General features: G+C 33.8%; 3 protein-coding genes across 4 annotated transcripts; 2 read left to right on the top strand and 1 right to left on the bottom strand.

The window, feature by feature from the left end:
• Positions 1–20585: 20585 nt before the first annotated feature.
• On the top strand, positions 20586–21957 carry LOC139866719 (RING-H2 finger protein ATL60-like). Its single transcript, XM_071855010.1, has one exon. The coding sequence runs from the start codon at positions 20963–20965 to the stop codon at positions 21815–21817; it is 855 nt and encodes a 284-aa protein (XP_071711111.1). The 5' UTR covers positions 20586–20962; the 3' UTR covers positions 21818–21957.
• Positions 21958–23555: 1598 nt separating this feature from the next.
• On the bottom strand, positions 23556–28221 carry LOC139869403 (probable ubiquitin-conjugating enzyme E2 33). Of its 2 annotated transcripts, XM_071857721.1 has the most exons (11): positions 28019–28221; positions 27830–27844; positions 26525–26661; positions 25983–26037; positions 25347–25385; positions 25200–25263; positions 25041–25102; positions 24916–24955; positions 24769–24796; positions 24236–24327; positions 23556–24019 (listed from the first exon to the last, which is right to left on the bottom strand). In XM_071857721.1, the coding sequence occupies exons 3-11, from the start codon at positions 26579–26581 to the stop codon at positions 23740–23742; spliced, it is 717 nt and encodes a 238-aa protein (XP_071713822.1). In that variant the 5' UTR covers positions 26582–26661; positions 27830–27844; positions 28019–28221; the 3' UTR covers positions 23556–23739. The 2 variants fall into 2 exon arrangements, with proteins under 2 accessions (XP_071713822.1, XP_071713821.1); XM_071857720.1 differs by lacking the exon at positions 27830–27844 and having other exon boundaries at positions 28019–28220.
• A 9528-nt stretch (positions 28222–37749) lies between these two features.
• Positions 37750–40000, top strand: LOC139865606 (pectinesterase 3-like). The gene is made up of 2 exons (XM_071853675.1): positions 37750–38836; positions 39324–40000. The coding sequence occupies exons 1-2, from the start codon at positions 37750–37752 to the stop codon at positions 39998–40000; spliced, it is 1764 nt and encodes a 587-aa protein (XP_071709776.1).
• Positions 40001–72089: the final 32089 nt, after the last annotated feature.

The following is a 72089-nucleotide window of genomic DNA, read 5'->3' on the forward strand; positions in this document are numbered from 1 at the left end:
TGATGTTGATATTCGAGATACAGATTGTGATGTTGAGATTTAATACGCGGTTGTGATTGGGGTGATAAACGTATTGTCGGCGTTGACGATGGTAGTACGGATTATGCTGCTGGTGCTGCTGTTGGTGTTTGTAACCTTCGCACCATATTCTCCAAAACCACTACCCGAGCACGGAGTTCGTTGACTTCTTCTATTATACCGGGATGATTGACGGTTGGAACGAGCGAATGAACAAGATTTGAAATATGGGATAGTATGTAATCATGACGAGATACTCTAGAAATGAGCGAGAAAATGGTGTCTCGAATAGGTTCGCCGGTAAGTGCTTCAGGTTCATCGTTAAGAGGACAATTTGGTGGATGGAATGGATCACCTTCTTCTTGCCTCCAGAGATTTAGTATATTACGAACCCATCCCCAATTCATCCAGAATAGATGATGGGAAATTGGTTGATCCATTCCGGTGATGCTGTTCTCGGAGCTCGAATGGAAATCCATATCGGCGTAGCTATCGAAGTCGGAGGAATTCGAACTGGATGAAGAATCCATCTTGTATAGTCGGAGAAATGAATTTTTGGTTTGGAATAGATTATAGAAATTGAGTTTGGTACTCTTCAATACATAATTTACATATGTATATATAATATCAAAATCCCATGAATTACGGAGAATCTTTGAAATACGTCAAGCAATGTCTATAGTAACAGATACGTTAGGATATGAATTTTGTCTCTACACTATCGATGCACTAAATGTAGTAAGACGTGTCTAGACTTAAGAATGATAAACAGGCAGTTCCCTAAGGATGATAAGCAGATGATTTCCGACTAGGATTGATAAGCAAAACTTTTGACAGGCAGACACGGTCAAAGTCCAGACTCACTTAATGTATCCTAACAACTACTAGTTAGACACACTAATGCAAGGCCTGGTTCGCTAAGACCAACGCTCTGATACCAACTGAAAGGATCCGAAACTAATCATCCGGACGTTGTCCATATTGATTACAAACGAATTACAATAGTTGATAACATTGCGAGGTACTTGCCCTCTATATGATACATCTTACAAACGTTGCATTTATTCTTAAAAGGCAATCTATAGTTACATCCAGAATTGACATATTCTCCTGACATTTCATAATATTCAAATGACATAAACCGCCATTTACTTAATAGTAGTCTCTATGAACTTCAATGACTCGAATGCAACGCCTTATGATATAAGTCCTTAATGGCCTCAAGTAGTATCCTTAGTACGAGCTAATGTACAGCGGAAGACTTAATTCATACCTGAGAATAACATGCTTTAAAATGTCAACATAAAGTTGGTGAGATATAGGTTTAATGCCGGCAGCAATATATATATATAGACCACAAGATTTCGTATGTAAACATTTCAATAAAAATATTCTAAGTGGTTGAGCACTTGGTAACCATACTTAACATTTAATCACGTCGCATATTCCCTTTAATACGAAATCTTACTACACTGTACCAAGTGTAGTCACGAAACGAAGTACTGTGCAACCGTTGAATACTGGTCGTCCAGTCCGGTTGGGGTTGTCAAGCCCGATAGATCTATCAACAGGATTCGCGTTTACAATACCGCTGTAAATATTAGTTACCAAGCTACAGGGAAGTATGCCAGTGGTACAACTCAACGTAGAATATATTTTTCAGTTACTTGTGTCCATATCGTAAAACATAAAATACATGTATTCTCATCCCGAAATATTTAGAGTTTAAAAGTGGGACTATATACACACTTTCGTCTTGAAGATATATATAATTTGACTTGGTCTCCGGTTGATATCACGAACCTATCCATATATAATATATCAATACCTTTTCTTTTTAAACAACGTCACATATATATACTTGTTATACTTTTAATACTTTTAATAATTCCTTAGTCCGTAGTTAGCAGTTCGTTGTTAGTAATTCAATTTTAATGGTTCATTTTTAGATGTTTAATATACCCGCAATGAAATAAATAAAACCCCCAACAAAATAAATAAAACCCCATCGTATATGTATTGGTCGAGATTAATCTTGACCCACGGTACCGGTGTTGTCAAATGACGTGTTGCGTACATAAAGTACCGGTGTTGTCAAATGACGTGTTGCGTACAAACATGGGATCTTATGATTAATCTTCTCGTATTGTTTACGGGTGATCCTGAACCATATAAAATTGAATTATAAATACATATATATAAAATATCATGTTATCTTAAAAAGATGTGATTTATTTAATTTTTCCCAATTATTTTCGTGGCTAAACTAGTCTTGGATATCCGATTTTGTTTCGGTCATAGTTTCTTCGTTACAACTCCGTTTTCGTTGATTCAACTTGCCATCTCCTTGGATCGAGTCCCTCTTTAAGACCATGAACTGTAAATACCTTAGTTTGTATTCAAAATCACACAGCATAGGTGAAACTTTAGTGAAACTTATGAAGTTAAACATTTTCCTTTATGTAAACAACCTTAAATGATTATTTTTCTAAAAAATACTTATACTTTGAATTAAATCATGACATTTTTATGTGTTATCATATTCATAGTAAAAATCATTTTTCCAGAACATAAACCTCCAATTCAAAGTTTAAGATGGTTTTTAATTATCCAACCCAAAACAGTCCCCGGTTACACTCCGACGTCGTAAAAACAGTTTTTAAGGTATTCTTTGAAAAACCAAGTTTTACCTTGTTAAATTAGCATATATTTAAGTTATATTACAGGTCTTGGAGTATTTTAAAAGTTAAGTTAGAAGGATCTATTTAGTTTGCAAACAAGTTTGAAAACTTTCAAACTATGTTCTTGTTGTTAAAATTTTATACCACAAAATAAGATAGCTATATATATATGAATCGAATAAGCTTATGAACATAGTTACTACCTCAAGTTCCTTGGACAAGGTTGCTGTAAAATAGGAGTAAGAACCTAGAACCAAAAGGGTGATGGAAGTGGATGAAAGATTGGAAGTAAGTTTGTGTTCTTGGAAGGATTTCTTGAAGTGTTTTTGTATGGTTTTCTTATGGTGATTAAGTAAGGTTTTTGAAGCTAAATGATGGGGAAAATGCTTGTAGATGATCAAGTATGAAGTTAAGAGTATTTTGAGAGAGAAATGGGAGTGTAAGTATGAGAAAATGGGGTGAAGAAATGGTGTGCATGCATAAAAACGTTTTTAGGTTATAAAGGAAAAAAAAGATACCTAACTTTGTTTTCTTGCTAAATAATTCATGCTACTTGACAAATGGTTGGTTCCACATGTTTCTTAATCATTTAAGGCTGCTAAGGAGCAGATTTTTATTGGTATATACCAATAGTAAATACATCTAGAAGCTGCGTATGATACGGGTACATATACCCTAGGTATACGTATAGAAATCTTTGAGAAAACGGAACGAGGATTCAAATATAGCTATCTTTTGTAAATATACTTATATTGTTTTATGTATTTAAGTCTTTAAAAGTGATTAAATACATTACTTATACGATATATGTATAAACATTATAGGTCATAAGTATTTAAGTCAAATAACGTTACGTATGGTTATCGTTTTGAAAACTTAAGTTAGTAGTTTCAAAATATACTTATAACTTATTGTTATTAATACAAAATGAGATATTAAAACATTTTTAGATCATGTTAAATATGTATATATACATATATATACACAAACGTATAATTATCATATATTGTATAGTTCGTGATATCATCGGTCAAACTAGACGGTCAAACGTTGTGTAAATCTCTTATCGAAAACATAAGTCTCAACAATTTGGATTGCTTATCATGTTGGTAAGGTTTAATTTATGTAAATATTAATCTTATAAGTATAGAATGATCGAAAAAGTGCGGGTCAACTTTAGGGTTTTTGCTTATCGTGTCGGAACCATATAGAGATTAGAGTTTAAATTTGGTCGGAAATTTCCGGGTCGTTACACAACACCACCATCGTGATCTTGTGTCTTGATTGACTACCATTATTACCACCACCAAGTCACCTTATACCACCACTAAACCCAAAACCCAATTTGTTCGAAACCCACTTCTGCTACTTGAAAGTTTCTGTTACAATCCTCTAGTCATCCCGGTCACCATGAGTAAATCACCATCCCTACTACTATCTACTTCTACTATCCTTCTGTTTTCTGTTTTGGATCAAAACAACACACACCCATGATAGACTGCAATCTGTTTCTATTCATTCTCTCTCTCTTGTTCTTGTTGATATCATTGTAGCCATTTCTTCACATCTGTTACTGCTGCAACACCCGAACATTTACCCAACATCATCACATACGGAGCACTAGTAAATCGATAACCGTCACCACTATCGAACCCAATAATTATATCGTTGTTGTGATCGTTTATGATTCATATTTGGGCACCTTGAGGCTCCTGTTTTAGTAACCAACAACTGAACACCATAATCACCTCCAATCACCACCACAGATTACATGCTACTCCTGTCTCCTGTCCACCAGTTTTCTGTTAAATAGTCTCATATACCTGCTGTCTACTAAAAAAAAATAGAACTACCCAATAAAACCCAACCAAATACCTATCACAATTTACTGCTATGTAAACAATTACAACTACATCTTCTTATTTGGTTTGAAAAGAAAAAGAAATAGGAACCATTGAACTACACAACCATCATCATCGGATTTGTTTACAATTTAGCAAAATACAAACAAAATATTCCAATCTTTATTACACAAATCAAGCAGATAGATTACATCACTGTAAATTTGAATGAATTGAATAATAATTTACGAGGATGGCTATTATAAATAAATATAAATAAATATAAATAAATATAAATAAATATGAAAAATAAATAACAAGAACACAAATAAACATTTCTGTTCTATGTTGTTACCCGATTATGTTAATAATCAATGATGATTGAACGATGACGATGATAATTGATACAGTACCTATAATTATACACTACTGTATTTGCTTCGATCTTTTCTGATGAGATTCAATAACGATGATGACGATGAATCAATGACTTACTGGAAACCGAAGATTGTTGTTCGATTGAGTGATCTGTGATAAATCCAAGATCCCCTAAATAGTGTATCTTCTCCGCGTGTTCCTTCTGGTGTTTCGATCTATTTTGGGGAGACAAACAAACTGCGTGATTCATTTATTTATTAGGTATTCCGTATAAATATAATTGTTGTTATTATTATTATTATTATTATTATTATTATTATTATTATTATTATTATTATTATTATTATTATTATTATTATTATTATTTATTGTTATTATTGTGGATTATTATTTTTGATATCATGATTTTTATTATTATCATTAATATAGTTTACATTATTATCATTTATATAAGTATTATCATTATTATTATAGTTATTATTATTAGTATTACTCTTATTATTAATATTATTATTTTCATTGTTGTTAAAAGCAACTTTTAATTAAAATGAGTAAAAAAAAAATCATCATTTAAAATTATCATCTTTATTAAAATTATCATCTAATATTAAAAGAATCATTTTTATTATTAAAATTATCATTTTATTAAGAATTATCATTAAAAGTATCAGTTTTAATAATATCATTATCATTAATAGTTTTATCATTATTAATATTACTATCGTTTTTATTATTATTATTATTATTATTATTTTCAAATCTAAATATTATTATTATCATTATATTATTTTTATTATAATTATTATTTTTACAAACATAAGATATTTATATAAAGATATATATCTATTACGTATATCATAAGTATACTAATATTAGATTTTTAATATATTAACTAAAATAATATTATTTATATCACTAATAGTAATATATAAATTTATTCGATTACAAGTATATGTTTTAATAAATATATGAATAATATAGATTCGTGAATCCGAGACCAACTCTACACTTGTTAAATGACGTCATATGTATTTTTACTACAAAATACAGTATGGTGAGTTTCATTACCCCCTTTTATATATATATTTTTGGGCTGACAATACATGCGCTGTTTTATAAATGTTTTACGAAATAGGCACAAGTACTGAAACTAATTCTATGTGGGTTTAAACCAGAAATATACCCTTAGCTTGGTAACATTAAACTACTTGTCTATGTACGGTAGGCGCGAATCCTAAAGATAGATCTATTGGGCCTGACAAACCCCATCCTGACTATGGGATGCTTTAGTACTTCGAGGTTATTTTAAACACACCTGATCTGGTGTACTTCAGAGGGTAAAACATGAACGTTAAGGCTTGTTACCGGGTGCCTACAACTTATAGAATATTTTTATACATTTGCGAGTGTACATATATTTATGAAACTGAAATCTTGCGGTCTATCAAAATTACTGAATTTTATGATTGTATATGATAAACCTATGAACTCACCAACCTTTTGGTTGACACTTTTAAGCATGTTTATTCTCAGGTATGAAAGAAATCTTACGCTGTGCATTTGCTCATATTACATGGAGTCGTTCATGGCATATTTAAGTCAGTACCTCGCAATGGGACCAAATATTGAAGACTTCATCCAGATGGATTAGGACGGGTCATTTCAGTTGGTATCAGAGCGGTGGTCTTAGTGAACCAGGTCTGCATTAGTGTGTCTAACTGATAAGTCGTTAGGATGCATTAGTGAGTCTGGACTTCGACCGTGTCTACATGTCAAAAGTTTTGTTTATCATTTCATGTCGAAAATTATCTGCTTATCATTCTTAGGGAATCACTTGCTTATCATTCCTAATCTAGACATATCTTACTGCCTGGATTGCATGAATAGTGTACAGACAAAAATTCATATCTTAGCGTATCTATTACTGTAGACTTTGCCTGACAGCTTTCGTAGATTCCTCCGTAACTTATGGGATTTTAGTATTATATATGCATATGTAAATTATGTATTACAGGGTACTAATCTACATCCTATAATCTATTTCTTATCGAAAATCCTTCATATGATCATACGAGATGAATCCCTCAACCAGTTCGAATTCCTCAGATTCCGACAGCTATTCCGATATGGAGTTTCACCTAAGCTCCGAAAGCAGTGTCACCAGAATAAATCAACCAATTCATCTGATGAGTTCGTAGCCTACTTAAGCATTGGAGAAAAAAAGAAGGTGATCCTTTCTATCAACCAAATTCACCTCTTGGCGGTGAACCTGAAGTACTTACCGGCGAACCTGTTCGAGATACTATTTTCACCCTCATTTCCCGAATATCTCGCCATGATTATATTCTATCTAAAATTCTAAACCTCATTCGTCCGCTCGTCCGAACCGACAATCATCCCAGCGTAATAGAAGAAGTCAATGAGCTTTGCGCTCGAGTAGTGGCTCTGGAGAATATGGTGCAAAATGTACCAGCTTCAGCAACATCACCGGTACCAACAGTACCACCAGTAACAGCACCAGTACCATCAACAATCCATGCCCCAACATCTCATCCTATATCTCGAGCATAATCATCGTTCTACATGACGTTCTATATCATTTATCTTCATTCTATATGACGATTATGTAATCTCTAATGTTTTAGAGATTATATATTCTTGTTCTAACGGTAAATCAAATGAGTTTAATATCATATTGACTCATTAAATCCATGATTACATCTGAAGAAAATAGATATGTATATATTTTCATAAAGATTGTAATTAAAAATTCTTTCGTATAAACTGTTAATGGTGAAAATATTTTAACGGGTAGGTAATACCCGAGGAATATTTAGATTTCACATTAATAAGTTACACTGTACAATCTTCGATTCTGATTCAACAGTCATTCACTATCCTACTTACATCCATAGATATATGAATCCGTTCATCGCAGAATAACCATTTTCATCCAATTTCATATTTGGATTTTGATTTATCAGAATTCAACAAGTGGCATAATGAAGAAAACATTTGACAAAATAAAATTTGTTAGAAACAAACAAATTAACTATGAGAAATTTTGTTAAGAATCCACACTAACTTTTCCTAGCTAATTGTTCCTAGCTAACTGATTACATTTTATTTATCGCAATTTAATTATCGCAATTTAATTCTCGCAATTTCATTTATCGTCATTTAATTTATGTTAATTATTTTACGCACTTTAAATATCGGGACACGCATACAAGTTTTTGACATATCATATCGACGCATCTATATATATTATTTGGAATCACCATAGACACTCTATATGCAGTAATGATCGAGTTCTCTATACAGGGTTGAGGTTGATTCTACAATAATATATATAGTTTGAGTTGTGATCGAGTCTGAGACGTATGCGGGTCACGACATGTATTAATTAATTCGAATATTATATATTAAACTATATATGAATTATTGGACTGTAAACTATGGACTATCGACTATGGACTAATAATATTGAACAATTAAAATGAATTAAAATATTGATTATAACATATAAAACTGAACAATCCTTCAAGTTTGCCACTTGATTTCATCTTAAACCTCATTTGTATCTTGACGATTCTAATCTGCGTTCAAACCTTTCATGATACTTGAAAACACCTCAATCAAGAGGATGAACCAACCGCACATCATCTACGGAAGAAAAGATTGATGCGTATAGTTATGCATCTGAAAACACTCGGAACCTGACTAAACGTCTCACACGTATCTGTGCTAGCTCTTTTGGCATTATTATTACTGAAAATAACATTGAAATTCCTTCTCCAATTAGACAGTTTTGTCACAGCTCCAACAAGTCAACTTCGACTTTTTGTTCAAAATAACCTTATTATAACCTTGATATATACGCGTGCTCGTTTATTGTTACCAGAGAACCTTTTATATTTCACCATACTACCATCAGCGTTTAATCATCTAAAAACACACTTCTCCTGAGAACACCTCGGATTGATAACCAACGATTCAGATATGGCTGCATTAAATGCAGATGAAACAATAAAATTGTAGATAGTCTAAATGGCCAAAAGTTTAATGATAAAGAATGGAGTGTTGGGAACGCTCGATAGAAAATTTGGTACTGAAAAACAGATTGAGTTAACCATGAAGGAGACCAAGGACAAAGATAAGGACCAAACCCTATATTCAAAGAATCCAGGTAATTCTGGATCCGCCGAAATCTTTAGAGAATACCTTGCTCCGAAGTCATGTTAAAACCTTGCGGAAAAAAATTTTCCTTATCAACTTTTGAACTTAGAAATTCTAAAATATCATCATAAATATCTTCGATATTTCTGAGGATATTTTTATAAATATTATTGTCCGAAATTATCTTCCTCTTCGTGTTTTCTGTATTTCATTATATTGGAAACTTTTGTAAAATCTAAGAATGAATTATGAATGAATTGTAGAGAAGTGTTGGGAATTGAAGCATGAGTTAGTATGATATAATAACGCCCGGCCAACGTGATTATATTACAGTAAGTCATGCTGAGTTTCTATTGAAACCTGATGATGGTTCACAGTAGATCATACCATTATCATGTGTCATGTTACATAACTCTTTCATTCTACTTAACTTCTGAACATATCAAGAAAATGTATTCTTGATAGTTCTATCTTCCGTGATATTGATAAATTTGAAAATCAAATCGTGCTATCACGTTCCTTCCTGCTTAGAACATTATAATCATTCGAAATTCTGAATCTACGAGTTCTGGACGATTATTCGCTTGACTTGAAGTCGAGAAGAGAAAACAAAAGCATAGAGCTTCGAAAAATACGGGGGAATATAAAGCTCGATAACAACACATAAAATTACAAACCGTGTATATCAATGTTTATCGCAACATAAAGACACGGGAGAATTAAAAACATTACAACCCCAAGGGCGAAGTAGAAGAAAACAGATTCCTCCGGTGATAAATAGAAAAGGAGGATGATTGTTGCGAGAGTGAGGATAAGAACAAGAATCAGAACTGGATTAAGCATTTTCACAATCCTTTGAATTTAGGAATTGAGTATAGAAGTGGTGAAAACTAATGGAACGGAAAAGGTAAATTTATAATGGAAATATCAGACGGAGTAATCGAGGCATATCACCGTATTTAATTAAAGAGATCCTAATTTCCTTATTCGCCGAAGAATCAAATCTTTTAGATTTTGAAGATTTTCTTTAAATCCCTTGAATTCCGAAATTCAACCAAAACAATGTCAAAAGTTAATAGGCATCCTATTTTTTTTAAATTCAACCACGTCTACGTCAAAAGTTATGACGAACTTTATCTCCCTAATTCACTCTTTTGTGATAGCTTCATTCATACGTTTTGAGTAATCGAATTGTTTAATCTAATAATGATAAAACTATATTTATCAACTCATAATCGTCATAAAAACATTCTTAGTGTTAGCCATGACGACCTCACTCAAATTTCGGGACGAAATTTCTTTAACGGGTAGGTACTGTGACGACCCAGAAATTTTCGACTAAATTTAAACTTAAATCTTTATATGGTTTCAACACGATAAGCAAAGTCTGTAATATTGAGTCTCAAAGTTTGAACTGTTTCATATATTCAATTGACATTCGATTGTCCTCGACGATTCACGAACAACTAATTGTAAATAGATACATATATATATTAATTTGAAATATATTTGAAATAATATATGATTTAATTGTTGGAAATAAATATGAAAAATAATATGCGATGTAATGAAAACTATTATTATAAATATATAAATATATATATATATATATATATATATATATATATATATATATATATATATATATATATATATATATATATATATATATATATATATATATATATATATATATATATATATATATATATATATATATATATATATATATATACACAAATGATCGTACGTTTTGATTGACACACAAACACGAACCACTTGTCTCGTTTTTCCATCCGTGAACTTATTTAGATTAGTATGTAATCACTATACTTGATTGAGTATCTTCAATTAAACAACTAGTAAATATATTATATATTAATATACATATATAAATATAATTGTGATGATATCAACCAAACCCATCTTATCTTTCTCCTTTCTTCTTTTGATGTCATATTAGTATTTTTTTTTTCTTTATTTGATTTCAATCACAACAACCCCATATTCAATTTCATCCGTGATTAGTGTTATTGTGTTTGTTACTATTTTCATTTGACAACCAAACCTAAAACCTACTTATTATATATATGTATATAATGTACATAGACATAGATTACTTACACTTATTTCTCTTAGATGCAATCAATACAATTCTCATAACTCAAAAATTCCTTGAGGCATTTGAACAAAATCAACGTACATACTAGGTATAATATGTTTCTGTTTAATTCTATTTCTATTACACTTAGAATGTAATCCATCAACAAACAACCTTCACGAACATCCACCCTCACCAAACTGAAAACCATCCTAAACCGCCGGAACAAGCTACATGGTTGCTTCTATGATATTCGTTTCTAACCTGTTAAAACTCGAACCATTACCAAAACCCACCACCTTGGTCACTTTCTATCAACACCACCATCGTGATCTTGTGTCTTGATTGACTACCATTATTACCACCACCAAGTCACCTTTTACCACCACTAAACCCAAAACCCAATTTGTTCGAAACCCACTTCTGCTACTTGAAAGTTTCTGTTACAATCCTCTAGTCATCCCGGTCACCATGAGTAAATCACCATCCCTACTACTATCTACTTCTACTATCCTTCTGTTTTCTGTTTTGGATCAAAACAACACACACCCACGATAGACTGCAATCTGTTTCTATTCATTCTCTCTCTCTTGTTCTTGTTGATATCATTGTAGCCATTTCTTCACATCTGTTACTGCTGCAACACCCGCACATTTACCCAACATCATCACATACGGAGCACTAGTAAATCGATAACCGTCACCACTATCGAACCCAATAATTATATTGTTGTTGTGATCGTTTATGATTCATATTTGGGCACCTTGAGGCTCCTGTTTTAGTAACCAACAACTGAACACCATAATCACCTCCAATCACCACCACAGATTACATGCTACTCCTGTCTCCTGTCCACCAGTTTTCTGTTAAATAGTCTCATATACCTGCTGTCTACTAAAAAAAAAATATAGAACTACCCAATAAAACCCAACCAAATACCTATCACAATTTACTGCTATGTAAACAATTACAACTACATCTTCTTATTTGGTTTGAAAAGAAAAAGAAACAGGAACCATTGAACTACACAACCATCATCATCGGATTTGTTTACAATTTAGCAAAATACAAACAAAATATTCCAATCTTTATTACACAAATCAAGCAGATAGATTACATCACTGTAAATTTGAATGAATTGAATAATAATTTACGAGGATGGCTATTATAAATAAATATAAATAAATACGAAAAATAAATAACAAGAACACAAATAAACGTTTCTGTTCTATGTTGTTACCCGATTATGTTAATAATCAATGATGATTGAACGATGACGATGATAATTGATACAGTACCTGTAATTATTCACTACTGTGTTTGCTTCGATCTTTTCTGATGAGATTCAATAACGATGATGACAATGAATCAATGACTTACTGGAAACCGAAGATTGTTGTTCGATTGAGTGATCTGTGATAAATCCAAGATCCCCTAAATAGTGTATCTTCTCTGCGTGTTCCTTCTGGTGTTTCGATCTGTTTTGGGGAGACAAACAAACCGCGTGATTCATTTATTTATTAGGTATCTCGTATAAATATAATTGTTATTATTATTATTATTATTATTATTATTATTATTATTATTATTATTATTATTATTATTATTATTATTATTATTATTATTATTATTATTATTTATTGTTATTATTGTGGATTATTATTTTTGATATCATGATTTTTATTATTATCATTAATATAGTTTACATTATTATCATTTATATAAGTATTATCATTATTATTATAGTTATTATTATTAGTATTACTCTTATTATTAATATTATTATTTTCATTGTTGTTAAAAGCAACTTTTTATTAAAATGAGTAAAAAAACTCATCATTTAAAATTATCATCTTTATTAAAATTATCATCTAATATTAAAAGAATCATTTTTATTATTAAAATTATCATTTTATTAAGAATTATCATTAAAAGTATCGGTTTTAATAATATCATTATCATTAATAGTTTTATCATTATTAATATTACTATCGTTTTTATTATTAATATTATTATTATTATTATTATTATTATTATTATTATTATTATTATTTTCAAATCTAAATATTATTATTATCATTATATTATTTTTATTATAATTATTATTTTTACAAACAAAAGATATTTATATAAAGATATATATCTATTACGTATATCATAAGTATACTAATATTAGATTTTTAATATATTAACTAAAATAATATTATTTATATCACTAATAGTAATATATAAATTTATTCGATTACAAGTATATGTTTTAATAAATATATGAATAATATAGGTTCGTGAATCCGAGACCAACTCTACACTTGTTAAATGACGTCATATGTATTTTTACTACAAAATACAGTATGGTGAGTTTCATTACCCCCTTTTTATATATATATTTTTGGGCTGAGAATACATGCGCTGTTTTATAAATGTTTTACGAAATAGGCACAAGTACTGAAACTAATTCTATGTGGGTTTAAACCAGAAATATACCCTTAGCTTGGTAACATTAAACTACTTGTCTATGTACGGTAGGCGCGAATCCTAAAGATAGATCTATTGGGCCTGACAAACCCCATCCTGACTATGGGATGCTTTAGTACTTCGAGGTTATTTTAAACACACCTGATCTGGTGTACTTCAGAGGGTAAAACATGAACGTTAAGGCTTGTTACCGGGTGCCTACAACTTATAGAATACTTTTATACACTTGCGAGTGTACATATATTTATGAAACTGAAATCTTGTGGTCTATCAAAATTACTGAATTTTATGATTGTATATGATAAACCTATGAACTCACCAACCTTTTGGTTGACACTTTTAAGCATGTTTATTCTCAGGTATGAAAGAAATCTTCCGCTGTGCATTTGCTCATGTTACATGGAGTCGTTCATGGCATATTTAAGTCAGTACCTCGCAATAGGACCAAATGTTGAAGACTTCGTCCAGATGGATTTGGACGGGTCATTTCAGAATTGAACCTCCCTTAGCCAAAATTCACATTTGGAGAACTTAGCATACAACTTCTCCTTTCGTAACGTCTTCAATACTTCACGCAAATGACGCTCATGTTCGTTCATACTTTTCGAATAAACAAGTATATCGTCGATGAACACAATTACTGACTTGTCCAACATAGGTTGGCACACTCGATTCATAAGGTCCATGAATGCCGTCGGTGCATTCGTGAGACCAAAAGGCATAACTACGAATTCAAAATGCCCATAACGCGTTCGAAAAGCCATTTTCTCGATGTCTTCCTCACGGACCCGCATTTGGTGATAGTCGGATCGTAGGCCGATTTTAGAGAAATACGTTGCACCTTGGAGTTGATCAAAAAAATCATCAATCCGAGGTAATGGATAACGATTCTTGATCGTCACTTTATTTAACTCTCGATAATCGATGCACATCCGCATACTACCATTCTTCTTCTTTACAAATAAAACCGGAGGTTCCCATGGCGAAGCACTCGGTCGAATAAAACCCTTCTCAAGCAACTCTTGGGTTTGATTTAACAACTCTTGCATTTCCATCGGCGCTAAACGATAAGGAGTTTTAGCAATGGGAGTAGCTCCCGGAACCAACTCAATGCGAAATTCAACTTGTCTTTCCGCCGGAACACCCGGTAACTCGTCCGGAAAAACGTCTTCGAATTCACTAACCACCGGAATTTCATGAATGGGTGGTGACTCATCACGAGTATCAATAACATGGGCAAGAAAGGCCCTGCCACCACTATCGAGGAGACTACGTGCCCGTGCAAAAGTGCATATCGGCACAAGTCTTCTACGCTTATCACCGTGAATAATTAACTCTCCCCCACTTGGGGTCTTCACACGAATAAATTTTTCATGGCATGCAATATCGGCTCTATTATGATCGAGCCAATCCATACCCACAACAATATCAAAATCGCCCAAGGTCATCGGAATGAGATCTATCTTAAAGTTTTCGGCACCAAACACGACATCACAATTTTTACACACATCAACTACTAGCACCGTCTTGCCGTCCGCTATTTCGACTTCTACCGGACGACTTAACTTAGCTAACGGTCTATTAAATTTAGGCACAAATTTAGGAGACACAAACGACAAATTTGCACCGCTATCGAAAAGAATCTTTGCCGGATTAGAATTGACCATGAAAGTACCTGAAACAACTTCGTTCGATTGTTTGGCTTCATTATTGGTCATCAAATAGTTGCGAATCCTAGCCGTACCCGCAGCCTTCTCTAACCGCTTCACATTATCGTTTCGCAAATCGGGACACTCCGGCTTCTTATGCCCTTCTTTTCCGCAATTAAAACAAGTGACCTTGTTTCCGAAAGATGGTTTAGGACATTCACGAGCCATATGACCCGGTTGCCCACAATTGTAGCACGCATAAGAAAAACCCCCGGAAGCGCCCTTCTTCGCGCTATTAACACTCTCGGAACCCTTCTTATTCTTGTTCTTCTTGTTTGAAAAGTTAGAATGACTAGAACCTTCAAACTTTCTTTTGGAAAATGTGAAATCGCTTTTTCTTGGAACATCCGGCTCAAAACCCAGAGCCAATTCAAATAACTCATCAAAAGACTTAGCCATACCCCGACTAATCTTGCCCTTGAACTCATCATTCAAAGTACGGTAGAAATCTTTCATTAGCTTGTGATCGTCACCCACATATTCCAGACAAAAATGAGTTTTCGCCAAAAAGGTAGACTTGAGTGTGACTACGTCCATTGAACCTTGTTGCAAATGGTGCAACTCGTCCCGGATTCTATCAAGATCGGAAGAAGTTCGGTATTCTCTAAAGAATTCCTTCTTAAACTTCTCCCATGTCAACCTCATGCATTGCTCTTCACCATATAAATTGATTTTATCGTCCCACCACAACTTGGCTTCTTCCCTCAACATACTAGAACCATACCTCGCCTTCTTTTCGGGAGGACACTCCGCGGTACGGAAAGCCCCCTCGATATCGGAAATCCAACACGTGCTTTTCAACGGATCTCGCACCCAATTAAACATCGGGGGTTGAGCGTCCTTGAAGTTCTTGTAGTGAAAGTCCCGCCTCCCTTCGCCTCCTTCACCATGAGGATAAACATTTCTAGCGTCAAGTTCCTCTTCGACAGTGGCCTTCATTCGTTCATTAATTAAATCGGTTATTTGCTCGTCAACTGATTCTTTGAAAACTTTCCTCACTCTAACAAGAAAATCCTCCTTGTAGTTCTTTAAGATGGCCTCAACCTTGGCCGTGAATTCGGAGTCCTCGCTTGTACCTCCGATATCGTTATCGTGTCCGTTTCTCGTCTTCATTCTATAAAACGGAAAAAGTTAAACAAAGAACGAAAGGACATAACACGTAAGTATACATGTGCACCACGCCTCCCCATCTTGCTCAACAATCGTCGTACATTGCTTGTTTGATACGATTTGCACCCGTAACAACGGTAGCTAATCGTTGTTACGCGAGCACGTCGCATTAACTCGCTAGTACCACGTCTATCTTGCTTGATGATTGCTAAAACAACACAAAGCAATTAGTGCATGATTAATTCACATAAACACTAGCACTAACAATTCCCTTTCCGACCCAAAGTCCTACAAGTCCCGCATAAAGCGTACACACAGTAAAGTCTAAGTCTAGGCACCTATCTCAAGTCGCCTAAATCCTTTAAACCATGCTCTGATACCACTTGTAACAACCCCAAACCAAAACACAAACGAACCCGCGGAAAATATCAAAATAAAAAAAAAATTGTTTGTTCAGCATCTAGGGCGGCGCGCCAGACCCCCGCGCGGCGCGCCAAACTGGTCTGTCCCAAAAGTCTTGAAATGCGAAAAAGATTGGCCACTTCCCGACATAATTAGACAAAACGCTTTTAACAACATATTCAAATATGTAAAACTAACACATTCCATTAATAAAAATGAGTTTTACGAAGCGGGGCCCACATCGGCCGTTTTACGAGTTTTATACAAAATATGACTTTCGACCATCAAAAGTTTAAGTACAAAACTACACTACGAGCATGGTGTTTGGGATTAAACTACCCAAGTCTCGGTCAAACTCTAAAAGCTAATATCTCCAAAAGCGTTCCCTAACAACAACGGGATCTTTAATCCAAGATGATGCCCTTACCCTTGTCCACAACCGAACCTATAAAAAGGTAAACAACGAGAGGGTAAGCTAACGCTTAGTGAATGCAATAATTATAGACATACATATATAATATACCTACTTGCAATCACTTACTCAAACACCGCATACATGCTAGCAACACAATTAGCTTATAATCTCGAATACGAGCTAGAAATCTCCAATACCACAAGCTAGCATAGCAACGCATATAAATATAACTCGAATAATATAATATGCTTACACTTACAACACAATAACCATGGTTAACCAATCGTACAAGGGAATGGCGCCCGCGAAAGGCCATCGGAGTTCATAACATCCATTAGTGTACTTAGCACCTCGTATCACTAACCCCCGGGTGGCATCTTAACACCTCGATACTTCACCCTCGGGTGGCGTCTTAACACCTCGACACTTCACCCTTTATTATTTTACGGAGTGGTGTCTTAACACTTCGACACTACACCCCTAGGTGGCATCTTAACACCTCGATGCTTCATCCCGAGTGGCATCTTAACACCTCGATGCTTCACTCATCACGTGAAACTTGGTGTCTTAGCACCTCGACACTACACATTTCACGCTACAACAAATAGATACATTAAATACCTACACATATAATTATTCCACTCACCTTACGCCTTCGGTGAATCGATAACCAAGCTTGAAACTTCAAGGTAACACACCTATTACAAAGTACATATAATCATTCATTCATTCAAGTTGGTCAAACTCACACACTCACCATTACTAGGTCATTTTGACCCATTTGGACACTTAACCCTAAAATTGGGTCAACTCACACCAAAACCCTAATATTAGCCAAGATAGGTTTAAAACACATTTCAACACAAGGCTTATGCATTAATCACAAACATTAACAAACTTAGGTCCATTTTGACCCATTTGACCAATTTAAAGTCAACACACTCATTTTGGGTCATTCATTAACCCACACAACACCCATTTACATACATATTGGTGTGCTAGCAATTTACTAACTAATTAAGTTCATAAACATCAATTTAACACTTTGAAAACCCTAGTTAGTCACCTTGGGTCTACATGACCCAATTCGACCCAAAAACCCCTAATTCACTAACAAATGAGTTTTATGTGCAACACTATCCAAACCCTATCCCTTAATACAATTAAACAAGGAAGTTAAGATTAGAGCATACCACTACTACCAAAACGAAGCTAGAGGATAGATGAACAACTTTAAAGCTTGCACTTAGACCCGATTCAACCTTCTTCTTCCTTATTTTGAGCTCTCTCACTCTAGAAAAACCCTCTCTCTCTAAAATTGAATGGATGAGGTTGATGTAGGTGGAAATGGATTTAATGAGGCCCCAACAACTGGTTTAGGGCCTTAAAGTCGGACCCCATGTGATTTTACCAATTTATCCCCAAAATATCTAATTTTAAAAGGAAGTGAGCTGTCACAGCATATCGGCGCGCCGGGCCAAATGGCTGCGCGGCGCGCCAGTCGCCCAGTCCAGATTCTGCCTTTTATTTAAAATATGAAACGAACACCCACTCAACCCATACCGTATTTACACATATGTACGATGAAATAATAGGGTCTTACATTTATATGGGGCGAACATAACGTGTTTTATCGCGAAGATCAAATAACATTTGCGTAGAATATAATTTTTTGATTTTTAAAAGGCATATATGTATTTATCTATCAAAAATAGTAAATAAACTATACGATAACACTCGATAAAATTTCAACTAACCACATAATATACTTATATAAAAATATTGATATTTGTATTAGCATTGAGATGAATAACAATTAAACTATATAATATATAATATAAAAATTATAACAATTACAGACAAAGACTATAGTCTATAAAAATACTCATTCCGTCCAAAAATAATTGTTCCGTTTGACTTTTTAAAGTCTTTCTTTTAAATCTTAACTTTAAATATTATTATTTGTGCTATATAACAATTGAGAAAATTGTATGAATAGATTCGGTTTTGAAATGTGTTTTTAATGATATAATTTTCATTAAATATTATATAATACAAACAAACTTATTTAAGGTCAAAGTATAAGAAAGATTCAAAAAGTTAAAATGGGCCCATAATTTTGAAACGGAGGGAGTATATGGTAAATAAAAGTGAAAATTGTAGACCTTAGAGTTGCGAGCGTTCAAGATTTTTAAATCAACTAAATAAGAGTCCGTATCAAAGATATATGATCAAAAATGGTGACAACTCGCAAATTTTGTTAACGTTCACCATTTTCATCATGTCCCCTTCATATGAACTTAAAGGATTACATAAGAATCCAATTTGATTGATTCAAATGCTAAAAGTTTGTAACTCAAAGGACTACAAATTTCATTACATTACTCAAATTTTTGAAGGAGAACCACTCCTTACCCTTCTTAAAGTTCGCCCTTGCTTTTATCTTTACACAACTAATATATAGTAAAATATTCATTGAATAAGATTAACATAGTTTATCATGATGTCTTATGTGCGAGTGGTCCGTGCTGGAGAATGAGCTTTTTTTACTTAAAGGTAGAAAGAATGATTGTCTACATTTCATTACTCTCATACCATATTATTGTTAAACTGAATATTATTGTTGTGTTGTGGTTTTATTAAACATTCTCGTTTAAGGATATCAAAGAGTCTCGTTAACTTTAAAATTGTGAATTTGAGTGGTAGTAGTGGATAAAAATAAGTGTGTCGTGTTCAAAAGCAAAGATGGGTTAAAAATTCTTATCACCAAATAAAGGGATCTGGTGTTCATCCGACTAGTCAAAGGTTTGAAAACATGGAAACTAAACATAAATTATAAGATTCATGGGTACAACCATCCATCGTTTTGGTCACCAACATACTCAAATGTTGTATATTATATTATATTATATTATATTATATTATATTATATATATAATATAATTTTAATTTTAATTTTAATTATGGGGGATAATTCTCACACACTGTTTTTTGATCCTCACACACCAATTTACTTGAACTCCTCCCTAATAATAGGGTAAAAGGGTGTGTGAGGATCAAAAAACAGTGTGTGTGAGAATCATCCCCCTTTAATTATTCATTAAATAACGGAGTATTATTAAATATTGTGATATTTATTATCTATTTTTATTTATTATTATTCTTATAAAAAAAACGGTTTGGTCATCTGGTGACTGACTTCCATTTTGTTTAGTTTATCCAATATCCAATATATCATCATCACTTTCTTCACTCTTCATTTATCGTTATCACAACCATACTTATAAGTTCAACTTCTCGTATCTTTGCAAGATGTCATTCATCGAATAATAATCTAATTAAACTGCAAGTATCACGAATTCCGTGAATAAAAACCTTCTCCATTTAATCTTCTTTCATTATTCCATAAAAAAACATAAATTAATCCTTCCACTATTTCAAAACCCCTCTTCCTAATTGCCCATTCTCTTTCCTCCAAATCCAGTTTATCTCTTAATAATCCTGCAAACTATCAGAAACACCTTCCTCCGATTCATATTTATTTTCTTTTTATCAATATTTGAGCTTTTACCTAAATCCCCCTATTGGGTTTCCATATAAACCAGAAACCCACCTAAAAGTCTGTAACTTCACATAAAATTTTCAACCTGAAGATGAGCCGTTACCATGATTCACAAGTAATTGAATTTACCGGAAAAATCTTGATATTCACAATCGTCACGTTGTCCGTAATCGTCATATTCGTATTCTTGGTTCATATTTACGCCAAAAGGTTCTGGTGTCGCCGAGAAGAAGACCTGGTCGCCCCCAACACTCACCGCCGCCATCGCCAGCGTCGTGGAGATTTTACTGCCGGTTACATAGAACATCAGCCTGGAGTCACCGTACTCCGTCGTGGACTCAACCCGACATTCTTGAAAACCATACCAGTTATACACTTTGATCCTAAAGACTTCAGTGAAGGATTGGAATGTACGGTGTGTTTATCAGAGCTTGTTGAAGGGGCAAAAGCTCGAATCTTGCCGAAATGTAATCATGGATTTCATGTGGAATGTATTGATATGTGGTTTTATTCGCATTCTACTTGTCCAATTTGTAGAAACCCTGTTTCAGATAACACCCAAATTTCAGTGGAGAATTTATTAGAAACTCGACAACTACAAGAATCATCATCATCATCATCATCATTAACAACAGATGGTGTAGTGGATTATTTTCCAACAAATATATTATTTTGGGGTGATGAATCAGAAGTGAGCACTTTAACTTCTCAATTGGAAGAAGCCAATAACAGTCATCATCATCATCATCATCATCAACCATCTATGTTAACTACTGAAACACCCTCATCATCACACACGGATAACAACCGAGCAAGAACAGATTTAGTGATTGACATACCAACACCTATTGATGATGTTGATGATAAACAATCACCTGTTTCATCTCGAATGGGATCATTAAGAAGGATTTTGAGTGGAAGTAGAAGGTTTATTAACCCTTTTTAGTCCTGCTCATGTTCAACAATGGAACAGGTGCCATATTTAATCAAAACTACTTCTTTTTTGTATGTTGAATTGCTGGTGAAGCGGTTGCTGGTCTAATTATGAGACCACAGAACCTCTCCTTGCTTTGTTTTTGTTTACTCTTATATATATATATATATATATATATATATATATATATATATATATATATATATATATATATATATATTTTTTTTTTTTTTTGGTTGTACGAACACAATGCGAAAGCTCTTATCTTGAGCTTTTATATATTGGATATATATTTTTTAGCTTAGAAATCATCATATATCATATATACATTGTATAATATACAGGGCCGGTCAAACTTTGGTCAAAGTTTTTGCATGTCCCGGGCGAAATGATTATAAAATGCCCCCAACAGTTACGCAAACATATATCTTTATGAGGTTTAAACTATGGGTAATAATAATTTTTTTCGAAATGATGCCCCTAACCGCGTGATGCCCCGGGCCGTCGCCCGCTTCGCCCATAGCCTTAGCCGGCCCTGATAATATAATGGATAATGAAAACATGTAATTATTTGAGTGTATGTGTTTGATCATGTGATAAAACAAGTCATCATTTCTTGCAAAGAGAGTCGGCCATCAAATCCACTGATTAGTTTATTCCATGAAAACTTGAATCAAAGTTTGTTTATTTTGGACTTCTGTTTATTGACTCCACAGTTGGTTGTTGAAACGATAACTTAGACGACTCTCTATCTATCTTATCTTAGATATAAGTTATATTCTTATAAAAGGAAGCGATGGGCAATTTGAAAATATCCTCCACATGGATGGATGGATGGATGGATGGATAGCCATGCACCTGTGAAGGGGGTCCGTCAAAGTGACTGTTAGAGGAGTCATGGTCATTGGTCATGGTGGCGGAGGATTTGGCCCCACAGATTTTGATTTTTGTAGTTTGTGTTTTGTTTAATGTACATTTTGTATTTCTATTGTATTTATGTAGGTATATTTGTGAGAATGGTTTTTTGTTATGCTAATGTAACGAAAAAGAAGTTTAGTAAAAGGTGTTAGCGAGTGGTGTTAAGACAAGTAGATGATGACACTTGAGAAAAATCAAAGATATTGCTTGCAAGTAACGATTATTCTGTTACGTGTGGGATCTTGGGAATTGAGTGATAATATTTCGTTCAAAACTAGCCTTCATTAATCATCTTCAAAGTTTAGTTTAAAAAAAAGCAAAAACAATAAGAATCGAATCCCCATTTTGATTTTGATACGGCTATGTTACGTGGCAAACAGGACCATGAGATTGACTTCTGTTTGACTGCCCAAGTGTAACGTATGGCATCTGAAACTCCACTGTGGCCTTTCTCTGTTTAAATATACCCGTCAGGGGTCCTGAAGATATGACGTTAGGAAAATATATAATACATAACGTGTAATGTTACGTAGAAAGAAATATATCCAAACAATGTTTCACCTTTTATTCCTAATTAAAACTAGTTTAATCTGTTCCATGTTACTAATTAAATTTTAAATGATACTACATCTGTGCAGTGGCCCGGACGGCTTCTATCACATAAACAAAGCGTACAGAAGACCTCACCTCATCTGTATAACTTGATAGCTTACAATTAGTATCAAATACGGAGTATATTTTTCACTACTACGGAGTACTTAATTAGCCGTTTTATGCATTTATATAGCCATGATGTGCATCCACACATGGTTAATAGTTAATAGATCAACACTGCACCAAGTACCCATACATATACACAAACAAAATCTCAACAATACATCTACAAGGATTAAAGATTAAACATTACCCAACTGCACCGAGTATGTTACCGTTTTCAACAGACCCACATAAAGTTTGTAATGTCAGCAGAGTACATTTTTCTTCTTTTTTTTTTCCTTTTGGTTTTCTTTGGAGCATTAGAGTTGCAGCAGGGGCAAAGCCATTACAAGACCAACAAATGAAACCAACAGCACCAGCATCCAAGTCGGGAAGGACGGTTTCTTGGCTTGTTTCACATCCTCATTTGGCTTCTCTTCTCTCTTAACTTCATCTTTCTTACCATCGTTTTTGTCTAGTAAAGATTGTAAATTTTCCTCCCTCTTTGCGACAGGTTGCTCTTTCACAACAGCCTGTACTGAGATCTTCTGCTCTTCATACTTCTCCACATACTCTGGAAACAATTTCTTGAATGTTGCACTGTCAACAAACAACCATACAACTTGTAAATCTGTGACCATTTTCAACTCTTTCCCTGGCTACCACAAGATATGCTGGCTAGTTGAGGTTTGAATTTGAGACCTCGTGTCAGGATATGAGACCCAACCACTAGACTATCTTGGGATGGTTTGTAAGTTATTAGTGTGAGATATTAATGGTACATGTTTATTATAGTATTTGATTTAATTAACTCACTTTTTGCAATTAAATGCCAGAGATGCCTTCGCAAGGCGTTGCTTCTCTACAACAGTGGTAGTTACACTACCAGTGGTGGGACTGTCGTCCATCTGCATCAATAATACAAAATATTACCATATAACATGTTTACATAAAATGTAGATTACTCCAAATTCAAAAACATTCACAGACTATGTTTTCCAACCAACAATATTTTCTGCAAATGTCACTGCAATGAGGATAACCAGCTCTTACGAAACTCTAGAGATGCATAACAAGTAACAATTAACACTATCGCGCAACATTTAAGCATTAGCATATAAAATATTGCTACTCGTAATGTTTGGCTATAGTCTCACTATTTCAGATTGTACACACCATGTTATGCAAAAAATATCTGGTTTTATCAGAAGAAAAAACAAAATACAGAGTGTGAATATTATTTTAAGAAAGTTGATATGTTTAGTAAAAGGTACAGCTAGCATATTTACGTGATACTATTAAGTCCACAATTCCCTTAATAAGTGAGAGATGAGTGATATTAAACTCACCATGAAGGAGAGGAGTCCCGTAAGGATGCTGCATTAGAAACAAACAAAAAAGAGATGTTGCACGAATATTGACAAAAGGAAATAATACTAAAAAAGCATATAAAAAAAAGACGTACAGTTGATTTGTTTAGTTAAATTAGACAATACCTCGACACCGACCACATTGGGTTCCAACTTTCTGGATGGACTGTTAAAGGATTAAAATGAAGTAGTCAGCATAGAGATACAAAAGTTGTAATTCTATTCTTGCAAAATTGATTTTATTGACTTACAATCACTCATTGATAGACAAATTTTCTTTTGACTCATAAACCGCCCGTTGGGAGTAGTCATGCTACAAGAAAGTAAACCAAATTATGAAACACAAGTGGAAGCTGTGAAGTAATATATATCCAATATTGATCATAAAACCCTCTTCGTCTTGGTGATACCTGATCCCTGGAGGTTTAAATGGATATTCTGGAGGGAACTTGATTTTCCCATAATAATATCCACCTACAGTATCAATCAAATGAGTTAGACAGGCGAGTACAAATTTAAACCATATATTAACCGAAGATTGGAGAAGAGTAACGGACCTGCAAACGGTGTTCCTTCGCTTCCCTCCAACACATAATCTGATTAGAGAAACATGATGTTAGATCACATACATGTAAAGAAAAACGTGCCAAAAGTTATATCATAAAGATATCATGGGAAGTATGATATGATAACTGCACAGTATGTAAATAAAATTAACAATTTATCATAGATTTTCGGGCGCCCATAAAGCCAAGTATGTATTCATACGCACAAGATTTAATTCATGCTCAGGTAACTTAAGGAAAGTTGATGAACAGTTTGAATATCTTCCTAAGCTATAAGCGCTACAATCTTCAATCAGTTGCCATCAAAACTACACTTCTTAATCAATTGCAAAAGTTCTACAAATTAGGGCAATCTGTTGCTACAAATTAGGCGCAATCAATTGCAAAAAGCTACAGACTTACTACTCACAGGAGTGGTCATCATATTATTTGACAGACTTCTCATAATCACACATTTATATGTTGCTACCCATTCACCAGGTATCGAATTTTTTTTAAAAAAAACGTATAACCATAAACTCATATATGACATAGTCCAAAAAACAGCTGAAGATCAAAAAGATGAGAATGGAAACTACAATAGAAACCACCAATGGAAGAAAATAAAAGCTTGGATAAGCAACTTACGCCACTCGAGAATGTCATTTGGAGAAGGTCGAGCAACTATATGCGAAACAGGTTCCTATGATCAAATAAGGGAAGAAAATCAGCCATGTATTCATTACTGCTGATGGTTATATAAGATATTACAAAACTAAAGAAATAGTAGTCCAACATTTCCTTCACATGCCAGTTTACATCAAATTTGATAATTTTCTTTCAAAAAAATTTAAAAAAAAAGACTGGTGTTACAAAATTTTTCCATAAAAAAGATCAAGATATTCATTATGTGCTGGCATTGCTCGTGCTTAATACAAGACAAAAAGTATCCAACGTTAAGGTACTTCATGAATAAAACATGTCATGTTATAAAATAATTATATCACTATTGCCTGATGATAAAAACAACAATAACAATAGTAATAACTGTTAAAAACAATATAAAAACTGAGACTCAAGGGCCCACTTCAATGCCACATAGCATAGAAATTTTTTTTACAAAGCATCAGATTCAGGAAATGGTGTAGGTATGAATTCAAAGATACATGAGGGAACAAAAGAAGCCATACTTTACAAAGTGCTCTATACTCCTTTTGAAGTCGCTTTACACATGCTTTCTCGGCCATCTCTCGTGGATTTAAATAAGGAGCAAAAAAGAGCTGTGGGTTGTCCTTACTTCGTTATTCTCCTCAATAAATTGTATTACCTGGGGACCAAAAAGATATTCGAATTACTACATGGAAACATTAATGGCCATAAAACTTCAGGAGAAGAGTTTCTCTTGATTTGGTGAACATAATACATAATCGGAATGCGAGACACTACATGCATCCACAAAATATTGACTACTAAGGAAGCATGATCCATATAGACGAGCTATATCGTTACCTAACAGTGGGGTGAGGAATACCAAAGATGCATCTCAAGAAAAATAAACCTTAAAAAGATGAAAAGTGCCTAAATAAGAACAGAGCTTCAAGCTTAACATCATAATTAATCAGACCAGAATAACACCTACGATGGAGCTCGAAAGCTTAAAAATATTGAAATATGTATACACAAGTATAATACTCCATCTACACTTGGAAGGATCATCACCATTTCATTATAATAACTGAAATTCATCTAATCATTCCGTAAATTCAAATAAAGAACGTAACTGGATACCAGTTCAATAGAAGACTTTTTATATACCAAACTAGAGATCCTATTCATGTATCTTACTTACTACTGAAGTAATGTTATCACACAGACATGTAAACAATATTCAAAAGAAGTACAGCTTGTTGGGATCCTTTTTCATAATACATAACATGATTTCTGGTCAGACTATGTGTTTCATAAATAATAAGAATAAACATAAAAACACGAGTAGGGATCAAATCATGAGAGAGAGAGAGAGAGAGAGAGAGAGAGAGAGAGAGAGAGAGAGAGAGAGAGAGAGAGATTTGTAGAGGGTATCAAGTATCAGAAAGGTATGACATGCATGATTTTGATAGAAGGCAATTTAACATTAATATACTTGTAGCAGAAATCAATATGAACAGAGTCACAATGTTAGGCACGCATGTTCTGTGTTACAAGGAGTAAACTCTATAGTGTATGCTACTCTATGTTCAGCACTTGAAAGACGATGGAGGAATACGTAATTGAAATTTCCCCAATTGACCGGCAGACAAACCCTAAAACATGCGATGTATCAATTGATTGTATCTGTCACTTGTAACCCCTGTGTATTTCAAAATTTGTATATTGTTTTGATTATATGATTTTTATAAGAACCAAAACCTAAACAAAATAGTGTAATAATAGCAAGTGAAGATAGCGGGATTGCAAACTCATAAAAGGATTGGAGGTAAAACCGAAGCGCTCACATGGTAATCAAAACCCTAAATCAGAAACCGGAGAAATAAATCACAAAGTATCAATCGAGATTTGTAATAAATAAATAAATATAATATTTGAACCAGCAAGATCTGCTCTGCTGTAACTAGTAAAACAAATGATGATATAGTAAATAAATATAAAAATTAAATTAAAATAATTATACTAAATAAACTTACGTAGCGTAGCTTAGAAATCCTGGAAACCTCAAATCGGAAAACCGTAGAAATTTCCAAAGTCGGACACTCCGAACGACGGCGTATACGATCTGATTTATTATTACCCAAAATTGCGAGAAAAAGGGGAGGCGTCTTTCTTTCGTTCTGGTTCCTTTGATTGGGATGGGTTGGGGCGGGTAATGGTAAATTGGGTTGGGTTATAGTCGTCGTCTCTTGTGTTTTGTTGCGTCGACACTCAACAAGAATGTGGTTTTTTTTAAATGGCAATATTACCCCTGGATACACACGCTTTGGGCCCATCCCTCCAACGGCTTTTGGTTCAGTTATAGCCACTGTTGTAAACGGAGTCCGTTGCATCCGTTGCAACGCCCGTTACGACGTTTTGGTGACTAAACCGTTTCGACCCCGTCCCGTTTTTTTATAAGCCGGTCAACGATCAAAAGTCAGGTAAAATGCAGGAAAAATTGGGTCAACGTCGGTCAATAGTCAGAAATTCTGTTAAAATCGGTCATAAGTCGGTCAAATCAATCAAAATTGACTTAGTTTAGTATTACATTTTGTATTATATTAACGCTAATAGCAATTATAGGTACAAACTTGTCAACGAATGTTTTTTAGCTCTAAAATATGTGTTTCCAGGATTTCTACCCCGTCTCGGCCCCGTTTTTTCCGTTGCGACGTTTTGAGGTCGCTACCTTTTCGGCCCCGTCTCACGTCTTTTTCAACCTTGGTTATAGCAATGACGGTCAATTAACGGAAAGATGTCAATTGAACATTATTACAATTCAAGCACTACCAATGCAAAATTAAAAATCACAAGGACTATGCGTGAAAAAGTAGTAATCACAGGGACAATCGGCGTAATTTCGTCTTTAAAAGATATCTTAGCGGTTGTTTTACTCAAAAAAACTATAAAATTTTTGGTTACGTTAAGTGATATCATGTATAATTTTTGAAGAGTATATTGTATAAGAAAATTTAAAGTAAATGAGTTATGCTTATGTGGTTTTTTTTTTTTGAATGAGTTATGCTTATGTGGTTAGGCCACTCCCTATCGTAACTAAACTATTCATCCTCTTAACCTTCCACATCAGCGCCACATCAACACCAATATCCTATAACTAACTCATAACTAAACACTCCCTATCATGGCTAAAACAATACTCCTCTTAATATACAACGTACAAGCAATAAAGCATCAAGTCCAACAATAGAAAGCACTGGGACCTGCAATTCCTATAACTCTTCCGTTAAATCTATGGTGAAAGCGGGTAACTAACGCGTGTAACTAAGTGGTGCCTATGGTTAGTTACGGGTAATGAGCGGGTAATGGACGAGTAACTAACCATAGAGGGTGGTCTTATACTCATGTCCTAACTTTTCGTCGCAATCGCAATCCCAAATGTAAATGAGTAACGAATATGTAAATTTTAAAGTATAAATAAATTTTGAATACTATCAAATCAGGACTTTTTGATTTTAAAAATTTTGTTAGTGTATAAAATTTTTGTATAATTCAATAAATGTTATTTTAGAATCGGTATATAATCATTCACCTTTATAGAAAGAAAAATCCTATATTTTATTTTAATTTTTAATTAAATAAATACCAAAGGAAGTAATTAAGGAATTGTGTGGAAAAGACATAAATTACAGATAGCGTCGGTAGCATTTGGAAGTTGGTTACGGTCTGTCGCAAAAAATACTTGATTAAATCAGCCGGATTTCCACAACCAAAACCAAGCTTAACAGCTATATATGCCATCAACATCTTATTTTTATTTTTGTTTATATATAATTATATTTTATATTTTATATAATATATAATTCTAAATCTAATATTATAAATATAAATATCAAATTATAAAATTATAATTTATAATACTTATAATAAATAATTATACTTCCCAATCAAGTAAATGCCGGCATTTTGCATAACATAACAAGTTACTTGTATTTAGGGATGGCAATGGATCGGATATGGATCGGGTGAGGCCGTATCCATATCCATATCCATTTATTTATTTTTTTACTTTTCATCTATCCATATCCGTCGGGTAAAGGGGGTTAATGGATAATTATCCATATCCGTTTAAATTTATTTTATTTTTAACAATTATAAGCGGTGGTTCACTATATACGATCAAAAGTAATAGTTTTAATTGTTTATGCGACCGAAAGTCACATTTTACTAATCTATATAACAAATATTCAATAGATAACCTATTAAACGTGTAAAGATATCGACATGTAAGTTGCTTACTTTTAGTTACATGGAATCACATTTGAACCACCAAAGTACGATAAATACATTTGATTATTTAAACAAAACAAAATATAAGAAAAAAGTTATATTTTTAGAAAAAAATATAAAGAAAGACGAATATGAATATAATTAATGAAATATCACTACATAAATGATACTAATTTGAGTGATAAATTTATATATTTAGTTATTTTGGGTGAAAGCGGGTTATCCATGGATGAAATTTTTTCATCCACATCCATATCCATATCCATTTAGATCGTCCATATCCACGAATAATCGAGTGGATTGGATGAATATCAATTGGATCGGGTATCCATTGCCATCCATACTTGTATTCAATGCCCAAAATTATGTCAAAGAGATGAAACGTCAATACACTCTTTCTAGCCTTCCAACACAATCACTGTGACAACGAAGTCCAATATATATATATTTTTTTAATTTAATATTTATTTAGTATTAGTATTTAGTATGTAATATTAATATTAATATTAATATTAATATTAATATTAATAATTAGAATTAGATATGTTAACATTGAGAATGGCAGAAACAAATATCTACCGAGTAGTGGCAGAATTCGTAGAAATAGTAAATCCTTTTTAATTGTTAAATAATAATAAATAAATAATAAAAGTATTTAAAAGAAAAATTAAATAGTAAAAACAAATTTACAATATTGTCATTAAGTGGATTACGATAACTTGCATAACATAAAACGCCAATTAACGCCTTCAATAATAGTATAATTATGGATATGGATATGGATATGGATATGGATGGATAATAACTTACCACTTATATGGTGGGGGTAGAAATGGAACTTGGATTGTTGCGGCGGGGTTGTTAAACATGGGTGATTTTTCGTGTTGGTCATGTAAGGCTTGAGGGATTTCACGTGGAGAGAGCTTATTAATCCCATGTAGACGCAAAAATCAAGAAGGAAGAAAAGTCCACGGAGCTGTCAGATGAGCTTAGGAATTTCAACGTGGACGACTTAGGAGTTTTTGGTAGCGGATTCGTGTTCTTGGGTGTTAGGTTATTTGCTAGTTGCAGCGGATGACTCTTTTTCTCCCTTTGATGGGTTGATTGTTTAATATTTTGCCATGTCACGATATCTTTGTAACTTTGTTAGTTGTTATTAACTTTAATAGTTCCGGTTAGGCCCCTTTTTTCTTCGTTTGTTGTTCTTTGTTGATTTGATTTAGGTTCGTGGTCTTTGTTGATTCTAGCCGGTATTTTTGTTTGCTATATTCGATTATATGAAGTTGGTAGTTTCTTTGCAAAGAAAAGAAATAAATGGAAAGAAAACGATCACTTTTACAACTTTTTAATTTTAAAAAGCTAGGAATATGTGTGTTCTTCTTGCATATATAGTTGTATTTAAAACATAAAAAATATATTAAGTGGAGTATAATTTGAAATGTGTTATAATATGAACGTACAAAAAGTCATATGGAGATATGGATGATAAATTTTATAGTCAACTTTGTATAGCTTGTATAGTAATATTTTACACTATAAATAGGCATGTATGGTAGCCATTTAATGGTGTACCATTTCTCTTGAAATATCAATATCAATATTTCTTCTCTCCTTCTTCTCTCTTTTTCTCTCTTTGTTCTTATAACCATTAAAGGTAGTTATAAGCCTACTAAATTATAACACGTTATCAGCACGAAAAGCTTAATGTAATTAAAAGATATCTCAAACGATCACGAATCACTAATCAAGGTATGAAATTATTAATAATTTTCAGACTCGAATATATCAAATTTTGGACTACTAACATTTATATTTATGTTATTTAAGTTATATATGGTCGGTTATACCACCTGAATTATATTTCTGTAATCTAACTTTTACTAACTTCACTAACATTTATATTTATGTTATTTAAGTTATATATGGTCGGTTATACCACCTGAATTATATTTTCTGTAATCTAGCTCTTATTAACTTCACTAACATTTATATTTATGTTAATAAGACCTCATGATTGTACGCAACACGTCATTTGACAACACGGTACTTTATGTACGCAACACGTCATTTGACAACACGGTACCATGGGTCGAGATTAATTCCGATCAATACGAATACGACGGGGTCTTTATATGTTATCTAACATTTATGATTACTTATGCAATTAATCATTATTTATTTCATGCATACTAATGTTTATTCTTAAATTTATAATTTTAAAAGTTAAAATAAAAAAATAGTTTGTATTTTTATTAAAAGTAAATCTTAAAAGTTAAAATAAGAAAAGGTAGTTTGTACTTTTATTAAAAGTAAATCTTAAAAGTTAAAATACAAAAAGTAGTTTGTATTTTTATTAAAAGTAAATCTTAAAAGTTAAAATAAGAAAAAGTAGTTTATATTTTTATTAAAAGTATATCTTAAAAGTGTTTAAATGAGTTTTACAGAAAGGGGGAAAGCAAAGTAAAAAAAAAAACTTTTTTCCAAACAAAGGTAAATGAAAGTAGGACTTAATACAAGAAAAAAGTAAACATCTCCTAGACGTGATAAAATCTATCAATGATAAGTATTAGACTTGATGAGCTAAATGTGACAAAAATGTTTCAACATGTCTTATGTTAATTTTCTAAAATAAGTTATTATTATTCCGAGTTTAACACATATACATATGTTAATTAAAAACAACCTTTTTGTTCTTATGTAGTGTTGGGTTGCAATTTTGGTTGTATGCCATAATTCCATCCAGTAGAGTGACAATAGAAAACTTTTGATGATAATCAATAAAAAACTTTTTTCCAAACTTGTCAAATGTTTTGTTAAAAACGTGACCGTTGAAAAAAGGAGGTTGAATAATAAAACTTAAAAAACAAATTATTTTTTTTAAGAGTGTGCATCAAAATGGCCCGTTTAATAATGGGGAGTAAAAATATAGTCAAATTGTTTCAACGAACAAGGGTTCAATTGGATGTCTCTTAAAAAAAATCTGCGGGTACGGGTGATGGATCCAATGGATCCGCATCCACGACCCGCGGGTGCTATCCCTAATTGTGACAAGTACAAATCAACTAAAAGTCTAAAAAATAAATGCTCTTATAGGGACCAAATGTTCACAATAATTGCCTAAGCTAGATATGAAACAAATAGTTCATAAAAAAAAAAGGTCGTTGTGCGTTTTCGGGATGATAGCCGAAATACACTTACAAAAGTAGGTCAGCCGTCAATTCTTTATGGCCATATCAACGTAGATCAATAAAATCATTTATGGTTTTGATAAAAGATTAATTAAAAATTAATTGTTTTTTTGGTCTTGGATTCTCGGTAACAAAAGCAAAGGTTGTTTTTGGTTGCCACAACAAACAAGACAGAGGTTGTTGACTTTTGTTGTTAAACATGGCACAAGTGAACAATAACAATAGATTATTGTTTTTGAAAAGAATAATGATGCGTTAATTTTATTGTATAAAATAAAATTAAAGAAAATGGTTTTCATTGATGACTATGAACAAACGCAAACAAAGTGTTTGTGGTATTTGGTGATTAAAAAAAAAGTGCATCTAAAGCTTCTACTGAAAATAATATGCATCTAAAGCTTCTACTGAAAATTAATGTGCAAGGTACAACGTATAACTATATGGTCAAATTCATTTGAGCCTTCGGAGTCACAAGTATATGATGTATATATATATTACTCAATTAACAAAATAGTAAATCTAAATTAATTCATATGAATAGTAAAACGAAATTAATTAATTTACTATTCACATAAAAAAGCGCATATGATAAAAAGCGCATCACATATGATAAGCGCATATGATAAAAAGCGAATATGATGAAGAGCACAACGCATATGATGAAAATCGCATATGATTAAAAGCGTATATGGTGAAAAGGATATATGATAAAAAAAAAACACATATGGTGATTAATGAAAAGTATATTGTGAAAAAGAATCACAAATGTTTCTTGAAAGAATTCAAGGTAAGATATATGAACCAATTCATCCATCATGTGAACCATTTTGATATTTCATGGTTCTAATAGACGCATCTAGCGGATGGTCTCATATTTGTATGTTATCAAGCCGTAATATGGCATTTGCAAAGTTTCTTGCACAAATTATTAAATTGAGAACACATTATTCTGATTACACCATTAAAAGGATGAGACTTGATAATGCTGGTGAGTTAACATCTCAAGCATTTAATGATCATTATATATCTACAGGGATTGTTGTTGAACATCCAGTTGCTCATGTGCATACACAAAATTGGTTTAGCTGAATCAATAGATAAACGCTTACAGCGAATAACTAGACAATTGATAATGAGTACAAATCTCTCAATATTTATATGTGGACATGTAAATTTACATGCTGCGACATTAATTCGCATTATACCATGTGGAAGTCGTAAATATTTTCACTTAATACTTGATTTTGGCCAAGAGCCAAATATTTTCTACCTTAAAACATTGGTTGTGCAGTGTATGTTCCAATTGTATCACCACAACACAATAAAATGGTTCTTCAAAGAAAGATGATAATATATTTTGGATATAAAACATCTTCAATCATAAGATATATTGAACCCATGATGGGTGATGTTTTTACAGCACGTTTTGCTGATTGTCATTTTAATAAAACATTGTTCCCTAGATTAGGGGGAGAAATAAAAATAAAAAATAAAATGATGCTTCATGATGTGAACATCAATTAAGGTATATTGAACTCGCACAAAAGAATGTGAAACGAAAGTTCAAAAATAATGCATATGCAAGAACTTGCAAATTAATTACTTTATGCATTTACAGATATAAAAAAGTGACTAAATCATATATACCAGCGATAAATGCTCCAGCCCGAACTGAAATTCCAAAAGCTGGCAATAATGTCACTGTTGAGTCTTTGCCACGCATCAAACGTGGAAGATCAATTGGTTCCGAAGATAAAAATCCTCGAAAAAGAAAATCAGCTGATAATGAGGTAAGAGAAAGTGTTCAAGAAGAACCACAAATCAATATTCCTTCTGCAGAGGATATTGATAAATGTAAATACTAAAATTGCGATAAATTATGCAATATTATGGAACCGAAATGAAACTAAAATCTCTATGAGATATTTTCATATAATGTTACAATGACATCATGAATAAAGATGATGATCTGGAACTAAAATCTGTCATTGAATATATAAAATGGACATGATTGAGCTCAATGGAAAGGAGCAATAAGAGCTGAATTAGAATCGCTCGATAAAAGAAAAGTTTTCGGATCAATCGTTATCACTTTTAAAGATGTGAAACGTATGAGATACAAATGAATTTTTATCCGAAAAAGAAATGTGCAAATGAAGTTACAAGGCAAAACTAGACTTGTAACTCAAGATTTCCCACAAAGACCGGAAATGAATTATGAGGAAAATTTATCCTCCTGTAATGGATACAATTACTTATTAGATACTTAATCAACCTTGTAGTTACTTAAATGCATCTCATGGATGTTGTAACTACTTATCTGTATGGATCACTTGATAGTGACATACATGAATATACCTAAAGGGTTTAAGGTATCATAAGCATCTAATGCAAAATCCAAGGGAATGTATTCTATTAAATCACAAAGATTTTTATATGGGTCTATACAATCAGGACGTATGTGGTATAACTGATTAAGTGATTACTTGATAAGAAAAGTGTATACATATAAACTTATTTGCACATGTGTTTTTATTATGAAAAACAATGATCGGATATATATCATAGTTATTTATGTCAATGTTCTTAACATCATATGAACAAATAAAAAGATCTATGAAATCATTCAACTTCTAAAGAATTATTTTGAAATGAAAGATCTTGAAAAAATCAAGTATTACCTTGGATTGCAAATTGAGCATATGCCTAATGGTTTACTTGTACATCAAACAACTTATACCGAAAAGATTTTAAAACATTTTTTTTAAAGACAAACTCATTGTTGTTAGATCACTCAATATTGACACTGATCTATTTCATCCCTGCGAAGATCATGAAAATCTTAACAGATCGGAAGTTCCATATTTTAGTGCAATTGAGGTTCTTATGTTTCTTATAAATTGTACAAGACCTGACATTTCTCTTGCAGTTAATTTGTTGGCAAGATTCAGCTCAACTTCTACCAAATGACAATGGAACGGGATCAAACACATATTTTGATACCCTTGATGAACTGCCGATTTAAAATTATTTTATTCTAACGCTTCAAAACAAGATTTGGTTGATTATATATATGCAGGTCATTCATCAAATCCTCATAAAGATAAATCTCAAACTCGATATGTATTCCTAAATGGAGGTACCACAAAATCATGGCGTTCTCAAAAACAAACACTTGTTGTAATATCATCAAATTATGCCGAAGTGATTACATTACATGAAGCCACTCGGGAATGTTTTTGGTTAAGATCAATGACACAACTCATTATTGATTCTTGTGAACTAGAACGCGATAAAAGTTCAACAACTATCTATGAAGATAATACAGCTTGCATAGCACAGATGAAAGAAGGATATATCAAAAGTGACTGAACAAAACACATACCTCCTAGATTCTTCTTATATACTCAAGATCTTATAAAAGACAACCAGATTAAAATAAGATACGTTCAATCAACAACTATGCAGATCTTTATACCAAAACACTGTCAAATACTGTTTTCAGAACACATGTTCACAATATTGGCATGAGGCAAGATCAAAAGATGTGACGACTCAGCGATGTCTACTTGAGGGGGAGTCAACTCTATGCTGCACTCTTTTTCCCTTGGCTAAAGTTTTTATCCCACTGGATTTTTCTTTAGAAAGGTTTTTAACGAGGCAGTAACTTGTAGTTGATCTCTAGTGAAACAAAATTGATCATCCAAGGGGGAGTGTTATAATATGAACGAACAAAAAGTCATATGGAGATATGGATGATAAATTTTATAGTCAACTTTGTATAGCTTGTATAGTAATATTTTACACTATAAATAGGCATGTATGGTAGCCATTTAATGGTGTACCATTTCTCTTGAAATATCAATATCAATATTTCTTTTCTCCTTCTTCTCTCTTTTTCTCTCTTTGTTCTTATAACCATTAAAGGTAGTTATAAGCCTACTAAATTATAACAAAATGACAATTGTCAGCCCTAGATAATAAAGCAGTAACAAAATTAAATTGAAAAAAAAAAAGTGTATATAGAACAAGTCAGCCCACATTCATGTTGTGAAGCGTTTTAGCACATATGATAATTGCTTTCAAAATTAAGTATAAGTATTGATAGATTCAACATATATAATTTAACTAAAAAAACAATTTACGCATGGTTTATTCATACGTATATATTGATTGATTCAAACTATATAATTTAACTGATAAAATATTAAATTATATGAAATAGCCTCAGCACCTGTATATATACAGAAGCATTGATCAAGGTAAACCAAGTAAGTATTACTCAAGTCATGGACACCTTTCATTCATTCAAAGGTTACAACAAGTTCAATCATGCTCAACAACACCCACAACAACAACATGAAGAAGAAGCAGCTTTTCGTCGCAAGTCTCGTAAGCGTATCCTCATCATCACAGTCTCAACTATCCTCCTCATCGTTGTAATCATTGGAGCTGTTGCAGGAACCGTCATCCACAAACGCAACAATCATAAGAACTCCGATCAACAACAACCTCAACTATCATCCGCACAATCCATCAAAGCTGTTTGTTCACAGACACAGTATCCAGAATCTTGTTATTCCAGCCTTTCAGATGCCAATAAATCCAACACCACTGATCCTGAACAACTCTTCAAGCTCTCTTTACAAGTTGCTTTCGAATCGCTGTCCACTTTGTCCTCTTACCAAGAGACATTAATGAACACAGCCGATAAAAGCAATGACATAGAAGCGTTGAAAGTATGCAGGACAGTGATCAGTGACGCGCTAGATAATCTTAACGATTCTGTTTCTTCAATGGAGATGAAATCAGGTGAGAAACTGTTATCGCCACAGAAAATAGACGACTTGAGAACATGGCTAAGCTCGGCCGTGACCAACCAAGAAACTTGCGTCGATAGTCTTCAGGAAATGAATTCAACATTTGTAGAACCAATGAAGTCTCAAATGAAGAATTCAACAGAGTACACAAGCAACAGTTTGGCAGTTGTTACTAAAATAGTAAGTCTTCTGAAAAATTTGGATATCCCAATTCATAGGAAGCTGTTAGGGGAAATGAATTCTGAGTTTCCGGAATGGATTAAATCCGGTGACCGTAGACTTCTTCAAGAGAAAAGGCCGCCTACGCCTAATGTGACAGTGGCCAAGGACGGAAGTGGAGAGGTTAGGACCATCAATGATGCAATAGCAATGGTCCCCAATAAAAGTGATGAAAGGTTCGTTATATACGTCAAGGAAGGAGTGTACGCGGAGAACGTTGTTCTGGCTAAATCATTATGGAATGTCATGGTTTACGGTGATGGCATGAATAAATCCATCGTTTCTGGCAGCTTAAATAAAATCGACGGTGTACCCACTTTCGCCACAGCTACCTTCGGTATGTCATTATATATTCTTAAATAACAAATTACTTGCACACACATGTTTCTGATGGATCATAGTACCCAAAAGCTATAACTGGTGACATAATAGCGCATATATATACAGTATACTACTTGTCAATGGGGGTGCCAATTCAGGTCATAAGGTTGGAGGATTGGTTTGTGTCAAATGGGTCAAGTTCCTCAAGTGTTTTTTAGGTTGGCAGGCTTCTTTTAGTTCAAATTTTATAGGCCGGAAACAAAAAGAAAAAGAAAAAAAAAAAAAAAAAAAAAAAGCTGAAACTAATTCTGGTGTGGTTGGAAGGTCATCTAGTTAACCCAAAATCAACCAGTATAATTAAACGGGTTGAAGGGTTGACAATCCCAACCTAACCCCTTAAATTACTTGTTGGGTTCCTGGCCGGGTCAATCGTTGCTATGTCATAATATTAAATCAAGACCAGTTACTTAATTTTTACAATAATAATTATTATAAACAAACAGGAGTATCTGGACAAGGATTTATAGCAATGGATATGGGGTTCATGAACACTGCTGGTGGAATAAAAGAACAGGCGGTCGCAATGAGATCAGGTTCAGATTTTTCTGTTTTCTACAGATGCTCATTCGATGCTTTTCAAGACACTCTTTATCCTCATAGCAACCGTCAGTTTTACCGTGATTGTAACATTACTGGAACCGTTGATTTCATATTTGGGGACTCATCAGTAGTGTTTCAAAATTGCACGATTATGCCACGCCAACCGTTAGACGGTCAATTTGTAACCATCACAGCTCAAGGAAAGAAAGATCCAAATGAGAACACAGGTATTTCAATCCAAAAATGTGTGATTACACCGCTAGACAGTCTGACAGCTCCGACGTACTTGGGCAGACCATGGAAGAACTACTCAACAACGGTGATCATGCAATCAAGTATTGGAAGTTTCTTGAATCCGTTGGGTTGGACAGAGTGGGTTCAAGGTGTGTTACCACCTTCATCTATATTCTATGGTGAGTACCAAAATGTTGGCCCCGGATCAAAAGTTGATCAACGGGTTAACTGGACAGGTTATGAACCCCGCTTAACGAGTGCCCAAGCAGCTAGATTCAATGTGAACTCTTTCATCGGAGGCTCGGCTTGGTTACCTCAAACAGATGTCACGTTTGATTCAACCTAACATTGATTATTGTCATTTAAAAGTTGTATTTATTTATTTTCTTGTAACTATCATGCTTAAAAACATATTAACAATATGATTTCAACTTAATTCAATTCTATGAATATGAATACATTTTCTTTTCAAATTCTAACAAACTAATTAATAGCAAAATTTAATATATCTGTAAGGGTTTAAACTAGCAAGAAGAAAGAAATTACCTATTATATATATTGTAATATTTGGTCCAAACATTACCAATACTGTAGTGGTTGGGCACTTGGGCCATGAGTTCTTTTGAAAAGATCTTACCTTCAAACCTAACCAAAAACATATATTGGTGTGTCCATTATAGAATTGGCTACGAAATACTTGTATTTTAACGCCCTTAAACGATACTTTTTTTTTTTTAATATAAAGGTGACCACCCAAACCCAGTGATATGCCGCGGCGCAGCAATCCTTGGGTGCGGCGCGGCCATTCAAACGATTTCAAACCAGTTTTTCAGTCCTCCTGTTTTCAAAACTCTTGTTATGCCGCGGCGCGGCAAATGGGGTCGCGGCGCGACCTTACACTATCGCTGGTACTGAACTTCGACTTGCTTTAAAAACCACAATTTCACTACTTCTTCATTACACAACACCATTTTAACAGCATAATACAAAAACAAACTTAGTCAAAGTAGTTTCTTACATCATTAAACATTACAAGCATCATTTAGTGAACAATACGTTTACACATTTTAAACATAATATTTGGTCCCAATTCTCAAAAGAACATAGTTTATGAGTACAAAGGACTTAACATTGATAAGCGGTATCATTAGAGCTAGATTCAAAATAGGGACTTGCACTACCACTTACTATATGACCAATGCTCCGCTATCCTCAAATAGGCTTCTTACCTTCACGGTGTCCTTTCGTTCTTATAAAAACATAAAAATAACATGGGGGTAAGCTTTCATGCTTAGTGAGTTATAGACGAATAAAAGAACACATATCATTGAGCATAAACAATGCATCACTTAATCTCTCCAACCCGAATGGTTGTTTACTTACTTTCGGATCCGACTCCTTTCCTTACCATAAACATAACTTACTAAGGCCAAACCTAGTAATTATGTCTAAGCTAACCATAACTATAGGCATACACATATGCCTAAGCTACCTTAACCACAATGCGTACATATCTACTTAGACACCCAAAGTGTCTAAGCTAAGTCATACCATAGACAAGATCATTAAGCAAGCTTAATGACTTTGCCTAAGCTAATCATCAACCATAGATACAATTATTAGGCATGCCTAATAATCCTATCTAAGCTATCCATCTAGTGCACTTAGTCGTTGCCCTCTTGTACGGATGCAATCCGGGATCACTAAGCCACTCTTGACCCGCCCAATTTACCCCCTATAAACTCACCTTGGTTAAACGAGATTCCTTGATCGTTTGGAGTTCCTTTGTCTTGATTAGCACCTAAACATGAGCTAATCTCATCATTAACATAATTCAAACGAATTTAAATCTCTCAAATGCTTACAACACTTTCATAAACTTATACATTTGACTTAATCTTTCTTAATCTCCTTTTTACCTCGTCATTCACATGAACATTCATAAAGTATCATTTTTCTTCAATATTCAAGTTCTCTAATTTAATCTATACAATTTAGAACTTAACCTTCTTAACAACAAATATTTGTAACAATTTCAACAATTCAAAACATAAACTTTGTTCTTCACAATTTAGCTAAATCTCATAATCATCTTCATTGAGACATTTCATCAAACACCTAGTGTGCATAAACCCATTTTAACTACTAGCATCCTTAAAATCATCATATATCCCAACATCATTACATGTAACAATTTCATACATGAACTTAGCATTTAAACATCACTTGAAATTCATTTTTTAATCATACAAATGTGCACACTCACACATGCAACAACTTATAAGCTCGAGATTCATCTAAAACACCCAAATTTAGTGATACATAGATATAAAAGTTCATACCTTGTCTTTAGGGATTTAAGAACCCAAATAATGCACAAATGAAGAAGAAATTGAAGAATTGTAACTTGCTATGATGATTAGGGCACGCTAGATTTCATTAATTTCCACTTGCATATACTAAATTCCTCCAATTGAGGATTTCTCCTCTCTTCTTGTTTGGATCGCCACACACACACACACACACTAAGCTTCTGTATTTTATTTTGCAACTGATAAAGAAATTTCAACATTTTTACATGTTTTATTAATTATCTTTGCCTTAATTGCACTTTCTACCCTCCCTACCAAAACCATAATTTGGGAGGTCCTTAAACTAACTTTGCATCTCTAGTCCCTTTTCAACTTAACTAACAAATCTATAAAATTACCCATTTTATTATACAAAAATAATACCAACAATAAATATCAATTTTAAATTACATAAAATATTACCTGAATTAATTGGGATGTTACAACTCTCCCCCCGTTGGATTGTTCGCGTCCTCGCGAACCACTCTTGGTGCAATGTTGGATAATACTTCATAAGCCATTCTTCGGGTTCCCATGTACATTCAAAACCCTTTCTAAATTGCCATAACACTTTCGACAACATCACCGACTTATTTCTTAATTGCTTAATCTTTTGATCCAAAATCTTTATTGGCTTTTCCGCATATCTTAACTTATCGTCAACTTCAATTTCATCTAGTGGAACATACGTTGATTCATCCGCCAAACACTTTCTTAATTGTGACACGTGAAACGTGTCATGTATGTTACTCAATTCATCGGGACCCAATTTTGGACCCAAATGGTCCCACAAATCTTGGACCCAATTTTTCCCTTTTTCGAAAACGAATTCTACCCTTCCACGGGGAAACCTTAAGCATTACCTTATCACCCACTTGAAATTCTATCGGCTTCCTTCTTTTATCCGCATATGACTTTTGTCGATCTTGTGCCGCTTTCATTCTTTCACGAATTTGATCTATCATTTCGGTAGTTTGTTACACTACTTCCGTGCTTCCTAATTCCCTTTGACCCACTTCACCCCAACATATTGGGGTTCTACACTTTCTCCCATACAACATCTCATAAGGTGCCATTTCAATAGTAGAATGATAACTATTGTTGTATGAAAATTCAACTAAAGGTAGGTGAGTATCCCAACTACCACCAAAATCGATGATACATGCCCTCAACATATCCTCAAGAGTTTGGATAGTTCGCTCATTTTGACCATCCGTTTGTGGGTGAAACGCGGTGCTTATATGCAACTTGGTGCCCATCTCTTCTTGAAACTTCCTCCAATATCGTGAGGTAAATCGGGTGTCACAGTCCGAAACAATGGAAACCGGCACTCCATGCCTTGCAACAACCTCCTTCATATATAATTTAGACATTGTTTTCGACGATGAAGCTTCTCTTATTGCTAAAAATAACGCACTCTTAGTCAATCTATCAGCAATAATTCAAATGGCGTCGTTTTGCCGAGGGGTCTTAGGCAACTTAGTCACTAAATCCATCGTGATATGCTCCCATTTTTATACCGGTACCTCTAGCGGTTGAAGTTTTGCATACGGAATTTGATGATCGGCTTTTACTTGGAGGCAAGTAAGACACTTATGAACATACTTTACTATATCTCTCTTCATTCCTGGCCACCAATAGTCTTTTCTTAGGTCCCTATACATTTTCGTAGCACCGGGGTGAATCGAATACTTAGATTTGTGAGCTAAGTCAAGGAGCTCACTTCTAGCACCACTTTGTAAAGGTACCCAAATTCTTCCATATCTAAGCCTTAGACCACGGGATATACTATAAAATCATTAACTTACCCTTTGATTCTTTCTTTCCTCACGTTTTCGGGGGTTAATGCTTTATCTTGCGCCACTCGGATACTATCGAATATTTGGGGTGATATTACCATGACTAAACTCGTTACCTTAATCGGTTGGTGGCTCGACTTCCTACTAAGAGCATCCGCCACCACATTCGCCTTCCCGGGGTGGTACAAAATTTCACAATCGTAATCTTTCACCAAGTCGGGCCCTCTCCTTTGCCTATCATTTAAATCTCTTTGATCGAACAAGTACTTTAAGTTTTTATGATCGGTATAGATAGAGAACTTTACACCATAAAGATAATGACGCCATATTTTCAAGGCAAAAACCACGGCCGTTAATTCTAGATCATGGGTGCGATAACGTTTTTCATGTATTTTCAATTGTCGAGAAGCATAAGCTATGACTTTCCCATTTTGCATTAGCACACATCCCAAACCTTTCTTAGAAGCATCACAATAAACCGTTATATTCTCATTTACTTTCGGTAAGATAGTATAGGAGCTTGAACAAGTTTCTCTTTAAAGAGTTGAAATGCTTGTTCTTGCTTTTCTTCCCATTTCCATTGCACATTCTTGCGGGTTAACTTTGTGAGTGGGGTGGCTATTCTAGAAAAATCTTGTATGAACCGTCGATAATACCCCGCTAAGCCTAGAAAACTTCTAACTTCGGTGGGATTCATAGGTGGTTCCCATCTCATTATCGCTTCAATCTTCGTCGGATCAACACAAATACCCTCCTTATTAATAATATGTCCTAAAAATTGAACTTCACGAAGCCAAAACTCACACTTAGAGAACTTAGCGAACAACTTTTCACTCCTTAAAGTTTCTAATACTTGTCGTAAATGCACCGCATGCTCCTCTTCCCCCTTAGAATACACTAAAATATCGTCAATAAATACAATTACAAACCTATCGAGCATCGGTCGACACACCCTATTCATCAAATCCATAAACGCGACCGGAGCTTTAGTTAACCCAAAAGGCATTACTACGAATTCATAATGACCATATGATGTGCGAGCGGAGGTGTATGAAATACTATTATTTTTATTACAAAATACGATACAAATTACACAAGTTTTAATTATTTATAGATGGGATATACCTAAACCTTGCTACAACACTTATAGGTAGTGTACCTAATCGTAGATGAAATGTCCCGTTCATATTGATTATAAACGTTACATATTAATTGATTTCGTTGGGAGGTTTTGACCTCTATATGAGACGTTTTTCAAAGACTGCATTCATTTTTAAAACAACCATAACCTTTATTTTATCAATAAAGGTTTTAAAAACATTACGTAGATTATCAAATAATGATAATCTAAAATATACTGTTTACACACGACCATTATATAATGGTTTACAATAGAAATATATTACATCGACATATGTTTCTTGAATGCAGTTTTTACACAATATCATACAAACATGGACTCCAAATCTTGTCCTTATTTTATTATGCAACAGCGGAAGCTCTTAGTATTCACCTGAGAATAAACATGCTTTAAACGTCAACAAAAATGTTGGTGAGTTATAGGTTTAACCTATATATATCAAATCGTAATAATAGACCACAAGATTTCATATTTCAATACACATCCCATACATAGAGATAAAAATCATTCATATGGTGAACACATGGTAACCGACATTAACAAAATGAATATATAAGAATATCCCCATCATTCCGGGACACCCTTCGGATATGATATAAATTTCAAAGTACTAAAGCATCCGGTACTTTGGATGGGGTTTGTTAGGCCCAATAGATCTATCTTTAGGATTCGCGTCAATTAGGGTGTTTGTTCCCTAACTCTTAGATTACCAGACTTAATAAAAAGGGGCATATTCGATTTCGATAATTCAACCATAGAATGTAGTTTCACGTACTTGTGTCTATTTTGTAAATCATTTATAAAACCTGCATGTATTCTCATTCCAAAAATATTAGATTTAAAAAAATGGGACTATAACTCACTTTCACAGATATTTCCTTCCCCGAAAATAAGACTTGGCCACGGATCGATTCACGAACCTATACAAATATGTACATATATATCAAAGTATGATCAAAATATAATTACAACCATTTTTATTATGTTTTAAAGATTTGAGTGTATTAAGTCAGCTGTCCTCGTTAGTAACCTACAACTAGTTGTCCACAGTTACATGTACAGAAATAAATCGATAAATATTATCTTGAATCAATCCACGACCCAGTGTATACACGTCTCAGGCTAGATCACAACTCAAAGTATATATATATTTGGAATCAACCTCAACCCTGTATAGCTAACTCCAACATTACTGCAAATAGAGTGTCTATGGTTGTTCCAAATAATATATATACATGGGTCGATATGATATGTCAAAACATTTGCATACGTGTCTATGGTATCCCAAGATTACATAATATATTAGAATACATGTATAATACAATATAAGTTAGCTAGGATATGATTTGTATAGATTTGTTAAACATTTCCCGTAGCTAAAAAGATCAAAAATATCCAATCTTGTTTTAACCATAACTTCTTCATTTTAAATCCGTTTTGAGTGAATCAAATTGCTATAGTTTCATATTGAACTCTAATTTAAGAATCAAAACAGAAAAAGTATAGGTTTATAGTCAGAAATTTAAGTTACATGTCAATTACTAAAGAGGTAGTCATTTCCGTCGAAAGAACGACATCTTGATGACCATTTTGAAAAACATACTTTCACTTTGAGTTTAACCAAGATTTTTGGATATAGTTTCATGTTCATATGAAAAATCATTTTCCCAGAAGAACAACTTTTAAATCAAAGTTTATCATAGTTTTTAATTATCCAAACTAAAACAGCCCCCGGTTTCACTACGACGGCGTATATCCGATTTTTATGGTGTTCATCGTGTTTCCAGGTTTTAAATCATTAAGTTAGCATATCATATAGATATAGAACATGTGTTTAGTTTATTTTAAAAGTCAAGTTAGAAGTATTAACTTTTGTTTGCGAACAAGTTTAGAATTAACTAAACTATGTTCTAGTGATTACAAGTTTAAACCTTCGAATAAGATAGCTTTATATGTATGAATCGAATGATGTTATGAACATCATTACTACCTCAAGTTTTCTGGATAAAACTATTGGAAATGATAAAAATGGATCTAGCTTCAAAGGATCCTTGGATGGCTTGAAAGTTCTTGAAGCAGAATCACGACACGAAAACAGTTCAAGTAAGATTTTCATTCGAAATAAGATTGTTATAGTTGTAGAAATTGAATCAAAGTTTGAATATGAATATTACCTTGAATTAGAAAGATAACCTACTGTAAATAACAAAGGTTCCTTGATCTTAGATGATTACTTGGAATGGATTAGAAAGCTTGGAAGTAGACTTGAAAACTTGGAAGTATTCTTGATTTTTATGAAACTATACTTATCGAATTTATGAAGAACACTTAGAACTTGAAGATGGAACTTGAGAGAGATCAATTAGATGAAGAAAATTGAAGAATGAAAGTGTTTGTAGGTGTTTTTGGTCGTTGGTATATGGATTAGATATAAAGGATATGTAATTTTGTTTTCATGTAAATAAGTCATGAATGATTACTAATATTTTTGTAATTTTATGAGATATTTCATGCTAGTTGCCAAATGATGGTTCCCACATATGTTAAGTGACTCACATGGGCTGCTAATAGCTGATTATTGGAGTGTATATACCAATAGTACATACATCTAAAAGCTGTGTATTGTACGAGTACGAATACGGGTGCATACGAGTAGAATTGTTGATGAAACTGAACGAGGATGTAATTGTAAGCATTTTTGTTAAGTAGAAGTACTTTGATATGTGTCTTGAAGTCTTTCAAAAGTGTAAGAATACATATCAAAACATAACATGTATATACATTCTAATGGATTCGTTAAGTCTTCGTTAGTCGTTACATGTAAGTGTTGTTTTGAAACCTTTAAGTTAACGATCTCAATTAATGTTGTTAACCCAATGTTTATTATATCAAATGAGATGTTAAATTATTATATTATCATGATATTATGATGTATGAATATCTCTTAATATGATACATACATTAAAATATCGTTACAACGATAATCGTTACATATAAGTCTCATTTCGTAATTCTTGAGTTAGTAGTCTTGTTTTTAGTAGTCTTGTTTTTACATATGTAGTTCATTGTTAACACACTTAATGATATATTTAAATATCATTTTATCATGTTAAATATAGTGTATCAATATCTTAATATGATACATATGTATTTAGTAGACGTTATCATAACGATAATCGTTATATATATCATTTCGAGTTTCTTAACTTAGTAATCTCATTTCTTATGTATATCACACATTGTTAATATACTTAGTGAGATACTTACTCATCATAATCTCATGTAAACCATATATATATGTCTATATATACCACAACATGTAGTTTTCACAATTTTGTAACGTTCGTGAATCGCCGGTCAACTTGGGTGATCAATTGTCTATATGAAACTTATTTCATTTAATCAAGTCTTAACAAATTTGATTGCTTAACACGTTGGAAACATTTAGTCATGTAAATATCAATCTCAATTAATATATGTAAACATGGAAAAGTTTGGGTCACTACAGTACCTACCCGTTAAATAAATTTCGTCCCGAAATTTTAAGCTGTTGAAGGTGTTGACGAATCTTCTGGAAATAGATGTGGGTATTTCTTCTTCATCTGATCTTCACGCTCCCAGGTGAACTTAGGTCCTGTACGAGCATTCCATCGAACCTTAAAAATCAGTATCTTGTTTTGCTTAAGTCTCTTAACCTCACGATCCATTATTTCGACGGGTTCTTCAATGAATTGAAGTTTTTCATTGATTTGGATTTCGTCCAACGGAATAGTGAGATCTTTTTTAGCAAAACATTTCTTCAAATTCGAGACAGGAAAATGTTTTGTACAGCCGCGAGTTGTTGAGGTAGCTCCAGTTGGTAAGCTACTGGTCCGACACGATCTATAATCTTGAATGGTTCAATGTACCTTGGATTTAGTTTCCACCGTTTACCAAATCGAACAAATCCTTTCTTAGGTGAAACCTTAAGCATGACCATTTCTCCAATTTCAAACTCTATATCTTTTCTTTTACTGTCCGCGTAGCTCTTTTATCGACTCTGGGCGGTTTTCAATCGTTGTTGAATTTGGATTATTTTCTCGGTAGTTTCTTGTATTATCTCCGGACCCGTAATCTGTCTATCCCCCACTTCATTCCAACAAATCGGAGACCTGCACTTTCTACCATAAAGTGCCTCAAACAGAGCCATCTCAATACTAGAATGATAACTGTTGTTGTAGGAAAATTCTGCTAACGGTAGGTGTCGATCCCAACTGTTTCCGAAATCAATAACACATGCTCGTAAAATGTCTTCAAGCGTTTGTATCGTCCTTTCGCTCTGCCCATCAGTTTGTGGATGATAGGCAGTACTCATGTCTAGACGAGTCCCCAATGCTTGTTGCAACGTCTGCCAGAACCTTGAAACAAATCTACCATCCCTATCAGAGATAATAGAGACGGGTATTCCATGTCTGGAGATAACCTCCGTCAAATACAATCGCGCCAACTTCTCCATTTTTTCATCTTCTCTCATTGGCAGGAAGTGTGCTGACTTGGTGAGACGATCAACTATTACTCAAATAGTATCATAACCACTTGCAGTCCTTGGCAATTTAATAATGAAATCCATGGTAATGTTTTCCCATTTCCATTCCAGGATTTCAGGTTGTTGTAGTAGACCTGATGGTTTCTGATGTTCAGCTTTGACATAGAACACGTCAAACATTCTCCTACATATTTAGCAATACCGGCTTTCATACCCAGCCACCAAAATTGTTTCTTGAGATCTTTATACATCTTTCCCGCTCCGGGATGTATTGAATATCTAGTTTTATGTGCTTCTTTAAGTACCATTTCTCTCACATCTCCAAACCTTAGTACCCAAATTCTATCAGCCCTATATCGGGTTCTGTCTTCCCGAATATTAAGATGTTTCTCTGATCCTTTGGGTATCTCATTCTTCAACTTTCCTTTTTTACAACCCCCTGTTACGCCTCCTTTATTTGAGTAGTAAGGTTAGTACGAATAATTATATTCATAGCTTTTACCCGTATAGGTTCTCTGTCCTTTCTACTCAAAGCGTCGGCTACCACATTCGCCTTCCCCGGGTGGTATCGAATCTCTAGATCATAATCATTCAACAGTTCAATCCACCTGTGTTGTCTCATATTCAGTTGTTTCTGATTAAATATGTGTTGAAGACTTTTGTGGTCGGTATATATAATACTTTTGACCCCATATAAGTAGTGCCTCCAAGTCTTTAATGCAAAAACAACCGCGCCTAATTCCAAATCATGCGTCGTATAATTCTGTTCGTGAATCTTCAATTGTCTAGATGCATAAGCAATTACTTTTGTTCGTTGCATTAATACACAACCGATACCTTGCTTTGAGGCGTCACAATATATCACAAAATCATCATTCCCTTCAGGTAATGACAATATAGGTGCCGTAGTTAACTTTTTCTTTAACAATTGAAACACTTTCTCTTGTTCATCTTTCCATTCAAATTTCTTCCCTTTATGCGTTAATGCAGTCAAGGTTTTGCTATTCTGGAAAAGTCTTGGATGAACCTTCTGTAGTAACCAGCTAGTCCTAAAAACTGGCGTATGTTTTTTGGAGTTTTCGGGGTTTCCCACTTTTCAACGGTTTCAATCTTTGCCGGGTCCACCTGGATACTGTAGTGACCCGAACTTTTCCATGTTTATATATTAATTGAGATTGATATTTACATGATTAAATGTTTCCAACATGTTAAGCAATCAAACTTATTAAGACTTGATTAATTGAAATATGTTTCATATAGACAATTGACCACCCAAGTTGACCGGTGATTCAGGAACGTTAAAACTTGTAAAACCTATATGATGACATATATATGGATATATATATATAGTTAACATGATACTATGATAAGTAAACATATCATTAAGTATATTAACAATGAACTACATATGTAAAAACAAGACTACTGACTTAATGATTTTTAAACGAGACATATATGTAACGATTATCGTTGTAAAGACATTTAATGTATATATATCATATTAAGAGATATTCATACATGATAATATCATGATAATATAATAATTTAAAATCTCATTTGATATTATAAACATTGGGTTAACAACATTTAACAAGATCGTTAACCTAAAGGTTTCAAAACAACACTTACATGTAACGACTAACGATGACTTAACGACTCAGTTAAAATGTATATACATGTAGTGTTTTAATATGTATTTATATTCTTTTGAAAGACTTCAATACACTTATCAAAATACTTCTACTTAACAAAAATACTTACAATTACATCCTCGTTCAGTTTCATCAACAATTCTACTCGTATGCACCCGTATTCGTACTCGTACAATACACAGCTTTTAGATGTATGTACTATTGGTTTATACACTCCAATGATCAGCTCTTAGCAGCCCATGTGAGTCACCTAACACATGTGGGAACCATCATTTGGCAACTAGCATGAAATATCTCATAAAATTACAAAAATATGAGTAATCATTCATGACTTATTTACATGAAAACAAAATTACATATCCTTTATATCTAATCCATACACCAACGACTAAAAACACCTACAAACACTTTCATTCTTTAATTTTCTTCATCTAATTGATCTCTCTCAAGTTCTATCTTCATGTTCTAAGTGTTCTTCATAAATTCTACAAGTTCTAGTTACATAAAATCAAGAATACTTTCAAGTTTGCTAGCTCACTTCCAATCTTGTAAGGTGATCATCCAACCTCAAGAAATCTTTGTTTCTTACAGTAGGTTATCATTCTAATACAAGGTAATAATCATATTCAAACTTTGGTTCAATTTCTATAACTATAACAATCTTATTTCAAGTGATGATCTTACTTGAACTTGTTTTCGTGTCATGATTCTGCTTCAAGAACTTCGAGCCATCCAAGGATCCGTTGAAGCTAGATCCATTTTTCTCTTTTCCAGTAGGTTTATCCAAGGAACTTAAGGTAGTAATGATGTTCATAACATCATTCGATTCATACATATAAAGCTATCTTATTCGAAGGTTTAAACTTGTAATCACTAGAACATAGTTTAGTTAATTCTAAACTTGTTCGCAAACAAAAGTTAATCCTTCTAACTTGACTTTTAAAATCAACTAAACACATGTTCTATATCTATATGATATGCTAACTTAATGATTTAAAACCTGGAAACACGAAAAATACCGTAAAACCGGATTTACGCCGTCGTAGTAACACCGCGGGCTGTTTTGGGTTAGTTAATTAAAAACTATGATAAACTTTGATTTAAAAGTTGTTATTCTGAGAAAATGATTTTTATTATGAACATGAAACTATATCCAAAAATTATGGTTAAACTCAAAGTGGAAGTATGTTTTCTAAAATGGTCATCTAGACGTCGTTCTTTCGACTGAAATGACTACCTTTACAAAAACGACTTGTAACTTATTTTTCCGACTATAAACCTATACTTTTTCTGTTTAGATTCATAAAATAGAGTTCAATATGAAACCATAGCAATTTGATTCACTCAAAACGGATTTAAAATGAAGAAGTTATGGGTAAAACAAGATTGGATAATTTTTCTCATTTTAGCTACGTGAAAATTGGTAACAAATCTATTCCAACCATAACTTAATCAACTTGTATTGTATATTATGTAATCTTGAGATACCATAGACACGTATACAATGTTTCGACCTATCATGTCGACACATCTATATATATTTCGGAACAACCATAGACACTCTATATGTGAATGTTGGAGTTAGCTATACAGGGTTGAGGTTGATTCCAAAATATATATAGTTTGAGTTGTGATCAATACTGAGATACGTATACACTGGGTCGTGGATTGATTCAAGATAATATTTATCGATTTATTTCTGTACATCTAACTGTGGACAACTAGTTGTAGGTTACTAACGAGGACATCTGACTTAATAAACTTAAAACATCAAAATATATTAAAAGTGTTGTAAATATATTTTGAACATACTTTGATATATATATATATATATATATATATATATATATATATATATATATATATATATATATATATATATATATATATATATTATAGGTTCGTGAATCAACCAGTGACCAAGTCTTACTTCCCGACGAAGTAAAAATCTGTGAAAGTGAGTTATAGTCCCACTTTTAAAATCTAATATTTTTGGGATGAGAATACATGCAGGTTTTATAAATAATTTACAAAATAGACACAAGTACGTGAAACTACATTCTATGGTTGAATTATTAAACCGAATATGCCCCTTTTTATATAGTCTGGTAATCTAAGAATTAGGGAACATAAACCCTAATTGACGCGAATCCTAAAGATAGATCTATCGGGCCCAACAAGCCCCATCCAAAGTACCGGATGCTTTAGTACTTCGAAATTTATATCATATCCGAAGGGTGTCCCGGAATGATGGGGATATTCTTATATATGCATCTTGTTAATGTCGGTTACCAGGTGTTCATCATATGAATGATTTTTATCTCTATGTATGGGATGTGTATTGAAATATGAAATCTTGTGGTCTATTATTATGATTTGATATATATAGGTTAAACCTATAACTCACCAACATTTTTGTTGACGTTTTAAGCATGTTTATTCTCAGGTGATTATTAAGAGCTTCCGCTGTCGCATACTTAAATAAGGACGAGATTTGGAGTCCATGCTTGTATGATATTGTGTAAAAACTGCATTCAAGAAACTTATTTTGTTGTAACATATTTGTATTGTAAACCATTATGTAATGGTCGTGTGTAAACAGGATATTTTAGATTATCATTATTTGATAATCTACGTAAAGCTTTTTAAACCTTTATTGATGAAATAAAGGTTATGGTTTGTTTTAAAATGAATGCAGTCTTTGAAAAACGTCTCATATAGAGGTCAAAACCTCGCAACGAAATCAATTAATATGGAACGTTTTTAATCAATAAGAACGGGACATTTCAGATACCTTCTTTGTTCACTATGTGACCGAGGAATTGAACTTCTTCCAACCAAAATGCACACTTTGAAAACTTAGCGTACAATTTTTCTTTCCTCAATACTTCTAGCACTTTTCTCAAATGTTCTTCGTGCTCTTGATCATTCTTTGAGTAAATAAGTTTGTCATCGATGAAAACAATGACAAACTTGTCAAGATATGGCCCACACACTCGGTTCATAAGGTCCATGAACACAGATGGTGCGTTAGTCAATCCAAACGGCATAACCATAAACTCGTAATGACCATAACGCATCCTAAAAGCAGTTTTTGGAATATCATCCTTCTTTACTCGCATTTGATGATATCCAGAACGTAAATCGATTTTCGAATAAATCGACGAGCCTTGTAGTTGATCAAATAAGTCGTCAATTCTCGGCAGTGGATAACGGTTTTTGATGGTAAGTTTATTCAACTCTCTGTAGTCAATACACAACCTAAATGTACCATCCTTCTTCTTGACAAACAAAACAGGAGCTCCCCATGGTGATGTGCTTGGTCGAATGAAACCACGTTCTAATAGTTCTTGCAGTTGGCTTTACAGTTCTTTCATCTCGCTGGGTGCGAGTCTGTAAGGAGCACGACCTATTGGTGCAGCTCCTGGTACAAGATCTATTTGAAATTTAACAGATCGATGTGGAGGTAGTCCCGGTAATTCTTTCGGAAATATATCGGGAAATTCTTTTGCGACGGGAACATCATTGATGCTCTTTTCTTCAGTTTGTACTTTCTCGACGTGTGCTAGAACAGCATAGCAACCTTTTCTTATTAGTTTTTGTGCCTTCAAATTACTAATAAGATGTAGCTTCGTGTTGCCCTTTTCTCCGTACACCATTAAGGGTTCTCCTTCTTCTCGTATAATGCGAATTGCATTTTTGTAACATACGATCTCTGCTTTCATCTGCTTCAGCCAGTCCATGCCAACTATTACATCAAAACTCCCTAACTCTACTGGTATCAAATCAATCTTAAATATTTCACTACCCAGTTTAATTTCTCGATTCCGGCATATATAATCTGCTGAAATTAATTTACCGTTTGCTAATTCGATTAAAAATTTACTATCCAACGGCGTCAATGGACAACTTAATTTAGCACAAAAATCTCTACTCATATAGCTTCTATCCGCACCCGAATCAAATAAAACGTAAGCAGATTTATTGTCAATAAGAAACGTACCCGTAACAAGCTCCGGGTCTTCCTGTGCCTCTGCCGCATTAATATTGAAAACTCTTCCGTGCCCTTGTCCATTCGTGTTCTCCTAGTTCGGGAAATTTCTAATAATGTGGCCCAGTTTTCCACATTTATAACAAACTACATTGGCATAACTTGCTCTGACACTACTTGCTCCGCCATTACTCGTTCCGACACCATTTGTTCCTTTCGTTCTGTTAACCCCTGGTCCGTAGACCTCACACTTCGCCGCGCTATGACCATTTCTTTTACACTTGTTGCAAAATTTGGTGCAGAACCCCGAGTGATACTTTTCACACCTTTGGCATAGCTGCTTCTGATTGTTGTTGTTGTTGTGCCATTTGTTGTAGTTGCGATTGATGTTGCGATTGTTGGGATAGTTGTTGTTGTTTTGGTGACTCTTATCACCATTTTCCTCCCACTTTCTTTTGACTAGCTTCACGTTGGCCTCTTCGGTCGCCTGTTCTTTAATTCTTCCCTCAATCTGGTTCACTAGTTTGTGAGCCATTCTACATGCCTTTTGTATGGAGGAAGGCTCGTTTGAAATTATATCTTCTTGGATTCTCTCCGGTAACCCTTTCACAAACGCGTCGATCTTCTCTTCCTCATCTTCGAACTCTCTCAGACACAATAGGCACAATTCTGTGAATCGTCTTTCGTACGAAGTAATATCGAATCCCTGTGTTCGTAACCCTCTAAGTTCTGACTTGAGCTTATTGACCTCGGTTCTGGGATGGTACTTCTCGTTCATCAAGTGCTTGAATGCTGACCACGGTAGCGCGTAAGCAGCATCTTGTCCCACTTGCTCTAGATAGGTATTCCACCATGTTAACGCAATACCTGTGAAGGTATGCGTAGCGTACTTCACTTTGTCTCCTTCAGCACACTTACTTATGGCAAACACCGATTCAACTTTCTCGGTCCACCGTTTCAATCTGATTGGTCCTTCGGTCCCATCAAATTCTGAAGGTTTGCAGGCAGTGAATTCCTTGTGGGAGCAACCTACACGATTTCTTGTGCTGTTAGCTGTATTGCTAGATTCAGAGTTATTGTTGGTATGTAGCGCGGCTTGTAATGCGGATATGTTTGAAGCAAGAAAGGCACGAAATTCCTCTTCGCTCATATTCAAGGTTTGTCGAGTAGTCGGTGCCATTTCCTTCAAAATAGTCAAATGAAACAAGTTAATCATACAGAATATTAAGAGTAGTCAATAGTATCTCGTAGCATAATATGAACTCATTTATAAAAGCTTTTTCTTCATATTAGCGTTTTATAAGTTTAAATTCGGGTACTACCTACCCGTTAAGTTCATACTTAGTAGCTAATATACAATTCAACTACTACAATTCCATATGAAAAACTGATTATAATAATATATCACATACAAATTGTAGTGACCCGAACTTTTTCATGTTTATATATATTAATTGAGATTGATATTTACATGATTAAATGTTTCCAACATGTTAAGCAATCAAACTTGTTAAGACTTGATTAATTGAAATATGTTTCATATAGACAATTGACCACCCAAGTTGACCGGTGATTCACGAACGTTAAAACTTGTAAAAACTATATGATGACATATATATGGATATATATATAGTTAACATGATACTATGATAATTAAACATATCATTAAGTATATTAACAATAAACTACATATGTAAAAACAAGACTACTAACTTAATGATTTTTAAACGAGACATATATGTAACGATTATCGTTGTAAAGACATTTAATGTGTATATATATATATCATATTAAGAGATATTCATACATGATAATATCATGATAATATAATAATTTAAAATCTCATTTGATATTATAAACATTGGGTTAACAACATTTAACAAGATCGTTAACCTAAAAGTTTCAAAACAACACTTACATGTAACGACTAACGATGACTTAACTACTCAGTTAAAATGTATATACATGTAGTGTTTTAATTTGTATTTATACACTTTTGAAAGACTTCAATACACTTATCAAAATACTTCTACTTAACAAAAATGCTTACAATTACATCCTCGTTCAGTTTCATCAACAATTCTACTCGTATGCACCCGTATTCGTACTCGTACAATACACAGCTTTTAGATGTATGTACTATTGGTATATACACTCCAATGATCAGCTCTTAGCAGCCCATGTGAGTCACCTAACACATGTGGGAACCATCATTTGGCAACTAGCATGAAATATCTCATAAAATTACAAAAATATGAGTAATCATTCATGACTTATTTACATGAAAACAAAATTACATATCCTTTATATCTAATCCATACACCAACGACCAAAAACACCTAAAAACACTTTCATTCTTCAATTTTCTTCATCTAATTGATCTCTCTCAAGTTCTATCTTCAAGTTCTAAGTGTTCTTCATAAATTCTACAAGTTCTAGTTACATAAAATCAAGAATACTTTCAAGTTTGCTAGCTCACTTCCAATCTTGTAAGGTGATCACCCAACTTCAAGAAATCTTTGTTTCTTACAGTAGGTTATCATTCTAATACAAGGTAATAATCATATTCAAACTTTGGTTCAATTTCTATATCTATAACAATCTTATTTCAAGTGATGATCTTACTTGAACTTGTTTTCGTGTCATGATTCTGCTTCAAGAACTTCGAGCCATCCAAAGATCCGTTGAAGCTAGATCCATTTTTCTCTTTTCCAGTAGGTTTATCCAAGGAACTTAAGGTAGTAATGATGTTCATAACATCATTCGATTCATACATATAAAGCTATCTTATTCGAAGGTTTAAACTTGTAATCACTAGAACATAGTGTAGTTAATTCTAAACTTGTTCGCAAACAAAAGTTAATCCTTCTAACTTGACTTTTAAAATCAACTAAACACATGTTCTATATCTATATGATATGCTAACTTAATGATTTAAAACCTGGAAACACGAAAAACACCGTAAAACCGGATTTACGCCGTCGTAGTAACACCGCGGACTGTTTTGGGTTAGTTAATTAAAAACTATGATAAACTTTGATTTAAAAGTTGTTATTCTGAGAAAATGATTTTTATTATGAACATGAAACTATATCAAAAAATTATGGTTAAACTCAAAGTGGAAGTATGTTTTCTAAAATGGTCATCTAGACGTCGTTCTTTCGACTGAAATGACTACCTTTACAAAAACGACTTGTAACTTATTTTTCCGACTATAAACCTATACTTTTTCTGTTTAGATTCATAAAATAGAGTTCAATATGAAACCATAGCAATTTGATTCACTCAAAACGGATTTAAAATGAAGAAGTTATGGGTAAAACAAGATTGGATAATTTTTCTCATTTTAGCTACTTGAAAATTGGTAACAAATCTATTCCAACCATAACTTAATCAACTTGTATTGTATATTATGTAATCTTGAGATACCATAGACACGTATACAATGTTTCGACCTATCATGTCGACACATCTATATATATTTCGGAACAACCATAGACACTCTATATGTGAATGTTGGAGTTAGCTATACAGGGTTGAGGTTGATTCCAAAATATATATAGTTTGAGTTGTGATCAATACTGAGATACGTATACACTGGGTCGTGGATTGATTCAAGATAATATTTATCGATTTATTTCTGTACATCTAACTGTGGACAACTAGTTGTAGGTTACTAACGAGGACAGCTGACTTAATAAACTTAAAACATCAAAATATATTAAAAGTGTTGTAAATATATTTTGAACATACTTTGATATATATGTATATATTGTTATAGGTTCGTGAATCAACCAGTGGTCAAGTCTTACTTCCCGACGAAGTAAAAATCTGTGAAAGTGAGTTATAGTCCCACTTTTAAAATCTAATATTTTTGGGATGAGAATACATGCAGGTTTTATAAATGATTTACAGAAATAGACACGAGTAATCGAAACTACATTATATGGTCGAATGATCGAAATCGAATATGCCCCTTTTTATTAAGTCTGGTAATCTAAGAATTACGGAACAGACACCTTAATTGACGCGAACTCTAAAGATAGATCTATTGGGCCTAACAAACCCCATCCAAAGTACCGGATGCTTTAGTACTTCAAAATTTATATCATATCCGAAGGGTGTCCCAGAATGATGGGGATATTCTTATATATGCATCTTGTTAATGTCGGTTACCAGGTGTTCACTATATGAATGATTTTTATCTCTATGTATGGGATGTGTATTGAAATATGAAATCTTGTGGTCTATTATTATGATTTGATATATATAGGTTAAACCTATAACTCACCAACATTTTTGTTGACGTTTTAAGCATGTTTATTCTCAGGTGATTATTAAGAGCTTCCGCTGTCGCATACTTAAATAAGGACGAGATTTGGAGTCCATGCTTGTATGATATTGTGTAAAAACTGCATTCAAGAAACTTATTTTGTTGTAACATATTTGTATTGTAAACCATTATGTAATGGTCGTGTGTAAACAGGATATTTTAGATTATCATTATTTGATAATCTACGTAAAGCTTTTTAAACCTTTATTGATGAAATAAAGGTTATGGTTTGTTTTAAAATGAATGCAGTCTTTGAAAAACGTCTCATATAGAGGTCAAAACCTCGCAACGAAATCAATTAATATGGAACGTTTTTAATCAATAAGAACGGGACATTTCAGTTGGTATCTGAGCGTTGGTCTTAGAGAACCAGAATTTTGCATTAGTGTGTCTTATCGAGTTTGTTAGGATGCATTAGTGAGTCTGGACTTCGACCGTGTTTACTTGAAAAATGATTGCTTAACAAATTTTGTTGGAAACTATATATTTTTAACATGTGAATATTATGTGATATATTAATCTCTTAACGCGTTTGATATTATGTGATAGATGTCTACCTCTAGAACAAGTCCCATTGACTCACCTAATAATAATGAAGAGTCAAATGTAAATTGGAATGATTCGTGGACTGATTCACAAGTTCCCGAAGAGGAACCGGAAGAAGAGTCAGAACCGGAAGAAGAATCGAAACCGGAAGAAGAATCGGAACCGGATGAAGAAATAGAACCGGTGGGGGAAATAATAAAACGGTTAAGTAAAAGAAAATCCTCAACCAACCGACCAAGGTTAATTATGGTCAATGGTGTTTCCGCCAAGGAAGCAAAATATTGGGAGGATTACCAATTCTCCGATGAATCGGATTCCGACGAGAATTCCGATGATGTTATAGAAATTACCCCAACTGAATTTAAAAAGGCAAAAGAAAATAATAAGGGAAAGGGCATAAAAATAGAGAAATCTAATTCCAACCCCGATGAACTTTATATGTATCGTCAACCCCCGAAGTCCTTAAGTTATAACAATGACCCGGGAACCTCTATGAAATGTCCCGTTCTTATTGATTAAAAACGTTCCATATTAATTGATTTCGTTGCGAGGTTTTGACCTCTATATGAGACGTTTTTCAAAGACTGCATTCATTTTAAAACAAACCATAACCTTTATTTCATCAATAAAGGTTTAAAAAGCTTTACGTAGATTATCAAATAATGATAATCTAAAATATCATGTTTACACACGACCATTACATAATGGTTTACAATACAAATATGTTACAACAAAATAAGTTTCTTGAATGCAGTTTTTTACACAATATCATACAAGTATGGACTCCAAATCTCGTCCTTATTTAAGTATGCGACAGTGGAAGCTCTTAATAATCACCTGAGAATAAACATGCTTAAAACGTCAACAAAAATGTTGGTGAGTTATAGGTTTAACCTATACATATCAAATCGTAACAATAGACCACAAGATTTCATATTTCAATACACATCCCATACATAGAGATAAAAATCATTCATATGGTGAACACCTGGTAACCGACATTAACAAGATGCATATATAAGAATATCCCCATCATTCCGGGACACCCTTCGGATATGATATAAATTTCGAAGTACTAAAGCATCCGGTACTTTGGATGGGGTTTGTTAGGCCCAATAGATCTATCTTTAGGATTCGCGTCAATTAGGGTGTCTGTTCCCTAATTCTTAGATTACCAGACTTAATAAAAAGGGGCATATTCGATTTCGATAATTCAACCATAGAATGTAGTTTCACGTACTTGTGTCTATTTTGTAAATCATTTATAAAACCTGTATGTATTCTCATCCCAAAAATATTAGATTTTAAAAGTGGGACTATAACTCACTTTCACAGATTTTTACTTCGTCGAAAAGTAAGACTTGGCCACTGGTTGATTCACGAACCTATAACAATATATACATATATATCAAAGTATGTTCAAAATATATTTACAACACTTTTAATATATTTTGATGTTTTAAGTTTATTAAGTCAGCTGTCCTCGTTAGTAACCTACAACTAGTTGTCCACAGTTAGATGTACAGAAATAAATCGATAAATATTATCTTGAATCAATCCACGACCCAGTGTATACGTATCTCAGTATTGATCATAACTCAAACTATATATATTTTGGAATCAACCTCAACCCTGTATAGCTAACTCCAACATTCACATATAGAGTGTCTATGGTTGTTCCGAAATATATATAGATGTGTCGACATGATAGGTCGAAACATTGTATACATGTCTATGGTATCTCAAGATTACATAATATACAATATAAGTTGATTAAGTTATGGTTGGAATAGATTTGTTACCAATTTTCACGTAGCTAAAATGAGAAAAATTATCCAATCTTGTTTTACCCATAACTTCTTCATTTTAAATCCGTTTTGAGTGAATCAAATTGCTATGGTTTCATATTGAACTCTATTTTATGAATCTAAATAGAAAAGGTATTGGTTTATTGTCGGAAAATTAAGTTACAAGTCGTTTTTGTAAAGGTAGTCATTTCAGTCGAAAGAACGACGTCTAGATGACCATTTTAGAAAACATACTTCCACTTTGAGTTTAACCATAATTTTTGGATATAGTTTCATGTTCATAATAAAAATCATTTTCTCAGAATAACAACTTTTAAATCAAAGTTTATCATAGTTTTTAATTAACTAACCCAAAACAGCCCGCGGTGTTACTACGACGGCGTAATTCCGGTTTTACGGTGTTTTTCGTGTTTCCAGGTTTTAAATCATTAAGTTAGCATATCATATAGATATAGAACATGTGTTTAGTTGATTTTAAAAGTCAAGTTAGAAGGATTAACTTTTGTTTGCGAACAAGTTTAGAATTAACTAAACTATGTTATAGTGATTACAAGTTTAAACCTTCGAATAAGATAGCTTTATATGTATGAATCGAATGATGTTATGAACATCATTACTACCTTAAGTTCCTTGGATAAACCTACTGGAAAAGAGAAAAATGGATCTAGCTTCAACAGATCCTTGGATGGCTCGAAGTTCTTGAAGCAGAATCATGACACGAAAACAAGTTCAAGTAAGATCATCACTTGAAATAAGATTGTTATAGTTATAGAAATTGAACCAAAGTTTGAATATGATTATTACCTTGTATTAGAATGATAACCTACTGTAAGAAACAAAGATTTCTTGAGGTTGGATGATCACCTTACAAGATTGGAAGTGAGCTAGCAAACTTGAAAGTATTCTTGATTTTATGTAACTAGAACTTGTAGAATTTATGAAGAACACTTAGAACTTGAAGATAGAACTTGAGAGAGATCAATTAGATGAAGAAAATTAAAGAATGAAAGTGTTTGTAGGTGTTTTTGGTCGTTGGTGTATGGATTAGATATAAAGGATATGTAATTTTATTTTCATGTAAATAAGTCATGAATGATTACTCATATTTTTGTAATTTTATGAGATATTTCATGCTAGTTGCCAAATGATGGTTCCCACATGTGTTAGGTGACTCACATGGGCTGCTAAGAGTTGATCATTGGAGTGTGTATACCAATAGTACATACATCTAAAAGCTGTGTATTGTACGAGTACGAATACGGGTGCATACGAGTAGAAGGTTGATGAAACTGAACGAGGATGTAATTGTAAGCATTTTTGTTAAGTAGAAGTATTTTGATAAGTGTATTGAAGTCTTTCAAAATTGTATAAATACATATTAAAACACTACATGTATATACATTTTAACTGAGTCGTTAAGTCATCGTTAGTCGTTACATGTAAGTGTTGTTTTGAAACCTCTAGGTTAACGATCTTGTTAAATGTTGTTAACCCAATGTTTATAATATCAAATGAGATTTTAAATTATTATATTATCATGATATTATCATGTATGAATATCTCTTAATATGATATATATACATTAAATGTCTTTACAACGATAATCGTTACATATATGTCTCGTTTAAAAATCATTAAGTTAGTAGTCTTGTTTTTATTTATGTAGTTCATTGTTAATATACGTAATGATATGTTTACTTATCATAGTATCATGTTAACTATATATATATATCCATATATATGTCATCATATAGTTTTTACAAGCTTTAACGTTCGTGAATCATCGGTCAACTTGGGTGGTCAATTGTCTGTATGAAACATATTTCAATTAATCAAGTCTTAACAAGTTTGATTGTTTAACATGTTGGAAACATTTAATCATGTAAATATCAATCTCAATTAATATATATAAACATGGAAAAGTTCGGGTCACTACAGTACCTACCCGTTAAATAAATTTCGTCCCGAAATTTTAGGCTGTTGAAGGTGTTGACGAATCTTCTGGAAATAGATGTGGGTATTTCTTCTTCATCTGATCTTCACGCTCCCAGGTGAACTCGGGTCCTCTACGAGCATTCCATCGAACCTTAACAATTGGTATCTTATTTTGCTTAAGTCTTTTCACCTCACGATCCATTATTTCGACGGGTTCTTCGATGAATTGAAATTTTTCGTTGATTTGGATTTCATCTAACGGAATAGTGAGATCTTCTTTAGCAAAACATTTCTTCAAATTCGAGACGTGGAAAGTGTTATGTACAGCCTCGAGTTGTTGAGGTAACTCAAGTCGGTAAGCCACTGGTCCGACACGATCAATAATCTTGAATGGTCCAATATACCTTGGATTTAATTTCCCTCGTTTACCAAATCAAACAACGCCTTTCCAAGGTGCAACTTTAAGCATGACCATCTCTCCAATTTCAAATTCTATATCTTTTCTTTTAATGTCAGCGTAGCTCTTTTGTCGACTTTGGGCGGTTTTCAACCGTTGTTGAATTTGGATGATCTTCTCGGTAGTTTCTTGTATAATCTCCGGACCCGTAATCTGTCTATCCCCCACTTCACTCCAAAAAATCGGAGACCTGCACTTTCTACCATAAAGTGCTTCAAACGGCGCCATATCAATGCTTGAATGGTAGCTGTTGTTGTAGGAAAATTCTGCTAACGGTAGATGTCGATCCCAACTGTTTCCGAAATCAATAACACATGCTCGTAGCATGTCTTCAAGCGTTTGTATCGTCCTTTCGCTCTGCCCATCAGTTTGTGGATGATAGGCAGTACTCATGTCTAGACGAGTTCCTAATGCTTGCTGTAATGTCTGCCAGAATCTTGAAATAAATCTGCCATCCCTATCAGAGATAATAGAGATTGGTATTCCATGTCTGGAGACGACTTCCTTCAAATACAGTCATGCTAACTTCTCCATCTTGTCATCTTCTCTTATTGGTAGGAAGTGTGCTGATTTGGTGAGACGATCAACTATTACCCAAATAGTATCAAAACCACTTGCAGTCCTTGGCAATTTAGTGATGAAATCCATGGTAATGTTTTCCCATTTCCATTCCGGGATTTCGGGTTGTTGAAGTAGACCTGATGGTTTCTGATGCTCAGCTTTGACCTTAGAACACGTCAAACATTCTCCTACGTATTTAGCAACATCGGCTTTCATACCCGGCCACCAAAAATGTTTCTTGAGATCCTTGTACATCTTCCCCGTTCCAGGATGTATTGAGTATCTGGTTTTATGAGCTTCTCTAAGTACCATTTCTCTCATATCTCCAAATTTTGGTACCCAAATCCTTTCAGCCCTATACCGGGTTCCGTCTTCCCGAATATTAAGATGTTGCTCCGATCCTTTGGGTATTTCATCCTTTAAATTTCCCTCTTTTAAAACTCCTTGTTGCGCCTCCTTTATTTGAGTAGTAAGGTTATTATGAATCATTATATTCATAGATTTTACTCGAATGGGTTCTCTGTCCTTCCTGCTCAAGGCATCGGCTACTACATTTGCCTTCCCCGGGTGGTAACGAATCTCAAAGTCGTAATCATTCAATAATTCAATCCACCTACGCTGCCTCATATTCAGTTGTTTCTGATTAAATATGTGTTGAAGACTTTTGTGGTCGGTATATATAATACTTTTTACCCCATATAAGTAGTGCCTCCAAGTCTTTAATGCAAAAACAACCGCGCCTAATTCCAAATCATGCGTCGTATAATTTTGTTCGTGAATCTTCAATTGTCTAGACGCATAAGCAATCACCTTCATTCGTTGCATTAATACACAACCGAGACCTTGCTTTGATGCGTCACAATAAATCACAAAATCATTATTCCCTTCAGGCAATGACAATATAGGTGCCGTAGTTAGCTTTTTCTTCAATAACTGAAACGCTTTCTCTTGTTCATCATTCCATTCAAATTTCTTCCCTTTATGCGTTAATGCAGTCAAGGGTTTTGCTATTCTGGAAAAGTCTTGGATGAACCTTCTGTAGTAACCAGCTAGTCCTAAAAACTGGCGTATGTGTTTCGGAGTTTTCGGGGTTTCCCACTTTTCAACAGTTTCTATCTTTGTCGGATCCACCTTAATACCTTCTTTGTTCACTATGTGACCGAGAAATTGAACTTCTTCCAACTAAAATGCACACTTTGAAAACTTAGCGTACAATTCTTCCTTCCTCAATACTTCTAACACCTTTCTCAAATGTTCACCGTGTTCTTGGTCATTCTTTGAGTAAATAAGTATGTCATCAATGAAAACAATGACAAACTTGTCAAGGTATGGTCCACACACTCGGTTCATAAGGTCCATGAACACAGCTGGTGCATTAGTTAAACCAAACGGCATGACCATAAACTCGTAATGACCGTAACGTGTTCTGAAAGCAGTCTTTGGAATATCATCTTCTTTCACCCGCATTTGATGATACCCGGAACGTAAGTCAATCTTTGAATAAACAGACGAGCCTTGTAGTTGATCAAATAAGTCGTCGATTCTCGGTAGTGGGTAGCGGTTCTTGATGGTAAGTTTGTTTAACTCTCGGTAGTCGATACACAACCTGAATGTACCATCTTTCTTCTTGACAAACAAAACAGGAGCTCCCCACGGTGATGTGCTTGGTCGAATGAAACCACGCTCTAAAAGTTCTTGTAATTGGCTTTGCAGTTCTTTCATCTCGCTGGGTGCGAGTCTGTAAGGAGCACGAGCTATTGGTGCAGCTCCTGGTACAAGATCTATTTGAAATTCAACGGATCGATGTGGGGGTAATCCCGGTAATTCTTTCGGAAATACATCGGGAAATTCTTTTGCAATGGGAACATCATTGATGCTCTTTTCTTCAGTTTGTACTTTCTCGACGTGTGCTAAAACAGCATAGCAACCTTTTCTTATTAGTTTTTGTGCCTTCAAATTACTAATAAGATGTAGCTTCGTGTTGCCCTTTTCTCCGTACACCATTAAGGGTTTTCCTTTTTCTCGTATAATGTGAATTGCATTTTTGTAACAAACGATCTCTGCTTTCACTTCTTTCAACCAGTCCATACCGATTATCACATCAAAACTCCCTAATTCTACTGGTATCAAATCAATCTTAAATGTTTCGCTAACCAGTTTAATTTCTCGATTCCGACATATATTATCTGCTGAAATTAATTTACCATTTGCTAATTCGAGTAAAAATTTACTATCCAAAGGCGTCAATGGACAACTTAATTTAGCACAAAAATCTCTACTCATATAGCTTCTATCCGCACCCGAATCAAATAAAACGTAAGCAGATTTATTGTCAATAAGAAACGTACCCGTAACAAGCTCTGGGTCTTCCTGTGCCTCTGCCGCATTAATATTGAAAACTCTTCCGCGGCCTTGTCCATTCGTGTTCTCCTGGTTCGGGCAATTTCTAATAATGTGGTCCGGTTTTCCACATTTATAACAAACTACATTGGCATAACTTGCTCCGACACTACTTGCTCCGCCATTACTCGTTCTGACACCATTTGTTCCTTTCGTTCTATTAACCCCTGGTCCGTGGATCTCACACTTCGCCGCGCTATGACCATTTCTTTTACACTTGTTACAAAATTTGGTGCAGAACCCCGAGTGATACTTTTCATACCTTTGGCATAGCTGCTTCTGATTGTTGTTGTTGTTGCGGTTATTATTGTTGTTGGGATGATTGTTGTAGTTGCTGTTGTTGTTGTTGTTGTTGTTGTTGTTGTTGTTGCGCTGTTTGTTGTAGTTGCGATTGATGTTGCGATTGTTGGGATAATTGTTGCGATTATTGTTGTTATTGCTGTTGTTGTTGTATTGGTGATTCTTATCACCGTTTTCCTCCCACTTTCTTTTGACTTGCTTCACATTGGCCTCTTCAGCAGTCTGTTCTTTAATTCTTTCTTCAATCTGGTTCACTAGTTTGTGAGCCATTCTACATGCCTGTTGTATGGAGGCGGGCTCGTGTGAACTTATATCTTCTTGGATTCTTTCCGGTAATCCTTTCACAAATGCGTCGATCTTCTCTTCCTCATTTTCGAATGCTCCCGGACACAATAGGCACAATTCTGTGAATCGTCTTTCGTACGTGGTAATATCAAATCCTTGGGTTCGTAACCCTCTAAGTTCTGTCTTGAGCTTATTGACCTCGGTTCTGGGACGGTACTTCTCGTTCATCAAGTGCTTGAATGCTGACCACGGTAGTGCGTACGCATCGTCTTGTCCCACTTGCTCTAGATAGGTATTCCACCATGTTAACGTAGAACCTGTGAAGGTATGCGTAGCGTACTTCACTTTGTCCTCTTCAGTACACTTACTTATGGCAAACACCGATTCGACCTTCTCGGTCCACCGTTTCAATCCGATCGGTCCTTCGGTTCCATCAAATTCTAAAGGTTTGCAGGCAGTGAATTCTTTGTAGGTGCATCCTACACGATTTCCTGTACTGCTAGATCCCAGGTTATTGTTGGTATGTAGTGCAGCCTGTACTGCGGCTATGTTTGAAGCTAGAAAAGTACGGAATTCCTCTTCATTCATATTCACGGTGTGTCGAGTAGTCGGTGCCATTTCCTTCAAAATAGTCAAATGGAACAAGTTAATCATACAGAATATTAAGAGTAGTTAATAGTATTTCGTAGCATAATATGAACTCATTTATAAAAGCTTTTTCTTCATATTAGCGTTTTATAAGTTTAAATTCGGGTAGTACCTACCCGTTAAGTTCATACTTAGTAGCTAATATACAATTCAACTACTACAATTCTATATGAAAAACTGATTATAATAATATTTCGCGTTCAAACTTTTACACAATATTTTACAAACTTACAATACCGCTTATTTTACATATAGCATGAAATATAGCACACAATAAATTTGATACAAGATGGTTGTGAAGATAATTCTAGCTAGTACACAATTCGTTCAGCAAAGGCAATAAAGACACGTAATTCATACGTCCAGAAACAAGTCATGCATTCTGGTTTTACTAGGATTACTTCCCATCCTTGGTCTTGTGGAACATAACTGTTATGGCCGTTGATAAGACAGCGTGTTGTAACGTCGTCAAAGGGACGAGGGTTACGTAATGTCCAACAGTCCCGTAACAATCTAAAAACCTCATTTCTTACCCCAATTACCGACTCCGTCACTTGTGGGAACGTTTTGTTTAATAGTTGTAGCTCGATGTTCTTGTTCTCATTTTCGTGAGAAGCGAACATTACTAATCCGTAAGCATAACATGCTTCTTTATGTTGCATGTTAGCCGCTTTTTCTAAATCACGAAGTCCAATATTCGGATATATTGAGTCAAAATAATTTCTTAACCCATAGCGTAAAATAGCATTTGGGTTCCCCGCAATATATGCGTCAAAGTAAACACATCGTAACTTATGGATTTCCCAATGTGATATCCCCCATCTTTCGAACGAAAGCCTTTTATAAACCAAGGAATTCTTGGAACGTTCTTCGAATGTCTTACAAACTGATCTCGCCTTAAATAGTTGTGCCGAAGAATTCTGACCGACTCTAGACAAGATTTCATCAATCATGTCTCCGGGTAGGTCTCTTAAAATATTGGGTTGTCTATCCATTTTGTGTTTTTATACTGTAAAATAGACAAGAGTTAGATTCATAAAAAAAAATACTTATTAATACAAGCAATTTTTACATATATCATAAAGCATAAGCACACTATATTACATATATTACACCACACGAATACAACTATCTTATTCCGACTTGCTTGTTTCTTCTTCTTCGGTTTTGGATCGTTTTGCCAAGTTTCTAGGGATATATGATGTTCCCATAATACGAGCCGTCGTTATCCATATTGGTTTAGAAAAACCTGGTGGTTTAGAGGTTCCCGGGTCATTGTTACAACTTAAGGACTTCGGGGGTTGACGATACATATAAAGTTCATCGGGGTTGGAATTAGATTTCTCTATTTTTATGCCCTTTCCCTTATTATTTTCTTTTGCCTTTTTAAATTCAGTTGGGGTAATTTCTATAACATCATCGGAATTCTCGTCGGAATCCAATTCATCGGAGAATTGGTAATCCTCCCAATATTTTGCTTCCTTGGCGGAAACACCATTGACCATAATTAACCTTGGTCGGTTGGTTGAGGATTTTCTTTTACTTAACTATTTTATTATTTCCCCCACCGGTTCTATTTCTTCATCCGGTTCCGATTCTTCTTCCGGTTCCGATTCTTCTTCCGGTTCTGACTCTTCTTCCGGTTCCTCTTCGGGAACTTGTGAATCAGTCCACGAATCATTCCAATTTACATTTGACTCTTCATTATTATTAGGTGAGTCAATGGGACTTGTTCTAGAGGTAGACATCTATCACATAATATCAAATGCGTTAAGAGATTAATATATCACATAATATTCACATGTTAAAAATATATAGTTTCCAACAAAATTTGTTAAGCAATCATTTTTCAAGTAAACACGGTCGAAGTCCAGACTCACTAATGCATCCTAACAAACTCGATAAGACACACTAATGCAAAATTCTGGTTCTCTAAGACCAACGCTCTGATACCAACTGAAATGTCCCGTTCTTATTGATTAAAAACGTTCCATATTAATTGATTTCGTTGCGAGGTTTTGACCTCTATATGAGACGTTTTTCAAAGACTGCATTCATTTTAAAAAAAACCATAACCTTTATTTCATCAATAAAGGTTTAAAAAGCTTTACGTAGATTATCAAATAATGATAATCTAAAATATCATGTTTACACACGACCATTACATAATGGTTTACAATACAAATATGTTACAACAAAATAAGTTTCTTGAATGCAGTTTTTTTACACAATATCATACAAGCATGGACTCCAAATCTCGTCCTTATTTAAGTATGTGACAGCGGAAGCTCTTAATAATCACCTGAGAATAAAAATGCTTAAAACGTCAACAAAAATGTTGGTGAGTTATAGGTTTAACCTATACATATCAAATCGTAACAATAGACCACAAGATTTCATATTTCAATACACATCCCATACATAGAGATAAAAATCATTCATATGATGAACACCTGGTAACCGACATTAACAAGATGCATATATAAGAATATCCCCATCATTCCGGGACACCCTTCGGATATGATATAAATTTCGAAGTACTAAAGCATCCGGTACTTTGGATGGGGTTTGTTAGGCCCAATAGATCTAACTTTAGGATTCGCGTCAATTAGGGTGTCTGTTCCCTAATTCTTAGATTACCAGACTTAATAAAAAGGGGCATATTCGATTTCGATAATTCAACCATAGAATGTAGTTTCACGTACTTGTGTCTATTTTGTAAATCATTTATAAAACCTGCATGTATTCTCATCCCAAAAATATTAGATTTTAAAAGTGGGACTATAACTCACTTTCACAGATTTTTACTTCGTCGGGAAGTAAGACTTGGCCACTGGTTGATTCACGAACCTATAACAATATATACATATATATCAAAGTATGTTCAAAATATATTTACAACACTTTTAATATATTTTGATGTTTTAAGTTTATTAAGTCAGCTGTCCTCGTTAGTAACCTACAACTAGTTGTCCACAGTTAGATGTACAGAAATAAATCGATAAATATTATCTTGAATCAATCCACGACCCAGTGTATACGTATCTCAGTATTGATCACAACTCAAACTATATATATTTTGGAATCAACCTCAACCCTGTATAGCTAACTCCAACATTCACATATAGAGTGTCTATGGTTGTTCCGAAATATATATAGATGTGTCGACATGATAGGTCAAAACATTGTATACGTGTCTATGGTATCTCAAGATTACATAATATACAATATAAGTTGATTAAGTTATGGTTGGAATAGATTTGTTACCAATTTTCACGTAGCTAAAATGAGAAAAATTATCCAATCTTGTTTTACCCATAACTTCTTCATTTTAAATCCGTTTTGAGTGAATCAAATTGCTATGGTTTCATATTGAACTCTATTTAGAAAAAGTATTGGTTTATAGTCGGAAAATTAAGTTACAAGTCATTTTTGTAAAGGTAGTCATTTCAGTCGAAAGAACGACGTCTAGATGACCATTTTAGAAAACATACTTCCACTTTGAGTTTAACCATAATTTTTGGATATAGTTTCATGTTCATAATAAAAATCATTTTCTCAGAATAACAACTTTTAAATCAAAGTTTATCATAGTTTTTAATTAACTAACTCAAAACAGCCCGCGGTGTTACTACGACGGCGTAATTCCGGTTTTACGGTGTTTTTCGTGTTTCCAGGTTTTAAATCATTAAGTTAGCATATC

The sequence above is a fragment of the Rutidosis leptorrhynchoides genome, chromosome 9 (genome assembly GCF_046630445.1).
Source record: "Rutidosis leptorrhynchoides isolate AG116_Rl617_1_P2 chromosome 9, CSIRO_AGI_Rlap_v1, whole genome shotgun sequence".
Taxonomy (NCBI): Eukaryota; Viridiplantae; Streptophyta; class Magnoliopsida; order Asterales; family Asteraceae; genus Rutidosis; species Rutidosis leptorrhynchoides.

Coding starts and splice junctions, on each gene's coding strand:
- LOC139866719 (XM_071855010.1), top strand. CDS start 20,963: ATGAGCCGTTACCATGATTCACAAGTAATTGAATTTACCGGAAAAATC.
- LOC139869403 (XM_071857721.1), bottom strand. CDS start 26,581: ATGGCCGAGAAAGCATGTGTAAAGCGACTTCAAAAGGAGTATAGAGCA. Junction 25,264..25,346: donor CGAAGGAACACCGTTTGCAG/GTCCGTTACTCT, acceptor TTGATACTGTAG/GTGGATATTATTATGGGAAA. Junction 24,956..25,040: donor TTGTCTATCAATGAGTGATT/GTAAGTCAATAA, acceptor ATCCTTTAACAG/TCCATCCAGAAAGTTGGAAC.
- LOC139865606 (XM_071853675.1), top strand. CDS start 37,750: ATGGACACCTTTCATTCATTCAAAGGTTACAACAAGTTCAATCATGCT. Junction 38,837..39,323: donor TTTCGCCACAGCTACCTTCG/GTATGTCATTAT, acceptor ATAAACAAACAG/GAGTATCTGGACAAGGATTT.